General features: G+C 38.3%; 2 protein-coding genes across 2 annotated transcripts; one reads left to right on the plus strand and one right to left on the minus strand.

Annotated features, from left to right (window-relative positions):
- Window positions 1-19,131: 19,131 nt before the first annotated feature.
- Window positions 19,132-27,335, minus strand: mrps11 (mitochondrial ribosomal protein S11). The gene is made up of 6 exons (XM_079841559.1): window positions 27,169-27,335; window positions 26,596-26,712; window positions 25,832-25,930; window positions 25,243-25,372; window positions 24,386-24,451; window positions 19,132-19,419 (listed from the first exon to the last, which is right to left on the minus strand). Exons 1-6 carry the CDS (start codon window positions 27,246-27,248, stop codon window positions 19,312-19,314), a joined length of 600 nt encoding a protein of 199 aa, XP_079697685.1. The 5' UTR covers window positions 27,249-27,335; the 3' UTR covers window positions 19,132-19,311.
- A 260-nt stretch (window positions 27,336-27,595) lies between these two features.
- On the plus strand, window positions 27,596-34,824 carry mrpl46 (mitochondrial ribosomal protein L46). Its single transcript, XM_079840588.1, has 4 exons — window positions 27,596-27,853; window positions 28,157-28,358; window positions 32,092-32,262; window positions 32,594-34,824. Exons 1-4 carry the CDS (start codon window positions 27,614-27,616, stop codon window positions 32,839-32,841), a joined length of 861 nt encoding a protein of 286 aa, XP_079696714.1. The 5' UTR covers window positions 27,596-27,613; the 3' UTR covers window positions 32,842-34,824.
- The last annotated feature ends 21,216 nt before the right edge of the window (window positions 34,825-56,040 follow it).

Below are 56,040 nucleotides of genomic sequence, written 5' to 3' on the forward strand. Positions count from 1 at the left end.
CTGTGAACTGAATTCTACACATTTTGTTCTGCATTATATACAAAACTGAAAATTAAACAAAGGCATATGGCTCAGATAAATAACAACAACAACCCTATGGGGGAGGACGAATTAACATTCAGTTGGAGTTGCATATATTGTAATAGGATTTACTTACAAATCATGTCTTTAAGGTGAAGCCCTTTTGCTGTAATTTAATTATGACGCCTCATCAAGCAAGCTTGTTACTCACAGAATGCAACAGGAAGGTCTAATATTCCTTTTTATTCATATTCATTTTCATTAATTTCCTCCTCATGAGCACTGAACTGAAATGCTTTGCAAAAATAAGACGTTTTGAGTCTTTCTTTTCTACCCCGGGCTGTTTCTTCACTAACACGGAGAAACACAATCAATTACATTCAGCTATACACCAATAACACGGCTGTACTGTGTTGTTTGTTTGAACAGGAGGCTGTCAGAGCTCTATAGGGAAACTAATCAGAGGTTGATCATGCAATAAAACCTCATATAGTCAATTAGTGTGGACATAATAAGAACAAACATCTAGATACCATTGTTGGCATAATGCCGCCCATCATAAACAAGCTCACTCATTTAAATGCTGAGCCTTTTGTAATGTTATGGATGCAAACAACACAGACTCGATCAATAAAGACATATTTTATGTAGTGCTGGGCAATCGATTAATCGTGATTAATCGCATTCCAAAATAAAACATCATAATGTATGTGTGTGTACTGTGTATAATTATTATGTATATATAAATACACACACATGCATGTATATTTAAGAAAAATATGTTATATTTATATATAAGATAAATTATATAAATATATATACATGGAGGAGTGTGTACTTTTATTTTAGATGCGATTTATCGCGATTAATCGATTGCCTAGCACTCATTTTATGTCATAATGCCGTTAAATAAATGTTAAGGTCCGTTCACACCAACTAACAATAACGCTAAAGATAGTTCTAAATATTAAAAGAATAGAAGAGTCCACACCACAACGATAATGGCACAGAAACAATATCGTTGGAATCCCTTCAAAACATTGACAGCCAATCAGAATCCATTTTGATGTAAAGGGCTCAAGCATTTAAATTGGCAAACGACAAGAATATAACAAAGCATTGTCGTTCGCTGGTGTGGACGTTAATATACAGTAGTTATCGTGCTTGGTGTGAACGGGCCTTTAATGTGCTTATCGAGCATGCAATATTCTGCACTGACTGACAGATTCATGCTTTGAATATTATGATTTTATAACTGTACAGTGATTTTTTTTACAGTGAAGTCGGATATAATTTTGTGATTTTGATCAATCGTGGTTATTTGCCATCCCAGTTACCACTGATCACATTCATAAAAGGTAAATATTGAAGATAAATCGCTGTTTAACTTCTAAACTTTAATATTTGTCATGCAATGCTTATTTTTAACAGTTAACATTATATATTTGATGATTTCAAAGAACAGATATAAATGGCATGCAGTCATTCCAAATATCTCATGTATCAAAAGATGTTCTTCCACAGCATCTGTTTCATAGCCATTATTTAATTCGACTGAATGAATGTATATGTTTCGGCTTTGTATCTCTACAAACGCACTGGTTTCGAGTCGTATTGCATGAGTCATATTTTATACCTTCATCTGATTGAGGAGAGGTGGGGACGGTTCTCCTCATCTGGGTGTCACGTTTGCTACAAGACTGGAGTGGAGCAGGGAGTTCTTATGACACGGGTCCTCATTAAGGCCTCTTGCTGTGTAACACGCCAGATCTGACCCTGAAATAAACCCTGTGACACCAGCATGATCACATTATATGACAATTTTGTGAGTTAACCTTATTTAGCATTCTACCCCTCTAGTTTTTCATTTGCCTTTAACACTGAGATGAAACAAAGGAAGGCGCAAATCAGGCATGGCAGGAAATTGACCGGTCCATCTTTTGCCATTAGTCACCAAAATTTAAAAAAGGGGTTTTATTGGTTCCATACAGAACCCTATGGTAGTTAACTCAATTTTCAAAATTTTCCTTATGCCAAAAAGTTTCTATATATATAAGGAGAAATATCCATGATTGTATAATACATTTATGTTTAAAGGTTATTCTTGTGATAAAGTATATTAATGAGCTTTTAATTCATAAAAAGATAATGACAATTTAAAAAAAGTATTAATTAAAACCAAATATGATCCCATTATGCGAACCCCTAATATAGCGCCTAACAGAACCCTTTAAAAGGATAATTCACCCAAAAATTAAAATGGTGTTATCTTTTTCTCACCCTCAAGTTGTTCTAAACCTGTGTGAGTTTCTTTTTTCTGATATATTTTTTTCCTACTATGTTTGATTACTAACATTCTTCAAAATGTATTTTTTTGTGCTCAACAGAAGAAAGAAATACATACAGGTTTGGAACAACTTGAGGGTGAGTAAGTGATTTCAATTTTGGGTGAACTGTCCCTTTAAGGTAGACAGAACCTTTTAATGATGATTTATTTGGACTGGTTACAGTCACAGAAAAAGATTGATATCCTGTTTTGTCTTCATTTTTTTCTTGAAGCAAAAATGTTGCCATTTGAATCCAATAACAGATACTAGTGCAAGGCCCCAAGGACTTATAGCATTCATTACATGCCCTTGTAAGCATGACATTTTTTACAAAGAAGTCACTACTGCTACCAGCACCTGGGTCTATGAAACGCTAGATCAAATACTGTCCTTGCTCCCTGCTGCCTGTAGGGACTATAGGGAAAGCTTGAGCTCTCCTCCAGGCCTGATTGTAATGGCACATCAAATGTGTCCCTGTTTGTGCACATTCTATCAAGTTTTGATCTTTTTTCCCCCATCCCCTCTAAGGCCATGGGGCTTCAAAAGGCCTGCTTCTTCAAAAGCAGGTCCCCTTCAAAGTTGTCTATACATTCATGCCAATATGCGAACCCACCATTTTTCTAATCAATTATCTGTGCAGTTGCTGTCACGCTGGCTGAATGGCATGCAAAATGTATACAGCACGACATTTGATGTGGCGATAACAGAAATGCATGAGGGTATACATGCACGTAGTGCTGTCAGGATTTACATAGATAAAAATAGATTTAACAAAAAACATAAGAGGGCAGCATATAAATTTGACGAATTCGCAAGCTATAATAACAGCCTAACATATTTTGTGTTGTTTAAATGGAACAGTGCAATCTGATCTGAACAGGTGATTTGCACATATCCATCTTGCAATGGATCCATCTTTCCATCTTATAAATGAGAAAACATTGCATGTTTATACATTAGCCCACAATAACTGTTCAGAAATATGAGTCTCAGAGCTTAAATATCCTACAAATTAAAAATCACTAAGGGGCCTTCACAAGCCAAACTGCATGGCATTTTTAACCTAGAGCTCAGAAATAAAGCAAAAGCCAGTTTATGATGTTTTTCATGCACAAAGTCTGTACACAAAAACTATACAACACTGCCTCACACAACGCGAAAAATGAAGAACACTTAAAAAAAAACAACATCTTATGCAAATGATTGCAAATGACCAAAATCAAAACACTAGCACAAAAAATAATAATAATAAAAATAATAATAAATTCAATCTAGGTTGTATAATAGAAATACACGAAAGGACAGACTCAATCAATATGTGCAATGGGAGCAACAGGCGTTGACAGGATGATAAACGTCGAAATCGCACTTATTTGTAATCAACAGGTCTAAAAGGCTCAAACAGCGACATCGAAAAGTTCCTAAAATGAAAGGCAAATAAAGAACAGGAGGAAGAAGAAATAACGTTGAGCTATAGCTCTCGATTTAGTCCCCTCCTGCCGTGAAATATTCCACACAGTTTCTCCTGACAACATAAAAAAGGAAGAAGAAGAAAAAAACATCAAGCCTGAAAAAAATGGTAAATGTTATTAAACGATTGAAGCTACCTGTTGCTTCGTCCAGTGATGTCTGTGGCACTCACTCCCACGCCAACACACACAGATGACATTTCATCAACATGGTTATTAAACTGAGAACATGTGAAAGCTACACACTGTGAAAACGATGTCTTGCTCCATCGATTCCGCTTCCCAGCAGAGGCTCTTCAAACCCGTTCACATGTTCTCCAGCATAAAGTGTTTCTGTGCCGTTCTGTGTCTTCGCTCTCGGAAATATCTCGACGTGCTCGGCGTCGTTCAGCACCATGTGCTGTGAACAGCTCCAGTTTTCATCCTGCAAGAGCTTCTTAAAGGCGAGGTCCATTCCACCGACAGGTGGCCCGTCGATTTCACCAACGCCGATGACGTCACCGCGCTTGGAACGAGGACAAATCCGAACGCCCATTACGTCACCATAATTAGGATTAGGAAAGAAATTAACAAATGTTTATATTAGATGACATTATACATATACATACACACACAAATAGACAACTTTAATCTAAATGCACACGCTAAAATACAAGATTCCATTTTGATTCCATTTATTTTATAATTTTCTTGACTTTACTATTAATCTAAAATTTTAAACATCTCTGTTTTTAATATATAAGATAGTTCAAGTTAATTCATAATTTCTATTATTACAACTTATAACTTATATCATATAAAAATAATAATGTATACTTTAAGAGCAATTGGTGGACAAGCGAATTGTGCCTTTTTTCAGTAATAATAACATTATTAAAAATAACAAACATTATTCATTTCTGTATCAGTATTTATAATACTACTACCATTAATGTATAGAAAAATATAAAATGTATTTATATTTATAAAGAATCCCCTTTTCACAGACCCTGGCACTTTGAAGATTACATATGAAAACCCTTATCTAAAATGAATAATACATATATTGTTTCTGAATATCATGTGCTATGTGCCACAATAAGTGGATATTTAACATAGTCAGTTGAACTATGCTATGTCAAAAAACACTTACCAACAAATTACTTCCCTGAGTACTCAAAAATTATTTTAGTGTTTTGTTTTGTTTTGTTTACTAAAGCAACATTTTTTAAAACTTAATTGTCATTTGCACTCAATTTTATTACGTCAAATTAAATTAATTGGTAAAATGTTATGTTCACGTAATCAATTTTTGTTGCATTGACTGAAACCGAGCAGTGGGTTTCTAGTTCCCAGCATGCTTTGCATAGGGCAGGATTAGGAGAGTCAATTTAGAAATGAAGTGTTATTTAATGTATTTTTTAGTAAAGGGAAACCCTGTTAATGTTTAATGTTCAGTTACATTTAAAAGAGTTTCTGTTATGTGGATTTGTGTTAACATTGTGCTGAGGAGTAGAGCCTGTGGTTAGACTGTGGGTGGCTACATAAAAATACAAAGATGCTGTACCGATGAGCCATAACTAATTCCAGTGACAAGTATTTTTTTTTTTACTTGTTTATTACATTTACTTGTTTTTTTAAAACTCTGATTGAGCACAAGCTCACCTCTTCACCACACAATTTTAACCAAAAAAACAAACAAAACAAACATAACTTTGATAAACTCTTTTAAATGTCAAATATAACATTAAACACAGAAAACTCGTGCAACTCTGCATATGGCACCAATTTGACCAGTGACTGGTTGGATCAACAAGAGTGAATTATGTTCAGGCAACACTCACAAAATAATGAAATTAGTGTGATCTCAGTGAATTAAGGTGAATTTTAAACATCAGTACAACTATACCCTAGTTTAAGTTCAAATCAATCTACTCTACTGTGTGGAAAGGTGTGTCATAATTGTATTTAGTTAGACCAACAAGCTTTTTTTTTGTCTAATTGAGCATTAAGGTTTGTATTATTGCTTGTTATTTTTTAATGCCATTAATTCTGTGAAACATTTCAAGAGGTAAGTTGGCTGAAGTATTCTTGCTCAAATAAGGACCGCTTTTACCACTATAATCCACTAATTACCTTTATGCCCCCAAAGGTGAAAATTACATTCCCACTAATTTAATTTGAGCATAGAGAAGTTTCTTTCAACCCACCTTGTAAAAAAGCATATAAATAAAAATATAAATGGAATGATGCAGTATTTGTAAAAGCAAAGAACAAGTTATAATAAGCAGCTGAAGCATAGCCAAAAATGTACATTTTTTCACACCTGCCAATGGCCGGTGAGCGGAGAAAATTTACTGACAATAAATATTTTTTTCCAGCCATGAAATTTAGATGAATCCTTATTAAAGTTAGAAAAGTTATTCAGTCTAGAGCAATGAGTGATTTTTATTTGTCTATTGTTGTTTGATTAACATTAGGAAGGAATATTAGGCTCACTTTAAGAACTATAATGCACGGATCCAATATACTGTCACACGTGTTTTATTTCTCAACTGTTTACGTTCAATTAAGACATAACTGACTATGATTACAAGGATACTAATGTGACATACTTTTGATTGAATGTCTGTTCAAGCGTAAGAAGACGAGAGAGCTCAATTCTGTATTTGTGCGGTGTCTTGAGTTCCCTTTCACATCATCTTAAGCTTGAATATTTACATTTGCAAGGCTTGAACTTTCGTGACAATTCAACACTGCCCCATCAACTGTCGTTCACCTTTTTTCACGTTATTGTTCTCACAGTTTTGCATTGTTAGAATTCATAAAAATGTTACCAGCCAACTGACACTTGACGCCGTTTCATATACTCAACACCGATTTTAACTCGCCGTTTGCCGAGAGGTAATTTTAGGCACTCAGTTGAAGTATTCATGGCCAAGCTGAAGGTTTTTTTGGTGGCTAAGATGTCTGTTCACCATGTTTGAATGCAACACTGACATGCAATTCACAATAATAAAAAAAAAGGAAAAAAAAAAAAGAGAAAACGGAAAGCTTATTTGAAATGATTGCTGGTTTGATGTGAAAATATAAGGGGGAAACATAAGGCTTACTCAAAAGCTTTCTGTACCAGCTAACATTGTGTCCTACAACCACACACATATAGTCCTGTTAACAAAATTCAACACAGAGCACAAGGGCAGTCACCCACTTGCATCGGGGCTCCCCCTCCCCTTCCTGTTTCCCCTTTTGTTTGGTTCCTAGAGGTAACCATAGCAACCAGCATCATAAAGCAACCAGTACTTTCAGAAATGTTTGCAAGTGACTGTCAGGATAGTCTACACATACAAACACAGATGTGTCTTGTGGCACATGTCGGGAAAAGGAATAAACAAAAAAAAAAAACGACATTAACATTTATTAAAGCGATATGGCACCAGAGCCCCCAGTGGCCTGTGCTGCATAATAAGGCATAAAAAACAGGGATTGTGTGCAATAATTGTATGTAAACACACATATGAAGAGGGGACTACAAGTGCTGTCACTGTGAGTCTGCTTGGAGTAGATCAAGCGATGCAACAATTCACGCAGTCTAGTCATGTTCCTAAGCAACAGAGACCTGTCATTTTGATGGCTAATCATCCAAGCAATCCCTCGTTGGACATTTTAGACAAACCAAATGCTGCACGAGGAGCGTTTGTTTTGCTGCTGCCAATTTAATGAATTGATGTGTGCTGGATTCTGACGGTCATAGGTCTTTTGCATGAGTACAGGGACTTCTCACTTGGCAGTCTTTAGCAAAACTTGAAGGTACTTAAAACCAAGGATCATTAAAAAAATATCTACATTTCTAAGAGATTATCGTGATGATTTTGGGACATTTGAAATTCTTGTAAAAAATACAATAACTAAAATAAAATAATAAATAAACCCATAGGAAATTATTTTGTGGATATTTATGAAATTCATAGATACCCTTACACCTTAGAAAATACTAATACATGACACTATATTAAGCCAACAATGTTTTTTTTAAATAAAATAAAAAAGTAGGTGCTTATGGTTATAAAATAGGATATCCTTTAGTCAAAATAAATGCTTTAATAAATGCAAAATAAATGATAAATTCAATTATGATGAAATACTATATTCCCCAGACATTTTTTGACAGGTTTTTGTGAGAATAACCCATGTACAGTAGAAACATGGCGGCAACATTTCTAAAAGAACGGCAGCTGACTAAACGACTAAACAATAAAAGCAAGAATAATACAGTACAGTACAAATTGCACAATGCACGTCAACTGAAAGGCTGTGGGTCCATTATTTTGTATAACGTCTACAGCGCTTTTAAAATGACTATAGTTCTGCAAAATTATGCTAGTTAAGGAGCAGAATTAGGGGTTCGGGAAATATAGGTGCATAGGAGGAGGTCTATCTGAAAGGTTAGCAGGGTAACTTGTCACATGGAGTTGTTGAGAAACCTGACAGCTTGTGGGAAGTCTGTTAAATGAGGAGACTGTTCACAACAGGGTTACAAAATGTGTAAGTGCTCAAACGATTTGGATAAATCGTTCCAGATACAATATGTACAGCATGTGGCTTTATGTTTATAACAGATTAACTTACTCCTTTGGCTATATTAAGCCAACAGTGTTTTAATAAAAAAAAATAAAAAAAATAATTACAAAAAATAGGTGCTAAAAACATTTGTAAACCTTGTTTGTGGATATTTCTGAAAATCACATTATTCATGAGACTACATTTGTAACAATGCTGACGCAGACAAAGACGATGGTGAAAATAACCCAAGTGCAGTTTATTTACAGTGTCCAAAGATCCAAAAACATGAAACAAACAATGAACAAAAACTTGACTATGAACAGACCTGGCGCATGATACAGGGGAGCACACGACTATCACAAACAACAAACAAGCAAAACTAATGAACCAAGAACCAATCAGAACATGACACATGAAACAAGGGAACCAATCAGAACATGACACATGAAACAAGGGAACCAATCAGAACATGACACATTAGACAAGGGAACCAATCAGAACATGACACATGAAACAAGGGAACCAATCAGAACATGACACATGAAACAAGGGAACCAATCAGAACATGACACATTAGACAAGGGAAGCACAAGACATGATCACATGAGGGCAAAGAAAACGCATGACAAAACCAGGGACCTAAAACAACAAAATAAAGGCCTGTTCACACCGGGACGATTTCTGTGTGCGTTTATCGCCGACGTTTAACGCCTCGTGACTAAACAATGGCCACCAATGTGAGTGTGCACACCGACACGCAAAACGGCAGGCGTAAAAGCGTCATTAAAAAAAAAAAAAACACCTCGGGTTCGTTTTTTTATTTTGACGCGGTGGGTTAAAAACTGGCCGACCAATGAGATCAGCGCTTTTGTTCACGTGGCTGGAGCTGCTGAAGTGACAGTAAAACACGACTTGGTGCCGCTCAAGCACAAAATCGGTTTTGCCGAGCACACATTGATACGACGAAGAAGTAGTAAGTAGACAAGAAGAAGAAGAGCTGCTAATGCTGCTTGCCAGTTAGCAAAAAGTGTGTGAATGGTTTTGGCCATAGACATAATATATCTGTGGTTTTGGCAAGCACGTAAATACTGTCTCTCTTCTCTTCTGTGTGACAAGCGAGTGTCAGAAGCGTAAAGTGCCGCAGCACCAGCTTGTGTACCGGGAGCGCTATCTACTGAATGTGCAAGTTCACTCTGCGCATTGCCAGTGAAAATCGCTTGGGTGTGAACACTCAAGACACGCCAAAAAACGTCACGAAAAACGCTGGCGATAAGCGCGCGCGTTATTGGTCCCGGTGTGTACAGGCCTTAAAAGGTATGAAAACGTAAACTTGAAACAAAACCCCAAAACAGACGTGACATATCCCCCATCAAAGGGTGGCTCCCAACACCCAAACAGAACACACACTCAAAAATATGCAAGTCCATGAGAGTGGTGAAGTGGAGGTGGTCCAGGGGAGGGATGGAGGGCCAGGCATGTGAAGGGGAACTGGTAACGCTGCAGGCTTTGGAGGATCTGTAGCAGACACCGCCGCCTCTGAAGGAGCTGTAGCTGATTCCGTCGCCTCTGAAGGAGCTGTAGCTGATTCCGCCGCCTCTGGAGGAGCTGTAGCGGATTCCGTCGCCTCTGAAGGAGCTGTAGCTGATTCCGTCGCCTCTGAAGGAGCTGTAGCTGATTCTGTCGCCTCTGAAGGAGCTGTAGCAGACACCGCCGCCTCTGAAGGAGCTGTAGCAGACACCGCCACCTCTGAAGGAGCTGTAGCGGATTCCGCCGCCCCTGGAAGAGCTGTAGCAGACGCTGCCGCCGCCTCTGAAGGAGCTGTAGCGGATTCAGCCGCCTCTGAAGGAGCTGTAGCGGATTCCACCGCCTCTGAAGGAGCTGTAACGGATTCGGCCACCTCTGGAGGAGCTGTAGGGGATCCCACCGCCTCTGAAGGAGCTGTAACGGATTCGGCCACCTCTGGAGGAGCTGTAGGGGATTCCACCGCCTCTGAAGGAGCTGTAACGGATTCAGCAGCCTTTGAAGGAGCTGTAACGGATTCAGCAGCCTCTGAAAGAGCTGTAGCGGATTCCGCCGCCTCTCTGAAGGAGCTGTAACGGATTCGGCCGCCTCTGGAGGAGCTGTAGGGGATTCCGACAACTCTGGAGGAGCTGTAGCAGACACCGCCACCTCTGAAGGAGCTGTAGCAGACACCGCCGCCTCTGAAGGAGCTGTAGCAGACACCGCCGCCTCTGAAGGAGCTGTAGCAGACACCGCCACCTCTGAAGGAGCTGTAGCAGACACCGCCGCCTCTGAAGGAGCTGTAGCAGACACCGCCGCCTCTGAAGGAGCTGTAGCAGACACCGCCGCCTCTGAAGGAGCTGTAGCAGACACCGCCGCCTCTGAAGGAGCTGTAGCAGACACCGCCGCCTCTGAAGGAGCTGTAGCAGACACCGCCGCCTCTGAAGGAGCTGTAGGGGATTCGGCCGCCTCTGAAGGAGCTGTAGCAGACACCGTCACCTCTGAAGGAGCTGTAGCAGACACCGCCGCCTCTGGAGGAGCTGTAGGGGATTCGGCCGCCTCTGAAGGAGCTGTAGCAGACACCGTCACCTCTGAAGGAGCTGTAGCAGACACCGCCACCTCTGAAGGAGCTGTAGCAGACACCGCCGCCTCTGAAGGAGCTGTAGCAGACACCGCCGCCTCTGAAGGAGCTGTAGCAGACACCGCTGCCTCTGGAGGAGCTGTAGCGGATTCCGCCACCTCTGAAGGAGCTGTAGCGGATTCAGCCGCCTCTGAAGGAGCTGTAGCAGACACCGCCGCCTCTGAAGGAGCTATAGCAGACACCGCCACTGCCACTGCCACCACCTCTGGAGGAGCAGGAGAAATGTGTGCGGTCAAAACACACAAGTTGCAACTGCCATTACAGGAAGCACAGCTGATGGTGGCAGGACCTCTGAGACTACTGGACTCGGGAGACAAAAGTTTGTTCCCCCTGGTATCCAGGAAAGGGGATCATTGAGACCCATTCTAAAAATGTCCTTGAGGGCAACATCATTAAAGTCAACCAGGTGAACAAATCCACAGAACTGCTGTAACAATGCTGACGTGGAAGCAGACAAAGACGATGGTGAAGAAAACCCAATTGCAGAGTATTTACAGTGTACAAAGATCAAAAAGCATGAAACAAAGTATAAACAAAATCCAAAACACGAAATGAAATGAAATAGGGAACCAATCAGAACATGACACATTAGACAAGGGATGCACAAGACATGATCACATGAGGGCAAGGGAAACACATGACAAAACCAGGAATCTTGACTAAAACTAAATAAAAGACATGAAAACATCAACTTTAAACAAAACCACAAAACAGATGTGAAAATATTAAGGCAGAGATGCTTTTAATATACACTATATTGCCAAAAGTTTTGGGACGCCTCCCTTTACATGCACATGAACTTTAATGACATCCTATTTAATGAGTTGGCCCACCCTTTGCAGCTATAACAGCTTCAACTCTTCTGGGATGGCTTTCCACAAGGTTCAGAAGTGTGTTTATGGGAAATTTTGACCATTCTTCTAGAAGCGCATTTGTCAGGCACTGATGTTGGACGAGAAGGCCAGGCTCGCAGTCTTCGCTCTAATTCATCCAAAAGGTGTTCTATCGGGACTCTGTGCAGGCCAGTCAAGTTCCTCCACACCAAAACTCGCTCATCCATATCTTTATGGATCTTGCTTTGTGCACTGGTGTGCAGTCATGTTGGAACAGGAAGGTGCCATCATGAAGGCCACATGAAGTTTGGAAGTCTGTAGCTATTGAGCATCCGCTGACCCCGCTCTGTGAGTTGCTGTTGTTCCCAATTGCTTCCACTTTGTTATAATACCACTAACAGTTGACTGTAGAATATTTAGTGGTGAGGAAATTTCACGAATGGACTTATTGCACCTATAACGGTACCACACTTGAATTCACTGAGCTCCTGAGAGTGACCCATTCTTTCACAAATGTTTGTAGAAGTGTTTGCATGTCTAGGTTGATGCTATACACCTTTGGCCATGGAAGTGATTGGAACACCTGAATTCAAAATCAAAATACAATAAAATAAAATAGCAAAATAAAATAGGTGCTAAAACATATTTAAACCATTAGGAAGTTTTTTGTGGATACTGAAACTCATACTCACAGATAAATATGCCTTTGAAAATACTAATACATGAGTCTACATTAAGCCAGAGTTGTTTTTCTGTGAAGAAACAGGGATGGAAAAAAAGAGCGCAGTATCTAAAAACTGCCCATTAATGTAATGCTTCAACAATTAGCGCTTGTCTCAGGGTTTTACATATGCTTCATAATATCGTCTACAAAATATCTTAGCCTCTGTTGTTGTGAGTCTCATAATGCTTTGTGCTGCCGTATACGTTCACTACTGGAAACCTCAGTGGCTCTACTATCTTCCCCTGCTCTTCGTCTTTAGAACAAAGGTGCTATTCAATGCAGCAGGACAGGTAAGAGCACCCAAATGGAGCTCAAGTGGGCACTAGGCTTCTTGACTAAATACCCAATGAGCATTCTAATCTTCCATTCTCTGCCTCCTATTCCATTTTGATAATGTACCATCGCCAGCAGCTGCTAAAAGCCTGAGCGTGGAGAGGGAGGGGTATTACAGCAAATTTTTGGATGAAAACAAAACGAGAAAGAGGTCGTCTTTAAGACGCTTCTGCGGAGCCAGTACAGGCATATTACACTTCAACATTTCTTAAAGGGCAGCACATTCAGCTCCTGTGGTCCAAAAATGCCAGAAAATCTGAAAAATATTCAGCAATGCACATACACGGTTCTTCCAATGTCTTCGTCTTCTTTTTTACTTTTCTACTCCCCCCATGTCCACAGCCTGCCATTACAGAAAATTACAACTTATATGTCTACAGTCTTGGAAGTGGATAATTGGACGGAGGCCCATTATCAAGCACTCAAGCCATGCATGGAGCTGTATTTCCTGCTTTTAATATTCTTACTCTTTCCTGCTTTAATTTTTGGCTTTAAGAAATATGTATACTGTAAAACAGAAAAAGATGTCAGCCAAAATGATGTCTCCATCAGCAAGAGTATATGAGTCATGGGACTCTTTTCATTTCGTCTTTTTTTTTTGTTGGTAAAACGTATTGCTTAGCAAAAATCTGAAAAGAGTACAGTGAAGTCAAGTCAAGTCATTCTTCTTATTGCAGGACACATGGCCACATTTCACCCCAAAATCAAAAGGAGAAAATTATTAATTATTTTTTCAAAAATAAATTAGCATAAATAAGTACAACAAATAATAGCATAAAAATGTATCTTTTTTTCACAATACAGGCTTGGGAATTGAGAGGAAATGAAAGGATAATATTCAGCAGAAATTTTCTTGACAGGTTTTTGTGAGAATAACCCCATGTACAGTAGAAGCATGGTGACAAAATTTCAAGAAGAACGGCAGCTGACCTTAGACCAAACGACTAAACAATAAAAGCAAGAATAATACATTCAGTGCTGTACAAAATTGCACAATGCACGTCAACTGAAAGGCTGTGGGTCCATTATTTTGTATAAAGTACAGAGTGCTTTTATAGTTCTGAAAAATTATGCTAGTTAAGGAGCAGAATTAGGGGTTCGGCAAATATAGGTGCATAGGAGGAGGTCTATCTGAAAGGTTAGCAGGGTAACTTGTCACATGGAGTTGTTGAGAAACCTGACAGCTTGTGGGAAGTCTGTTAAATGAGGAGACCGTGTTCACAACAGGGTTACAAAATGTGTAAGTGCTCAAAAGATTCGGATAAATCGTTCTAGATACAATATGTATTTGGCTTTCCTATGATTACCTCCTTTAAATAAGTCTGCAATTAAATCGAGAATGCACATTATGATTGCAAAATCTATGCAGATATCCAGCAGTGTATGTCCCTGCAGCGTATGAAAGTGTGTGTTATAATATGTGCAAATGGATGCCTGAGTAGCTCTCATTATATGGTTCCCAGTGTTACTTGGGTCTAGGTCATGTGTGCTTCCAAATCCATCTGCAATATTTACAGCCAGTTTAACCCTTGGCCTTAAAGGAACCATAAGTGAAGGCAAAATAGCATTCAAGTAAAATATCTATTTCAAGAGAATGCCACATTATAACAAATGATCTCTAGTACACAACCAGCAACCATATTTATTGCAATATGAGGTTGTTTTTTACAGCTACATGATCCTATTTGTTAGTTTGTGTAATCCCTTTGTTACGGGTTTCCACTCCATCCTGAGACACATGAATGTCAAAACCAGAAAAAAATTGACAAAATCCCTGTGGAAGTTATAATTTCAGTGCAATCAATTCAGCATTTTGTCACAATAGGAAAATGTGAGATTTGTGTGGTCCTTTAATTAGGAGCAAATTGTATCTTGAAGTAATTGCGTAATAGCCCATTAAAACTTTCACCTCTCAGCAATTTCCGAGTGCATTTGTTGATTTGAGAACAATGTGGTTTCAAATGCAAAGCATGGTTCAAAATAATCAAGTTTTAGGTCTTGCATGTCAAAAAAGCCGTGTCGCATTTAACGAAGGCGTCATTATTTGCTTTGTTCACAATATTGAAATAATAAAAAATACATTTGACAAAACATTTTCTGAGTTGTTAGTGGTGCTTGCTAATGCAAATATCACTATATTTGTATTAAGATAAAGGATGTTAACAAACCTCTAACCTCTAAAGTATTAAAGGGGTACACTCTAAAAAAAGGCTCGTAATCATAGGGGAACCTTTTTTAGTGCTATATAGCACCAATTTTGGTGCTTCAGTGGTTCTTCAGTGGTTCTTCAGAGGTGCTATATAGCACCTTAGTCAAAGAACCGTTGAAGAACCTCTGAAGAACCGCTGAAGAACCTCTGAAGAACCGCTGAAGAACCACTGAAGCACCAAAATTGGTGCTATATAGCACTAAAAAAGGTACCCCTATGATTACGAGCCAAGAACCATTTTTGGTGCAATATAGAACAGCGCTAGGAAGATGAATGTGTCTTTAAACTGGGTCATTTATGTACTAAGAAATGTTAAATTATTTTTGAATTTAGTTCCTTCTAGACCGAGAAAAGACAGAAAATGTATATGTATTTTTGTCTCATGTGGATGAAAGACAACAACTCCCAGAATGCACTTGCTTCGCTGCCCTACAAGGCCATTCCCAAAGCCACGGCTACTGGTTATCACTTGCCCACCATGACACCGCCCCACCGTCGTTTTGATATTCATAGTAATAAAATCATTTCATCAGTTAGAGATTAGACACTACAATTAAAAACTGAACGTGTCTTTTCAATAAAGTGTGAGTGAGCCGAACGAAAGTCAAGACACAAATGCAGCAGGAGTCAAGATTTCATTCATCACGAGAGCGAAGAGCTGAGCAGAGCTGAGGTAAGCGCGGCAGTCATTCACAACGCGTGTCCAGCCTGGCCTATGGAAGCCTATATCAGATCATGCACTCTAAAAAAAACGGTTCTATGGCACCAAAAATGGTTCTTGGCTCGTAATCATAGGGGAACTTTTTTAGTGCTATATAGCACCAATTTTGGTGCTTCAGTGGTTCTTCAGCGGTTCTTCAGAGGTTCTTCACCGGTTCTTTGACTAAGGTGCTATATAGCACCTCTGAAGAACCGGTGAAGAACCACTGAAGCTGAAGCTGAACTGTGCAATATAGCACTAAAAAAGGTTTTTAGAGTGTATGGAAGCTTAGCTTTCATAGGAATTCATTGAAAAGTTGAAACACTCATTTTGCTCCGTACTGCTCCATTATGAATGCCTGAGCCGAGTGGCCATGCACATTTACATTCTGTGCGTGAGATCTCTCCCCTATGGGCGGGTTGAAAACATGCGGAACTAGCATGTCCTTCTACTGGCTGTAGTCTTTAGCCTCTGGCCAAAAAATCCTCAGATGACGCAAAATGACGATATTTGTGTCATCTGAGGATTTTTTCCAGAAATAAAATGCATAATTATCTCGTCTCAGGGGGATATGAGGGGGGAAAGTACGATAATTCGAACATACTACCAGGTTTCTACTGATACAAAGCTTAATGCTAAATCGCTGAAGTAACCCTTTAAACTTAGGGTGCACAACTATATCATGCGGCTTGAGGAAAAGAGTACTTTTCAAAGGGATGACTTGCGATTTGACTGGCAAAATATGAGCGGAAAATCCCATATATTAACTGTAAAGAAGGGAATCCGACCCAATCTACATGGCAGAATATATAAACACTTAGGTATGGGCTCGGTTGAAGAATAAAAACACATCTACAACACCCTAGCATTGTTGCGGCAAGTTTGGCATTAGTATTTTCTACAAAAATATAATTTTTTTTAGTTAAAACTAGTTTTTCATTACTGATTGAATTTTGCAACATTGGTATTTTCAGCTTTACACTTCTAACACTGTTTTCCCCCTGTTTATTAGTACTGTGAAGCTGTTTTGGCATAATCTGTATTGTATAAAGCAGTGCTTTAAGTGGGCCGGTACGCGCCGGTACTCAGTACCGCCACTTCCAAATATAGCTCTTGAGCGTACCGCCACCTCTCCGTGCACCCAGAACGTGCTCATTTGCGAGCAGAGACTACATTACCCATACACCCTTGAGTTTTACAAGTGAAAAGCGCATGCGTCGCTTTTGCCGCTGTCAGTGTCAACAACTCAACGTGGTCCGGAGAGGGTGTGTGAAACGCGCAACAATAGCTGCTCGGTTAAAATACAAAGCACTTGTGACGAGAGTGACACCACTTCTACCGATGACAACAGCCGCATGTTGTAGCTATAGTTTCTAACTGTGTTGCTATTTGATTAGAAAAAAGAAAGAAAAAAGTTAACATTGGCCTGCATGGTAATGAGGTGCCGTCAATGGTCTTGCTTTGTAAATAAACCCTTATTGTAACAAATTATATAGTTAAATTATTACAAGAACTATATGTTAGTTCTGAGGCTGAGAACAAGTTAGAAAGAGCTTTAAAATACAGACCTTCTTGAATTATTGACTAAACGATCCCCCCATAACCACGCCCCCAACAAAGCCCCGCCCCCTCTGGTGAGTACCAGCACTTTATTTTTTCCACTTCAAGCACTGGTATAAAGCACTATATAAATAAATGTGACTTATCTTTACACAACAACAATGTAATAAAAATGAAAAAGTTTTTCCTTTGTGTTTTTCACATACAGACGACAACGTTGTCAAAACGATCGCCGTTCACACAGATCCGCGAAAACAACTAAAAACGCTGTATTCATATCATCCAGTAGTTGGCGATGTCACTTTGTAAAGAAACACTAAGCGCCTATAAACGGAACATGTAATATGCATACAAATCACTGTTTTCACAATTTTGTGGTTTACAAAGAGACAATAACGGTACACTTTGAACGAAACACGTTTTCAGGCCCCCAAAACACTGTTGTGAAAATTAACGGTTGAAAACGGTGTGTAAATAGCCCATGAGATGAATAAAAAGTATTTTAATGCATCACATCTGCAAAGGCCAGGAATACTTTCTTGTATAAAAATCAGACATATTGCAGGCAAACCATTTAACTCTATATTCAATCAACCTTGTTGGCTCCGTTTCTAATCACAGCCCACAAAATCCCAGCAGGGATACTCAGGTTCCATGTCAGAGCCTCCAACGGATTTGAGGACATCTGAGATGCTCGGCCATCTGGGTTAAACTCTGGTAGGAGTCACGCTTTGTCGCTGTGGAGACGTGTTTTGTGGTGGCTCTGACGCTTGGTGCGAAAGGAGACTGGGAAAAGGACAGCTGTTGCTGGAGAGGCACAGAACAGTTCCTGCATAAAGCACGAAACATCCAAGAGATTTTCCACAAGGAATGATTGCTTTCCTTTGTAAAATCACATCGAATTCTTCAGATTTCAGACAAAACCAAAGATGTCCAGCAAGATCATACATTGTTAACATGTCTGAGGATAATTTCCAATTGTCATTTATGTCTTTTTTCCCCAGTCCTTGAGCAATAGCGTGCACTAAAGCAAGTATAAAAGCAGATGTGCGTTGCAGGCCTGACCTTGGTTGCTATGGGTACTAGGGACAGACTTATATTCAACCGCCTGCCTGAGTTCTTGCTAATTGCCGTTGTCATGGCAACGAAGCACCTGATGTAATGGTAGGAAAGGGCAATAATCTTACAAGGGTCCATTTATTTATAGGGAGCTATTCCACCCTGTGCCTGTCAACTTGGAAACGGACTCAGATTAAGTGCTAACATATCAAACAATAATGTTTATAATAAAAAAAAAAAAAACATACATTCAAGATCACACATAGGGTAATAATTTTGTGCAATTTCCTACAACAAACAGACACTATAAGAGCCTGTCATATGTTTCTGTTTTTAACACTCAAATTCACCACAAAATACATGGTCCAAACAGCTCAGACCACAAGTAAAAATGGTTAAACTTTTTCTAATTGAACACAATTGTCTTTTCATTCATATTTGTATGGTTTATGATTAGCAATGTAAAGGAAAAATGAATAAAAAAAAACCCTTTATTTTGTTTGTTCCCTTTCTACTTTAATGGCAGCAATGCTCAAGCTGCATGAACTCCACAAGTTCAAAACCTGACGATCCATGCTATCCAGCATGATCACTGTCACTTTGTTTATTTCTTGGTTTAATGTAGATTTTGACTCCAAGGGTGACACTTTAAATTACGCAGCCATGCATTGCTGAAAGCCGTGCATGTACCACTAAGAATGAAAACAGACATGTTGAGCATCATCTTCACACTTTAATTTTTATCAAAAAGGTAAATAACATTAACAGCACTGCAGCTTTACTCTTAAACAGCGTTGAACCGAATAATTCCGCATTCAATTGCAGACTGGATGGTCAATGATATTGCAGAGGGAAAGACAAACAAGACCGGGGTTCAAGGGGTTTCTTCCTCTTCACATCCTTCTTGCTTTGCGAGGGCGACAGCCATTGTGTGGCACTGGGGTGTTGTCGGTGATGGACACAACCTCTAGTCCTCCCATGGTTAACCCTTTAATGGCAGACTACACATGGGGGAACAAAATGAATGCAGGCCAAGTTAGCTACAGTTCACAGAAATACACTCTTTCTAGAAGAGAGTCCAATGAAAAAATTAGGGCTGTGTGACATTGAAGAAAAATGCGATATCCTTGTTAAATAATGCGATATTGGATATGCGATACGATATTGCTTTAAGTGTGTAAAATCTATTTAAATTATATTTTCTCAACTGAGAATGATACCATTTATGTGTTTCACATTCTTTCTGGGAAAAGAAAGCATCGCTACAACTTCTGAAAGTGACCAGCAGTTTTAGCAAAAATAAATGTCACAAATCTGACAATATAATTTTAACATCAATGTAAACAAACAAAGAATGTAATGCCAATATTTAAATACCAAAAACTCTTTGCTTGACTTGGTAATATATAGTTATATCATCCTGAAACTTAACATAAAGAACATCCGGGTAAACAAAGACACCTGAACTGGGGTGGACGATTATTTTTGTTATTTTAATTTATCTTTGTTATTAAAAACTAGAACTAAAAACAGTAGCCTTCACATGAATTAAATATACATGGATACATAATAAAGTGATTTTCTCTTGTTCTTTTGTTGTTTGACAGATAGCGGCAGATTTACTGTATTAGCAGGCTGTCACTTTAAGACCTAATGAACGGATCCTATTGACACGCATTCAGTTTCTTTCCCCAACTGATATTGTTCACCTAAAGTATGGCCGACTGTGTTTACGTGAATACTCATCAAGATAGCCATTATGATATAACTGTGTGTGTATTTGACAGTTCGAGTGTGTAACAATACACGAAAACAAGAACGGCTTGTGCGCATGTTTCGGTGTGTGTGACTGCAGACAGCGCGAGACTGCAAGGAGTTGTTTTTCGCAAGTTATTGCGTTTAATAACTCTTTTTAACGTCGAACAAGTCACATAAGTAACAGTTGTGTGCCCACTGCCCAGTCTATTCTCTGCTATATGCGTCGACCTAAAACGTACAATTTTCATAATGTTGAAGTAGTCTATTAAAGTAATTCAGATACTGCGTGCCCTTGCGATATGCATATTGTGATATGTACATTTGCGATATTTCGATAATTTCGATATATTGTGCAGCCCTAGACAAAGTGATTCAATAAGTCCTTCTTGAACTTCATTTGTGTGATTTAGTAATATTTCTATTAGGGATGCATTATATATCGGCGCCATATCTGATATTAGAGGATGTTACAAACTGTTTAATGTAATCTTTAGCAAATCTAAAAACGAATATTGATTTTTCAAACTGCACATTATAATGTTGTGATGCCTAAATTCAATTGTAGCATTTGAAATGATTGATTTTAGCTTTCAGGGTTTTAATTTGAATTTAATTAGACAATAGTATAATCAGCTATTTACCAGACACAACAAGAAAAAAAACAATACTTCAGAGAACTTCAACATCGGTGCATTCCTGATTCCTATCGTTCTTCTATCCAACTATCCAAATCTATTTTTGCTAAAACAAGCACAAGTATTTACCTCGGCTTGCCTTTTCAGTAATTTGATTCAAATAAGTTGGCACTGCAGTTGGTGGCTTTGCATTGATTTATTTATGCCCAACCACCATCTGCTTAAATGCAACTTAGTGTGGAAGCTTCTGACTGCGAATAAACCAAGGGTAGGTAAGAGTAATGCAAGTCTTAAACACCCCCTGTTGCCGGCTGCTCTGGAGGGGCTCATTAGATTCTCACCCAGCCTAAATGTCCTCCCACCCGGCTTTGAGTAAGAGCATGCAGACCGCCACTGAGCTCACAGAACTCATCGGTCAGTTTCAGAGTATTGATTGAATAGTCAGCATGCATAATGTTGTCTTTCCATATGGGCACATACAGAGAATAATTAATAATCATTGCTGCCATTCTACTGAAAGGATCATGAAAAGAAACAAGATGAAATAGGTGGTATAAAATCATACAGTCAACTAGACTTTTTTTTTAAAGAGGACTTATTATGCATTTTTTCCCTCAAATTTCTTTAGTGCTGTTTGAGCATGAAAAAGGTCTGCAAAGTTTCAAAGCACAAAGTCACTCCAAAGGGAGTTATTCTGTATATCAAGTAAGCACTGTTTCTGACCTCCCTGAAACGCCTTGATTGTAGTCTTGAGTTTTCATCCGGGAATGTCATTCCTCATTTAAATAATTCCCGCCCAAGGCATACGCAAAATAAAGGTGTGTTGTGGCCATGTCCAAGAGACACTGTTTTTTCCCACTCTGAATCTAATGTATAGTTATGGTAAGGGGCATGACATTTCCGAAACATGCTCAAAATGGTTAACCAATCACAACGCACTGATCCAGCCGACCAATCAGAGCACGTTTTGCTTTTCGGAAGGAGGGGATTCATATAGACAGGAACTAAACAGAGCGTTACTGACAGACTAGGCAGAGAGGTGCTGCCACTGCAACAATGTAAAATATGAGAAAGATGTGTTTTTTAACATTCCAGAATTAAAACTTATTCTAATAGACTCCAAAAACACAACTTTGTAAAAGGATTATAATAGGTTGTCTTTCAGAAAATGTGACTGCCTGTGTAAAAGTTGCCACTACGATGCTTTTATGTGTCCCTGTGCAGCTGGGTGGTTCACAATTCAAAAAAGTCCTCCACTAAATCTTAGTTCTGGATATGGATCAAGCCCCTCAAAAGATTTTTGTCAGTTTTTTATATTTTGGCTACCAGCAAAATAGTGAGTTTAAAAAGTAAAAGCACACCTTTCCTCAACAAGCTTCGCGATGTAAGGTATCATTCATGTCTGTAGAACAAAGGGTGCAGAAATAATGGTAGTAATAAGACTATTTTCTTTTACTACAATTTTGAAGTATTTAGTCTGCACCCCTGAACCCCTGAGTTTTTACTCATTTGCACATCTATGCACCTCAGGCTGTGAACAGCACCTCTGAATGCCCATTTGCACTCTGTGCAGCAGTGTTTAACATCACTTCCACTGTACTAGTCTTTAGTTTTTTCTTGTTTATTCTTTTATTAGTGGTGTCATCCTTGGGGTTAAGGATCTGAACAAACAAACACCAATAAAATGGATAAAAAAACAAATTTAACTTTTTTTTGTTGAGAAGAGGTGAGCCATTACAATTTCACTTCGAGGATGATTAACTGGATGGAAAAAAACTCACACACACACAATTGTTCAAAAGTTTAAGGTTATTTTTGAAATAAATTAATACTTTTATTCAGATTCAAAGTGGCAGTAAAGATATTTATAATATTAGAAAATATTTCTATTCGAATGCTGTTCTTTTTTTATATCTTGGTTATGGTTTCCACAAAAAATATTAAGCAGCAAATCGGCATATTAGAATGATTTATGAAGGATCATGTGACACTAAAGACTGGAGTAATGATGCTGAAAATTAAGCTTTGCCCTCACAGGAAAAAATACATTTTAAAAATATACTAAAACAATTTTAAATTGTAGTAACATTTTACTGTATTTTTTGATCAAATAAATGCAGCCTTGGTGAGCATAAGAGACTTCTCTAAAAACATAAACTTATGAATGGTAGAGTACAGTGCATCCGGAAAGTATTCACAGCGTATTCCCAATGAGCACAGTGGCCTCCATCATCCATAAATGGAAGAAGTTTGGAACCACCAGGACTCTTCCAAGAGCTGGCCACCCGGCCAAACTGAGTGATCAGGGGAGAAGGGCCTTAGTCAGGGAGGTGACCAAGAACTCTAGCATTTCTCTGTGGAGAGAGGAGAACAACCATCTCTAAAGCCCTCCACCAATCAGGCCTGTATGGGAGAGTGGCCAGGCGGCACATGACAGCCAGTCTGGAGATTGCCAAAAGGCACGTGAAGGAAACAAAATTCTCTGGTCTGATGAAACAAAGATTTAACTCTTTGGCCTGAATGGCAAGCGTCATGTCTGGAGGAAACCAGGCACTGCTCATCACCTGGCCAATACCATCCCTACAGTGAAGCATGATGGTGGCAGCATCATGCTGTGGGGATGTTTTTCAGCAGCAGGAACTGGGAGACTAGTCAGAATCGAGGGAAAGATGAATGCAGCAATGTACAGAGACGAAATTAATTGATGAAAACCTGCTCCAGAGCGTTCTGGACCTCAGACTGGGGCGAAGGTTCATCTTCCAACAGGACAACAACCCTAAGCACACAGCTTTTTAGAATTGAGGAAAAAATTATTAATTTAAATCCATTGTGGAATAAGGCTGTAACATAACAAAATGTGGAAAAATTGAAGCGCTGTGAATACTTTCCAGATGCACTGTATTAAAGGAGGGGCACTTTCTAAGGACTAAATCTAAATCTAATGACTTTGTCTTATCCAGAAAGCAAAAACTACACAGCAATGCCCTGGCACCACCCACAACATACGCAATATACAAGCATGATCAATTTTCTTTAGAAAATGTAAAATGTTGACATTACTAAATTTTTTTGTATCAATTATTAATTATACGTTTGTTTTCATCAGCTGCTATTTTCTACATTTCTTTTTTGTGGACATGAATAAGTGGTGAATAACAATATAGAGAATCTTGAACCCTTGAATTACAAATATTTGAATGATTATACTTTTGCATTCTTTTACCTTTCACAACAAATTAAGTTTATTAGAAAACCTAGCGACATAGTTTTTGTCTCATTTGAGAGTGGAGGTAAATTATGATGCAGACAGCTAAACAGATTCAAGATGGCCTATTTGCATTCAAATGTGCAAAGGTTTACTTTGGTTTTCACACCGTTACAGGCAAATTGTCATATGAAAGTCTTATTGCAATCAATGGCAAATATCACAGTAACTTACTAATATTACAGCAAGTAATATTCCATGGCAGTTCTCAACAACAATTTAGTTTAATCCACAATGGATTAATAAGGATCTTTTTTTTTTGCTGTAAATCTTTATAGGCGTTAAGTAAGGCCTTAGTAAGCTACTCACCAAACGCCCTGGACCGAGTCCTTTCACCAGCACACGGACGTAGGTGACCCCTTTCGCCCTCGCCTTCTGCTCAAGACAAACATACATACATTTAGAACATTTAGCATAATAAAAACTAATCAATCACTGAGGAAACACAAAACTGCAGGAGCCTAGAATCTGAGGTCAGTCCGAAACTACTAATTTAGATCATAATGCTTGTGTCCATACAGCAAATTAATGGTTATCAGTGTGAAGTCATATACTGATTATACAGCCTGCTGTGACTCAGGGTTGTCATTAGATTCTTCATAGCACAGGCTGATGAAATTACAAACAAATTGCGTGGAAGTAACCGAAGAGAAGTATAAACATGAAACGGAAGATTTGAAATGTTATTTAAAATTTTTCAATTTCTCTAGGCCAGCCTGATTATCAGTATAAAAATCACTGCAACGGTCAATAAATATACTGCTGATATTCTCGAGCAAGAACCAAAAAAAAAAAATTGAGGATACATAAACACACACAAGACTTTCATATTTAACAACAACAACAACAACAAAAACTCATTTATAAGTCCTTTATCTTCTAATTATGTTTTTGACTGGCCCCGTTTCTAAAGTAACATTACATTTGCAGCATGACTTTAAAATAAATATTCAAAATCAAGCAGCACAACCAAACCAACACAACCTAAAGAAAATCCTGTGGGTACTTTAATAACTAAGCAGGGCGTGGTAAATTACTACAAAGAAATGTGCTGCCATCAAGTGGACAACATCCAAATTACAGACTTGTATTGTGACAAAAAGATGCACAATACAAATGAAATGTATTTGTTAATCCTTCTGAAACAATAATTTTGTTCATCTTACCGCAGCGGCTGAAATCCCAGCAGTCTGTGCTGCAATAGGAGTGGATTTCTTCACATTCTTGAAGCCCTCTGATCCACACGAGGTTCGGACCATGTACTGGCCAGCGCTATCTGTGACTTGGATATGTGTGCTAGAGCAAGAAATTAAAGACAGAAGAGAGTCAGCTATATGTTGTCAGCCTGCAGTTTTTATGAAATGCTGACTATAAAATCCTAGTATTTTGGAGAAATGGAGGACAAATCAAAGATTGTGAGCAGCACTCAGGGAAGCATCAGTTATTAAGCTTGTGTGTGTGAGTCAGGTAAACAAATGCAATATTAGATATAATTATAATTCATACTGTAATTATGAACATCTGTAGCACAGAGATGAGCACAGTAAATCCTGTAATTTCCTTTCACATGTGCATCGAATCTGAATTGCATGATGTAGGACATGATATGTAACAAAAAACATTTTGACCCACACACTACTAGATGGATAAATCAACAAGCATAATTAAGAGCCGATATGAGTTTATGCTATAGCTGCATGCACACCAACCAAAATAATTCTATTTCCATTTGTCCTATTTTGTCAGACAACTTACTTGTTATATGTGGCTTTTATGTGTGCGATTGGTAACTCTTCAAACTTCTTGCTGTCCCATGACAGGGAGCTTTCCTGACCCGGAAATGGAGGGAAGAGGCTAAATGGGGAAGAGCAATAAACTAACAATAAAATATTTTACCATCCATCCATCACAGTGGTCAAAAAGATAACACTTTACAATAAGGTTTCATTAGTTAACACGAACTAAGAATTAACAATACTTCTACCACATTTATTAATCTTAGTTAATGTTCATTTCAACATTTACTAATAGAAATTTAAAATCAAATGTTGTTAACATTTGTTAATGTACTGTGAACTAACATGAACAAACAATGAACGGCTGCATTTTTTATTAACTAACATTAATTAAGATGAACAAATACTGTAACAAATGTATGTATTGTCAGTTCATGTTAGTTAATACATTAACAAACAAAACACTAAACTTGGTTAAGGTATTTATCTGACAAAATTATACCACAAATAAAAAAATTGACTCCAAACACAACTACGCAATATGCTTACAACATTTTTAACAAATTGTAAAGAATATTTGAATATAGATTCTTAATATGTCTGTGCAAACCATGTTACACTATGAATCATTCAAATGTTTGGAATGAGAAATCTCAGGGGTTTATTCATTTATGCATTCATTTACTTCATAGGATCTGTCAAAAAAGGTTTGTAAGCCCCAGGGTTAAAGCTATATTTGAAAGCAGGTGTGCTGACATGACTGTCAGTGTTTCTGTGTCATACTCTTTCAATCGTTTGACTGGTGCTGATGGGCTCTTGGTTTCCACTGGTTGGGCATCAGGCTCTTGTAGTCGGATGGCGCTGCATGAGAACGAACGCTGAAGCCCCACACTTCCACCACTGTAGGAGAAAACAACCAATTAGATCATTTAGTAACAAAATATGTCGAGTGTGTAGATCTGGAGGTTTGGAACCCAGACAAAAGGTGATTATGTCATCAAAACTATATTGTAAAATGTGGAAAATAGTAGTAATAAAAAAATAAGTAGATGTGTCCAAGCTTTTCACTGATAGTGAACATGGTGCTAGGAAGTACAAGTTTCAAACAATACCACTAATCATGTTAGATGTCAAAAAACAAAACAAACAACAACAAAAACAGTGCTAGCATAGTACATGCTCAAGAAACCATGGTATTACCAAAAATGCATTATCATATAGCATGTTCATTGTGTCGTTTAATTTTTTTTTACCACGGTACCATATCCGAAATATAGAGAATATTTGTCAACTGCACAAATAAACGACACTTTAATCAGATGTGCTGCTGCTTTTACAACCACATAAGCCACTTACATTAACCTTCCAGGTGAATTTAAGCCCTCAAAAAGCTGCTGGCACGAACCTCGAATGAGGCTGTATAACCTAAAATACATAATGTGTGTTTTAAATTATGCCGTTTATTCACGAACACACACATGCATGACTTTAGGTTGCTTTGCGGACATTGAGGGTCGCGTAGTGTGTGTGTAATGGGAACGTCTAAATGATACTATTTTTCAGAGGGGTGTTTTTCTTATATTTCTGACGCCAATGTATCAAATGCGATTTTAAACGTAGTAAAGTATTTTGTATTCCGTTAAGTATCATAATAATTCACACCTGAACTACATTATTTTTATTTTCCCTTTTGTAAATACCGCCAAACGTTTGTTCATCAAAATCTATTCCCCCTGTTTTTGAAATAGTGGCGTCTGTTTCGCAAACTCCGCAAAGCACTCCGGGAACACGTGTGGTCAACATGGCGGCGCCCTTCACTAGAGTTTATCGACCATTCTGGAGGATAATAACTACAACTACATCAAACAGAGGGGCGCGAAATGTTACGTACACTAGTCGACAGTGGTCTGCGCAAAATGTCAAAACTGCGGGTGTTGCATCTCCGTGGGCGCTGCATGGAGCTGTGTGTGTGCAGAGGCTGCCTGTGGTCTCTCAGGACAGGAGTCCCATAGAGGAGGAGTTCATGGAGCTTATGCGTCAGGTAAGAAATAATCACTATGCACATTAACTTGTTGTTGTTGTTGTTTTGTTATTATTATAAATACACCATGCTCATTCCATGTTTGTACAATGGTGTGGTACAATGTAAATATTGTAGTACTATTTATGTATAATTTCTCTTCATTCCCCTAAATTTAGTATGCTATGTATGTAGCATATTTTGAGGTTGTGTGTCTATGTATTTTAGTATGCATGCATATATCTTATGATGCTGCGCATCCATAAATATGTGTGCCACGAGCCACCTGTCAAACACATCTAATAGGATTGTTAAATGTTTCAGATGGAGTTAGAGAGAAGTCTGCTTGCGGACCATGAGGTGAAACTCCTGGACGATGCTGCACGGATGAGTCGGAAACAAGAAGAAGATTACGATTCAGACGAGGAGGAGGATTATAGAGACAAAGAAATCGTTACAGCCCAAGATCTGGAGGATATTTGGGAACAGAAACTAAAGGAATTTCAACCAGCTCTGAGGTCACAAGGTGAGCAATCAGCAAACGTCAGTCAGCATCGGAAGGTCTGATAGGCTGCATACGAAATTGCATACTTCCCTTACTATGTAGCAGGCGTAAACCAGTATGTGACAAAAGTATGTCCGAATTCACAGTGCGCATAAAAGAGTAGGCGACAAGTACCCGGATGACCTACTTCTTCAGGCGAGATTCTGAAGTGTGTGTATGATAGACATAATGATGTCATAATCTGAAGACCACGCCCACAAAATGTTTACTGCACACATAGGCATACTGAGTGTCAGCATCCCAAAATTTACCCATTCTTCCTGCTGAAGCGTCACGTTTTACTGCCTTTATCCACTTTTGTCTCCTTAGACTCTCGTTTTTTTGGGTCGAGATCTGCTTGGGTCGACAGGTTATAAAAACTTATTTCTGTGTTTTTTTAGCTTGTTTGCTGTACACTTTGTCACATATCAGCTTTTAGACATTGTTCTGTTTTTTGTTATAAGTCCGAAATGACAAGGATGCAGCCTCACGCAATGCAAAGTCAATGGAGAGCGTTGGATTGTTTTAACAAAATTATAAACGCAACACCATTTTTCATAAGCAGAACTCAAAGATCTTTTTCTATGTACACACAAGGCCTATTTCTCTCAAATATTGTTCACAAATCTGTGTTAGTGAGCACTTCTCCTTTGCCGATATAATCCATCCCCCTCACAGGTGTGGCATATCAAAGATGCTGATTAGACAGTGGCTGCGTCCGAAAACCTAGGCAGCTGACTCGTTGCCTCGCTGCTTTATCAGACAATGGCTTGTAAGGCAGCTCTTGTGCATGAAGGCACCTCACAAAACTAATTTCGGACAGGCTTCTTAGGTAGTGTAACCGTTTAATGATCTACAGCAAAATAGAGAGAGCTTTGGTGAGAACTAAACAAATATTTAACTACTACATTAGTAATTTCTCGCTAGATATGACATCAGAAGTAGAAAATGTTGGTAAAAAAATGTACATTTACACACAAACTGACCAGCAAACGCAACTTTCGGACACCATCTTTTTTTCCCAAGCTCAATTGTCACAGATTGGAACGCACAGGATTGTGAGATATCGAAGGCAGCAAAGGATACAAATATGCTGCCTTCAAAAATCGATCAGATAAAGGTATCTCTGGAGACAGGAAGTGAAGCTAACATTTGATTCGGATGTGCCTTGGTGCCTTCCTGCCTTGAAATGTGTCCTCCGAAGGCAGTGTTTTCCAGGTTTCGGACGCAGCCAGTATGATTTGACAAGTGTTCCTCAGGCTGGCCACAATAAAAGGCCACTCTAAAATGTGCAGTTTTACTGTATTGTTAGGGGGGTCCGAAAACCAGTCAGTATCTGGCGTGACCACCATTTGCCTCGCAGTGTGCAAAACATCTCCTTCGCATGGAGTTGATCAGGTTGTGGAATGTTGGTTCACTCCTCTTCAATGGCTGTGCGAAGTTGCTGGATATTGGCAGGAACTGGAACACGCTGTCGTATACGCCGATCTAGAGCATCCCAAACATGCTCAATGGGTGACATTTTCGTTGAGTATGCTGGCCATGCAAGAACTGGGATGTTTTCAGCTTCCAGGAATTGTGTACAGATCCTTGCAACATGGGGCAGTGCATTATCATGCTGTAAAACGAGGTGATGGTCGTGGATGAATGGCACAACAATGGGCCTCAGGATCTCATCACTGTGTTTCTGTGCATTCAAAATGCCATCAATAAAATGCACCTGTGTTCGTTGTCCATAACATGCGTCTGCCCATACCATAACCCCACCGACACGACACCATGGGAGACTCGATCCACAACGTTGACATGAGCAAACCGCTCACCCACACAACGCCATACACGCTGTCTGCCATCTGCCCTATACAGTGAAAACCGGGATTCGTCCGTGAAGTGAACCCAAACGCCATCGAATATGAGTTAACCCAGTCTTAACTGCAGTCAGGTCGAGAACCTGATGAGGACAATGAGCATGCAGGTGAGCTTCCCTGAGACGGTTTCTGACAGTTTGTGCAGAAATCCTTTGGTTATGCAAACCGATTGTTGCAGCAGCTGTCCGGGTGGCTGGTCTCAGACGATCTTGGAGGTAAAGATGCTGGATGTGGAGGTCCTGGGCTGGTGTGGTTACGCGTGGTCTGCGGTTATGAGGCCGGTTGGATGCACTGCCAAATTCTCCGAAACGCCTTTTGAGACGGCTTATGGTAGAGAAATGTACATTGAATTCACGGGCAACAGCTCTGGTGGACATTCCTGCAGTCATCATGCCAATTCCACGCTCCCTCAAAACATCTGTGGCATTGTGCTGTGTGATAAAACTGCACATTTTAGAGTGGCCTTTTATTGTGGCCAGCCTATGGCACACCTGTGCAATAATCATGCTGTCTAATCAGCATCTTGATACGCCACACCTGTGAGGTGGATGGATTATCTCGGCATATGAGAAGTGCTCACTAACACCAATTTAGACAGATTTGGGAACAATATTTGAGAGAAATAGGCCTTTTGTGTACATAGAAAAAGTCTTAGATCTTTGAGTTCAGGAGGGTATTCCAGAAAGCAAGGTTAACATACCGTCACATATACCTTGAACTCTCGGTTGATTAACCCAAACCTTGCTTACTCGAGGTATGCTGGTTCCAAAAAGGAGTTTGGGAGTTAGTTCAGACAACTCAGAGTATGTTAACCGTGAACACACAAGACAATTCTCAACAGAGCAATGAATAAATGATTCACCATGGAAACAGACACAAAGAGAAAGTGCGCCATTCTACTTCCTCCTCTTTTGTTTAATGGCGAGTTACATAACCTACTTAGTGCACATCGCCACCTATGCAATCATTTTTTCAATGTCTTCGTTTAATTAGTAATCTTTATTCACTGAGAATGAAGATTATATTGTTTATGTGATGCTAATTAATTGAATGCAGATACATGTGTGAGATGATGATAAAATAAATAAATATATTTGAATTGAATTAACATTTTAAACTTTTTTTATTCTAATTCTTTATAATATATAATGTATATTATATAACTGAAACAAATTATGGTATATTAATATTACTATATTAATTAGTTTTATTATTTATATTATATACTATATTAATTATATAAAACACATCTAAATACCTCTTAAGCAAACTAACCCTGGAACATAACTTGCTCTGGAGCAGGTTATGTTCATAGAGTGAGCTGCTATGGCTACTTACATACCCTGAAAGTTACCTCAGTTTTTGGAACCGAAAGTTGAGGTTCTCCGCTTGCTTACTCTTAAACATACCCGGGTATGTCACAACCTGCTTTCTGGAATACCCTGCTCATGAAAAATGGAGGCAAAAACAAAAGTGTTGCATTTATAATTTTGTTCAGTGTATACAGAAAATGCTTTTTTAGCAGTCGGGAAGTAATTACTTATTCTCAAGTAGGTACTTATTTTGAATATGCGATTTTGGACGCATCCATCTTTTCTTCCCTATTATGACGTATATCTGGGTGAAACGGCTTCTTGAACAAGAAGAAATGTAGGGTGGGACTTGATTTTGTCCATGAGGAAGTGATTGGATTGCTCTGCCTTCATACCAGTAAACACATCATTAGAGAAGAGATGTCGCTGCAAGAGGGAAGGGAAGCCATGGTTATTTTGTGTATTTATATGTGCACGGATAAATCACTTTTTATTAATTCCACACAACTGATCTCTCAATGAATCACTCCACAGGTGCTGAGCAAAAAGACGTGAGTTCTTCAGAGCGTTGTTTAGCAGACAGTCTCATCTTGCTGGTGAAGAAGGATGTTGGCAGTCAAAAGCTTTGGCTCCTGCCTCAGATACAGTGGCAGATGGGAGAGACACTTCGACAGACAGCCGAACGTGCCCTTGCAAGTCTTCCAGGTAAGATTTTTGTGGTAATATCCATTTAGACAGCTTCAGTTAGGTCTGTTTTCACTGTGGATCAAACATTTGAATAGGCTGTCATCTAATGATTACAGTTTTAACCGCTTAATCACTGGTTAAAGAAAAGCTCAGTATGCTTTGTACTTTTGAAAAGAGTTTGACAAAGTCATACAAAAAATATAGTTTTTTTTTTTACTCATTTCCAAAATCATAGTAGGCATTATGCACCATTATAATATCAGAGACATTCAGTCAGACAGTGATATGATAAGTTGAATGTGCTGCAGGTTAAATTATTAGTCTTGTGTGTTTAATTTGACTTCTGTAGGTGCTGATCTGAAGGCTACTTTCCTTGGTAATGCACCCTGTGGATTTTACAAATACAAATACCCAAAGGACATTCAGAAAGAGGGCAGTGTTGGAGCCAAGGTGTTCTTCTTCAAAGCTGTGCTGTCCAGACATAAGCACTTACCCCTGGAGAAGAAATCATTTGCCTGGGTAAAAAAGGATGAACTCCAGGACTTCCTGAAGCCTGAGTACCTGAAACAAGTCAGACGCTTCATTATGGCTCTGTAATATGGGAAGGAACCGACATAATGGAGTATATGTTGGAGAATAGACCACAAGATTCTTGGACTAAGATTCCATGAGTTTGGACCCTAGATTCAATCTGATGATGGCAACTAACAATATGAGCAATGTTCAAATTGTCTTATAAGGGTTTTACAGTATGTCCCATACACTTGTATGTTGTCACCTGCCTGGTATCTGTATATTTATTTATCTTGCTTGGTAAATGGAAACACCTGTGACAGTGTATTAAAAAGGGTCCATTTTATAGCATATGATCTCATTGTTTTATGTTTTTCAGCGCACATATTTTTTATTTTAAAGTACTACCACTTGAGGGCAGTAGATGGACAAATAATAGTGGACACAGACCATCCAGTGGGAACCCCTTCCCTCTTTCTAAAAGCACAAAGGAGATCCAATTATGCTTTTGGTCGGTATATGTCTGTCTTGTCAAATTTAAATGCCTTGTGCTTGGGGTTTCTCTTATGCACTTTTATGTCTTTCTCTTGCTCAACTGTCAAATAGTCATTGACTTTTTGTGCTGCTCTGGTGAAAATTGGGATTAGTTTTACTATGAATTATTTAGGCACCTTGATTATGTAGGTCTCTAAAAATTGGCTGTAGACTGTCATTTCTGCCAGTGTTTTGGAATTTGGAGGAGAAATGACTTTCAGAATTCCTCATTTATAGTGCAGCTGTGGGCTTTGCAGTGGGTGACTTTTTAAATAGAACATACTTGAGAAAGGAGCCAGTTTTTAGAAAAACCTCAGTGGGGGATGATTTGACCCACATATTGCTTGACAATTTTTGTGAGATTAAGAGTCATGGTCATCACAAGACAACACTCCCTATACATTTCATGTTTAACTTTTTTTTGTTGTCATTGTTCAACAAAGAAATATTCTTTCATGTCAAAGTGAAAATTTACAGTTAGTAAACAATATAATACAATAGTATACAAATAAATTATTTGCTTAAGTATTAACCTCTATCAAGACAGCATTAATTAGATGACAGCCATTTCAGTCTTGAGTTTATGTGGATAGTTTTCACTGACAACTGCAATGTTTCTCCATTCTTTTTTCCAAAACTGCAAACTGCATGCTTCTTTCTGCAAAACTGCTCCTTTCAAGTCGATCCATAAAATGCCCTTGTGCTGTGCTGAAAATCCTTTACCTAAATTGCAGTTCCAGCCAGTAAAAATTGCTCGTAAATCTCTCATTATGCTATATTATGCCAAATATTGGATTCATTATTTTTTTAAACTTTTCTTTCAATTAGCACAGGTTTTGTATCTCTTTTTGAAACTGACTGATCGTAGGCATTACTGATCTGAACTTCTGCACCTCAGTTTTTTTTTTTTTTTTTGAGGTGAATAAGCGAGTTAACTTTTTTTTTTTTTGTACATTCAAAAACTGAGGTGCAAAGCTCAGTTCAATGAGGCCTACGATCAGGCAGTTTCAAAAAGAGATACAAAACCTGTGCTAATTGAAAGAAAACCAGTTGAAAAAAAGATTGAATCCAATATTCTGTAATAGCATAGCATAATGAGAGATTTATAAGCAGTTTGCTCATTTTTGACCGGAAAACACCACAAGTGTAAGGTAAAAAATCTCCAAAACAGACAAAAATGTCAAAAAACGGTTGTTATACCCCGTGTGAGCAAAGTCAGTAGGTTTTAGTCCAATGCGATAACATTAACTAGATTTTTTTTGGGGGGTAAAAAAAAAAAGATCTCTGGGTCAAAAGGCCCAAAACAACATAAAAAGCATCCCAAAAGCATGAGACTGCCTTCACCATGCTTCACAGAAGATGTGTATGTAGCCGGTGGCTCGTGACGCCAAGCGTGATGTGATGTGCGGCCAGCAACACCAGTTATAAACACTTTATTCTGTGTTATGGAGTTGTTAGACATTCAGACACGAGGCTGCATTTTCGCTGGATCTTTTATTCTTTGATATAAAAAAATAAACAAGCAACCTCTTTAAGAGTGAATCATCCTTTTCTCTTCCACAAGGTTACAATACAAAAAGGCCAAAAAGGAGCATTAAACATAAATTGAGTAAAGAAATAACATTAAGCAAAAAAAAATAATAATTCCAACAGAGAAAACATACCTGATATAAAACACAAATAAGCAGCCTCTTTGAGTGAATTGCCCTTGTTCTCTATAAAATAAATATGTACACATCTCCATGTGCTCCCAATTCCACATATTTAGCAGAAGACAAAAATGCAACTCAAAAAAGGTAAAATGACAAAAATAATTGCACAGTAGTAAAATAACATTATACGCATGAATTGGAGTGAAAATATAGACATAAAAGCAATAATTACAATACATATTAAATAAGATTATCAGACGTCAAAAGAAACCTACCTCTCCCATGCAGTTACAATGCAAAAGGGAAGAGGAGGAGACAGAACAGGAAGTCATGTTGATTTGTGACGTCCCAGCATTTAAAGGTGCACTGTGTAAAATTTAGCGGTATCTAGTGGTGAGGTTGTGAGTTGAAACCATCCACCGTTTACCCCTCCCTTTCGAAGCACATAGAGAAGCTACGGTGGCCGACACAGGACAAAGAAGTCGTCGTCTGAGACAGCAGAGAGTAGCTAGCCCTCTGTAGAACAGTTTGTCCGTTTAGGGCTACTGTAGAAACATGCCGGCGCAGGCTTCACTGTAAGGGGACCCGCGGTGTAGATAGAAATGGCTCATTCTAAGGTAATAAAACCATAACGGTTCATTATGTAAGGTCTTTATACACCACTGAAAACATAGTTATGTACATTATGTTGCATTTCTGTCAATAGATCTTCATAAATACTACACTGCACCTTTAAAGGGAAAGCACTCATTTTGATCAGGCAGCTACATCAAGTATATAGTGAACTGTTAGATGTTGTGTTTGGCTAACATGCATTTTGTTTGATGGCCAAAAAGCTTCATTTTAAACTCTTCGGACCACAGAACCATCTCTTTCAGCTGGCTCTTGTGACCTTCCTACAGTCACTTGGTTTTTGAGGACAGCCAGCTCTAGGTAGATTTACAGCAGTGCCATGCTTTCCATTACTTAATTATTGATTTAACTATACTACTCCAAGGGATATTCAATGACATCTTGAAGTCTTCTTGTAGCCATCCCCAGACTTGTGCTTTTCAATTACTTTTCCGCTGAAGTGTTTTTTTGTTTTGTTTTAATGATGCAAGTTCTGTCACTACATTGACTCACCATAAGTTGGATCTTCCAGAGTTGTTTTTATACAATCAATTGAAACTCTGACTTGATTTATATATATTTATTTGTCATATTAAAGGGGAGGATATTTATGAAATCAATTGGTTTTATTTTAAATCCCTTCATAGAATCTTTTTCTGCTGATCAGTGTCAAAAAAGCCAAAAGAAGTCCACTGTGAATCATTGCTGTAAAGCAACAAAACATGAAAAAGTATTTTATAGGCACTGCATCTCAAGTCTACCATTAATTCAGATATTGGCATATTGTTCTAGTTTTATTAGTTCACGTATGCTTTCTGCACCTAAGCGTCCTCAAGTGTCTAACCTAATAACGGTGAGAAAAAGAACATTATGCATGTTTGCTGTGAAGACATTTCAGCCCAACTCCCATTTCAAATTAAATTGGCCACATTTAGCTCATAAACACGCTTTACTTCAACAACCTAATTTATAATTGAAGGTTAAAACGGGGGCTCTGAGGTCTTAAGAGACATCTAAATGGAGCCGGGAAAGCAATAAATGGGTGTGAGTACGAACCTTCCCTCCCTTTAAAGACCTCAAGCGCTGAGCTCAGCTGTATGAGATCAGGTGAGGTTATTGAGGGGATGTACCACAATTAGCTGATCAGCATGTTTTGTCCTCGCTCATGTCTCACACCCCTATCATGCTGCTTTGTCATGTCTGAGAGGATTAAACACTCTTTGACGAAATTAGAATTGATATTAGAACTGCACTTTTTTTCCTCTCCTCTGTTTGTTTGTTGTTAGACACCAAGTCCCATTTCAAATTAAAGTGAATGACCGCTGCTTAAAAACAAAGACTAGAATCAATTGATCTTTTATAATGTGCAGGGAACAATGCAAAATCTCTTAGTTGTTAGGAATAAAGTCCCACAGGTGAAATTGAACCCCAGGAGTTGGGGATTTGGGAAGCTGGAAAGACTCGGCAGCTACTACTAGAACTACTATCTTCTGGCAAATAATCAATCAAATTGAAATTAAAAGTGTGGCTTGACATTTCAGTGACGTATAAGTACCTTTGAGGAAAATCTGACACTGGGCAACCTTCACGGAAAAAAACAACATAAAATGTGTCATTAAATATGGGTTCCCTGAGCACAAAGCAAAAGGTGCCATTAGGTGTCATTACCAGTTATAGTCAATGATTTGTTGCTTTTCCATACCTGGCCTTAGGTCAGCTCTCAAACACTATGCTGCGGATGCACTTTTGTGAGTGTACTCCTTTGAAAAGTCATTACATTGGTGAGAAAGCAAGATGGGTATGACCCCCTTGGCAAAAAAGAGCTTCTGGAAATTGCCCCATCCATCATAATTACACCTATTGGTCAGTGCTGAGGAAGACAGGGGGGAGCGAGCCCCTTCCCTGACCTGGTACGGATTCAGAGAATGGGAAGACTGAAATTGAAGTGAAATCCCTGTGGGTGAAATAGCGGGATTAGGAATGTTGGAAGAAGTCCCTGTTAGGGTGAGAACTAGTTTTTACAATGGCTTTTGGGACTTTTCCCATTGTCTGGTTATTATCTATCTCCATAGCATCCATCTTATGTGTGTTCTTGATTTGTCACCCTACCAATTATTCACGGCTTCATCGTCACCCTCTCGAGCTTCTTTCACGACAATCTAGCCATAATGTGTTAATGGCGGAAGCTATTTTGAGAGAGTGTTGGCAAATTTTAAATGTTTGCATCTGAAATTGTGTCAGTGAATTGCAGGATTTAACTGTTAAAACACTGTGAATAACAATAAATGCACATTTTTGAAGCAGTTGCTCCACACCGGCCTGCCAAATGAAGCAATTACTGTTCGCACTTGTTTGTTATTTTTAAATTAAGCCACAGAAGCCAGGAGAAGACGCTGAGGGTCATCAATCAATTTATGCTCAACAATTCACATTAACGTTCAAAAACACTGTGGTGTAACACAAAATGCGTAATTAGTGAGAAACATGTGGCTACATCATGCATGTCTTTGGCTGAGCTTACCGTATTCAATCCCTCCATCAAATAAATAAATAAAGTACATGAAATGTTTGTGCACACTTTATTCTGAAGCCAAACACATTAAGCTAAAATAGGACAGTGTTTTTCTTTTGTAACTTGAGAAAGTTACAAAAGAAGAAAAAAAAGTGAATATTTAGTAATATTTAGTAAATAGATCCAATAATTAATTTAACATCTTACTTTTTGGTAATAACTTGGAAGTGCACTAGTTTCAGAAGAAGAAAACCACTAAAACAAATTACTGTAAGCTACAACAGACCTTCAGGTGTCTAGTGGAGTCCATGCCTCGACTGGCATATCTCGTACATTTCAATAACATGCCTACTTCTAGTGTAGATGCATGAAAAAGAGTAAAAACCTATTGGCCCTAATTTGCAATATGGCTTCTTGTAAAAAGTAACTAGCTTCATTATATCCTCACTCCCACACACCCAGAGGACTTACAAATAGGCATGTACACTCACCTAAAGGATTATTAGGAACACCATACTAATACTGTGTTTGACCCCCTTTCGCCTTCAGAACTGCCTTAATTCTACGTGGCATTGATTCAACAAGGTGCTGAAAGCATTCTTTAGAAATGTTGGCGCATATTGATAGGATAGCATCTTTCAGTTGATGGAGATTTGTGGGATGCACATCCAGGGCACGAAGCTCCCGTTCCACCACATCCCAAAGATGCTCTATTGGGTTGAGATCTGGTGACTGTGGGGGCCATTTTAGTACAGTGAACTCATTGTCATGTTCAAGAAACCAATTTGAAACGATTCGAGCTTTGTGAAATGGTGCATTATCCTGCTGGAAGTAGCCATCAGAGGATGGGGACATGGTGGTCATAAAGGGATGGACATGGTCAGAAACAATGCTCAGGTAGGCCGTGGCATTTAAAAGATGCCCAATTGGCACTAAGGGGCCTAAAGTGTGCCAAGAAAACATCCCCCACACCATTACACCACCACCACCAGCCTGCACAGTGGTAACAAGGCATGATGGATCCACATTCTCATTCTGTTTACGGCAAATTCTGACTCTACCATCTGAATGTCTCAACAGAAATCGAGACTCATCAGACCAGGCAACATTTTTCCAGTCTTCAACTGTCCAATTTTGGTGAGCTTGTGCAAATTGTAGCCACTTTTTCCTATTTGTAGTGGAGATGAGTGGTACCCAGTGGGGTCTTCTGCTGTTGTAGCCCATCCGCCTCAAGGTTGTGCGTGTTGTGGCTTCACAAATGCTTTGCTGCATACCTCGGTTGTAACAAGTGGTTATTTCAGTCAAAGTTGCTCTTCTATCAGCTTGAATCAGTCGGCCCATTCTCCTCTGACCTCTAGCATCAACAAGGCATTTTCGCCCACAGGACTGCCGCATACTGGATGTTTTTCCCTTTTCACACCATTCTTTGTAAACCCTAGAAATGGTTGTGCGTGAAAATCCCAGTAGCTGAGCAGATGTGAAATACTGAGACCGGCCCGTCTGGCACTAACAACCATGACACGCTCAAAATTGCTTAAATCACCTTTCTTTCCCATTCTGACCTTCAGTTTGGAGTTCAGGAAATTGTCTTAACCAGGACCACACCCCTAAATGCATTGAAGCAACTGCCATGTGATTGGTTGATTAGATAATTGCATTAATGAGAAATTGAACAGGTGTTCCTAATATTCCTTTAGGTGAGTGTATGTAAAGAGGCAAACATTTCCAACGTATAAGGCTAAATGAGAGATACAGAGATCGAGATTGTTTTCCTATTGTGTTAGTTCACTAAGATAGGGAAAAAAACAGAAATCGTCTCACCTCAGATGGATACTGAAGTTTTGGATACCATCATTCCTTACCTCAAATGACTGAATCATAATTGACAGCCCATATGGATTAATGAAAGTAATTGGCCTTTCCGTTTAAACCCTCCTCATATGCTCTTTCGCATGTTAATGCATTTGTATGGTCAGGACTCAGGATGATATTACGAATACTCAGTATGGACCATTAGACATCAAAACACAGACGGTGTCTAACCTACGCAACATTTCCAATTGTGGGAAATGATTTGTTATAATAGTGCACCACTGAAACTAAATTGAATCACGAGCAGCCTCTTTGAAAGTGTGATTGCCAAACTACTGCTGTTGGATTTGTTGTCATAGGTCAGTAAATATTGGAACATGAAACAGCCAAAGCAATTTCACAGGTTAATTGAAAGTTTACTGACATTGCCGCATCTATAATTTATGTCCAGTTCTAAATTTTAATCACCCTAAAAATCTACAGTGATAACACTAATAACCGTTTTTTGCTCCAATATCAACATCTCCCCAAGGATTATCAGAGTCCTTGAGAAATCCACTCTCACTAGAAGGAGATCACATAATTAGATCTGTCCGTCCTAATGCATTCATGATATAGATGGCACGAGGTGTTAAACCCATGTGCACATAATCACCAATTGTGCTCCTTGCTGCCTTTTTAAATGTTTTATTCTCTGTTGTGCTCTTGTTTTCCGCCCTTCCCCATATGGAGGAATCGATTAGGTGGCGTTTGTCAGTCAATAGATTGCTATAGATTTGAATGATTGCTGTGTGGTTCTCTTAGCCGCTGCTCCATCATGTTGTCTGAAAACGCTGGGTCTTGTTTCTAGGTGACATGGAATCAATATGCACTTCACACTAGAGCTTTCCAGAGCAGTGTGTTTGTCATCAGTTAGTTTGGTTGGTGTGAAAGCGGTATTTCAAACTAGAGTGTGGAATAGGAAAACTGGAACTGGTGGGCTTGTATGAACACAGTCCATTCTAAATCACAAAAGCAAACTTATAAAGCTACTTGTTTTAATGATTTGCATCTTTCCACACTCCTGGTCACACTTATATATTGCATCTCTTGTGGCGCCTTGTGTCTGAATACATTTGCATTCACTCTTTAATTTGTTTCACTACCTCATTTCACTGCAGATAGATTAATAATATAGTCCCAATATAGTATAGACAATCTCTTTCTGGCAGATTCTCATTTGGCAACACTGAACTGGCATTCCTCCCTGGGTTTTCTCTTAAGGCATTTCTCTCAAGACATCTTGGCAAGCTAATGATCCAATTATGTGTCCATCACAAACATCTACATTGTTTTTAAACTTCAGATTGTCAATCACAGAATTTATTTTTGTTTATGGATTTAATATACTGACCACAAGTGGTGCTTTTTAAGGCAAAAATCATTATTATTTTTCCTTCACCTGAACCCCTAAGTATTAAAGGAACACGCCGACTTTTGGGGACTTTAGCTTATTCACCGTATCCCCCAGAGTTAGTTAAGTCCATACATACCGTTCTCTTCTCTGTGCGTGCCATAACGTGCCATAAGGCGCTGTGTAATATCATTGCGCCGCTGCACTCATGGTACGGCAGCAAAGTTCCTTTATTACTATGCAGGAATGAGAGCATAGTTCCTTGCCATATCAGTCTAGAAAATCGCAACTTTTCATTTTCCGTTGGTCTTAGTACACGATACACATCACAACATGTAAATAGGAAAATGTTGGCGTTATTTTGTCACTTATTGAGCAATAGGCTAGCTGGAGCCATATACCTCCAGTCTTTGTGCTAAGCTAGGCTAGCAGTGTGTGCGTCAGACAGAGTTATGGCACGCACAGAGATGAGAATGGGATATGGACTTATCTAACTCTGGGGGATACGGTGAATAAGCTAAAGTCCCCAAAAGTCGGCGTGTTCCTTTAAAGTTCATCCCACAGCAATTTTGAACATTAATAATACCTCAAATCATGTGTCTTGTTGAGGAAAGGTGTGTTTTTGTTTTTCTATGTGATCAAATTCACACTTTTGTTTTAAATCAGTAAAATACCACCTGAAAGAGCAACCAGCCAGAGCAGCATAGTAACCACCTAGCAACCAGAAAACCTAAGTAACAGCATTGACACTCCTGACAACTACCTCCAAACTCAGACATTATTTTGCACCAGCAAACAAGCATCACTCACTTCATATGGTACCAGCATCAACAAACACCCCAATGGCCTGGATGAGTGGCAGCTTGGCATTACCCTCTGTCTATTTAGGATGATTGAGGTAACTCTACAGGCAGTAGAATTACGCAAATGTTACATTCCCATAATATAAGTTAAACTTGTCATATCTGAATGTCACTGCTGATGTATAATCATACTATGAATCCAGGTGGTATTTTGTTGTTGTTTATTGAATTTTCATGGTTTATGGATTATTGACTACTTAAATCTCTATGTCTGTTATCCTAATCCTGCAGTGGTACCTTTACATGATCCACTCTCACTTCAGCTGAGAGACATTTTATTGGCATACAGTAGAGCGACAGCACTCAGCTGCTTTATATTACATGCAGGCCACTCTATAATATCATTCAATCTGCTCCTTTAGTTAGTAGAGTCACTAGCAGCCTAAGTATTCTGTATTTTGGCAAAGTGCATTCAATACTTATGATTTTTGTGGGTCATAAACTATCTTTGTGGGGACTGTCCGTAGACGTAATGTTTTTTATACTGTACTAACTGTATATTCTATCCCCTTACACTAACCCTAACCCTAAAGCTACACATCACAGAAAACTTTCAGCATTTTTGCATTTTCAAAAAAACTAATTCTGTATGATTTATACGCTTGTTTCCTCAATTTATGTCCCCACGGAGACAGGAGTCCCCATGAGTCAGTGTGCATTCAGGTTCCCCACTGGGATAGAAAAACATGAACACACACACACACAAACACGTCATCATAGCTGTTGTTTTTGACAGTAACAAGTGTTTTTTTATTCTGCAGCAAGACGCATATTTTGTCACAATGATAAATACATGACATGGTAACACTGTACAATACATTATTAACATTAGTTAACTACATTAGAAATATGTAACTGTAAGAAATGTATCTACTGCATCTATTAATTTGAGTTAATCTTAATTTCAGCCTTTACTGATATATTATTCAAATCTAACCAGTCTGTTAACATTAGTTAACACACCGTGGACTAACATGAACAGACAATGAACAGTGTTTTTATTAACTAACATTTACCAAGGTTAATAAATGCTATGAAAATATTTAACTTATTGCTAGAGTCAGGCTCAGTAAAAATGATATATCTGTCAGACTTACATAAATCACACAAATGTGGAGAACACTGCATGACTAATAAACAATGAAGTTATGCTAGAGGCGGTTGTATAGGCTATAACATTTCATCTAGTAATAGAATGCACTAATGGCATTTACATCTGTTCATTTAGTACTGCTTTTCTCCAGAGTCATTTGTAAACAAGTATTGCTCCAATGTAAGGGATTCATTCTTTGAACTACAGCTTTATTTGGGTACATTTGTTACACCACGTAGAGATCCCTCTGCAGGGTGCGTTGCTGCATATAACTGCAACCCCGGCAGGATTTAAACCTGCACTCTTCTGATCGAAAGTCAGATGCCTTATCCATTAGGCCACAGGGTCTTCAGAAAGAGCATATAATGTTGATTAAGTTGGATTTGAAAAATGCCTCTGACTGCCTCTGATGCTGCACAAAGGCAGCGTTGTCACGATACCTGATACTTCTCTTTCTGCTGGTCAGAAACCACAGTCGTGATTACAGGATAGTATTTCATAATTTTACAGAGACATACGGGATGATTTTTTATTTTATTTCAAGTGTTCCAGTTCAGTTTGTTGCATAATCCAGCTCACAAGAACAAAAAAAAATATTTAAAACTTAACCCTGATCATTAAACAGTCCTAAAATGTATTTCCATTTGAATATTGATTTAATAAAAACAAATGTATTATTGCCTCATCAATCAAGTCCTCTCTATGCTTCAAATGTTTTATTGTGCTCATTGTTCATCGACTAATGCCACTTTCCAGGCAACCCGTAACCTGATTTTTTCCAACCTTCTATGCGTGAAAATGCACTGGAACGGCAGTCAAACCTGTGACTTACCACCCGTACTAGATCGATGTACTCCCAGTTACAAGCTCTAGTGTTACATAGCCCGCAAAACAACAATGGCAGCCCCTACGGATGCTGTGTTTATGGAAGTCGTACATGGTATTTTACAAATAACGTAAAGTAAAAGGTATAACAGCTTCTCTTGCCTTATGCACCATTGTCCCCCCTGAGTGTCCCTCCTCAGTTTCCCTCAAATAAGCAAGGAGTAAGCACCTTTAGCGATAGAAATGATTTTAAATGAGCATAAGCCCTGTATGGTCCGCCATGCTTTGTTTACATCTAGCAACCACAATTCCTTGCGCTCAGGCAGTTTGGCGTGACTTTGTCTGGAACGCTACAAAGTCGTGAGTCGTAGTTTGAAGTCGTGACTTACGGGCTCAAAAACCTGCCTGGAACGCAACATAATATGTCTGAAGTTGTTCTCATTCCATAATGAGTCAGTGACTCGAGAACTGCTTAGACCGATTCAGTCATTCCTAAGTGTATCGTTCATGCCGGTTTGAAAAGATTCGACAAAACGAATCGGACATTGCTAGGCACTGTTTACAACTGGTATTAAGAAGAGTTTTTGCCACCAATAAATAGGTGTAAACGAAGTCTAAAACGTTTTGAGCTTGTCCACTTGTTCGACTAGAATGCTTTCTTAGGCCCTGTTTGTTTACACCTGGTATTAAAGGGATAGTGGTGAGCTGTGGTGAGCTCTATTGTAGAGCTCACCACAGTGGCTCTACAATAATTTTACGATGCGACGACAATAGTTTTTGTGCGCAAAAAAAAATCAAAATATCGCCTTTATCCAACTTGTTCTTGTCCTCCGTGTAGGCCTCCACAACGCATGCGCGAGAATATGACGCAGATCCGGCGTTCAGACACATGACACAGAAGCGATTTGTTTACGAGCAGAGGAAGACGCGCGTATCTAAGCTGTTGAATTCTACATTGATTGTGCTTTAGGTCTCGGCGTAGTTCTCAAATGGGACTAAAAAAGTGTGCATTCCATGGATTTCCGAACGCCGGCGCTACGTCATATTCTCGCGCATGCGTCGTGGAGGCACACACGGAAGACAAGAAGAGGTTAAATAAAAGTCGTTATTTAGATTTTTTTTTTGCGCACAAAAACTATTGTCGTCGCTTCGTAAAATTATTGTAGAGCCACTGTGGTGAGATGGACTTTGTAACGACGTTTTAAGTGCCTTTTATGGGTCTTGTAAGTGTAAATGTACTGAATACCAATGGAGGCCTATCGGAAGCCTTTCTTAGCCATCAGCTTTCAACTAAAATATCTTCATTTGTGCTCCGAGGATGAACAGAGGTCTTACGGGTGTCGAACGACATGAGGGTGAGTAATTAATGACAGAATTTTCATTTTTGTGTGAACTAACCCTTTAAGCAATGTTTTGAAATTGGTTATCACTATATAAGTCGTTATTTCGTTTTTTTTGGTGCACCATAAAAATAAAATATTATCGTCACTTTATAATATTAATATTGAACCACTGTACTCACATGGACTGATTTAAATATGTTTTTAGTACATTAATGGATCTTGCGAGTGAAAATTGCTTTGCTCCCTATGCAGGCCTCACTGAACCTTCGGATTTCAAGAAAAATATCTTAATTTGTGTTCCGAAGATGAACATGAGTGTGGAACGGTGACATTATTTTCATTTTTGGGTGAACTGACCCTTTAAACGTGGGGGACGCGGTCTACCGCTCAGGATGTTTGTTTAACATGGGAAACGCCATCTCTGATTCCATGCCATGAAGATATGTTAGTACATCCTAATACCTATTTCCACCTCTACTTGGTATCCACATTTATCCTCGTTTATTGTGATGATTCTGACGTGCTATCATGCTTTAGTAATCTTAAAGGTAGTTCTGCCTGCATGAATGAGAATGTAATGCCTTTGATCACAATAATTTAAACCAGAAAATGATCTTTGCTGTCTTGCTTGCTTTTAACCTTCTTAATTTCATGTAGGCCTACATGTAATCCAGCAAAGTATGCAGTGTTTGGGCGTGTAAGGAGTATGTTATGGTATAAATAGGCCACATAAAATAATTTCTTAATCCATAGCGTTATACATCTATTCTTGTGATACCACTAGAGTTGTACTGATCCTATTGACTGCTGTTTTTATGTTCTTGGTATTTTGTTGTTTAGTTATAGCACTTTAACTTTACAGTCTAAATGTACAATTATATTAGTGAGAAAATTTTAATTTGTGCACAACCAGCTTTGTGTAAGAACAGAGCAGTTTATTGTTGAAGACACTGAAAACCATTCCGGATTTATATGACAAATTCTTTAATATTTCTATATAGTTTATTGCACAAATTAACATATCTCCCCTTTGTTGTTGTTCAGAACAACATCTACATTAGACTCATCATAAATCTAAACATCTACACAGCTACCATAAATATCTTTGTCTCCTCACATAAATAACCACTAATTGAAGTTGTGGCGACACAATATATTTGTAATCAATTTAATGCCTCTCTTTAAAGTAGAAAACAGCAACTCAGCACTTAAGCGGACATTAGGCTTACCAAAAACACATTAGAGAGGAGAAGATTAACTTACTACAAATATTTTTCACCTAACGTAACCTAATAAACTTACAGACTTACTAATGCAGTCAATAGCATGCAAAACACTCACATTAATGCTTTTGATCAGATTGAAAAAAATGCTGATAAAGGCTGTTTTGGTTACTGGAAACCATTTGTCTATAGAGAATAATTTGAGAGCTACTAGCATTAGTGTGAAAATGTGTCTCGTAATTGTATTAAAAATGACTACTTACTTAAATAAAGGCTTTCATTTTTGTGTATGACAAAGGGCTTGTGAGCTCCACAGATTTGTCTCTGCGCCTGACCTCGATAGATTTATTGCTCTGTTAGGTGTTTTACGGCCTCTGCTGGTAAACTGGACCCCAGCAAAGAGATGTTCTGAAAAGAACAATTCAGCACTAATTGTGTACTGCACTGTTTCCTCTTTTTTTTAAGATTTTATGAGACAACTGTGGTTTACTTAAGTAGAACTGTTAAGCAAATGAAGGTCTACAAAAGAGAATGCAGATTTCCTACACCATAAATGACTGTAGAACAGTTGCTGCACATTGTAGTTTGCTTTATTACTGTTATTTATCTTCAGTAGATTATTTGTGTCCACTAGAATAGTTTGAAAAAGTTCAGTAGCCTTGGAAAAACTGTTATTACTGTGGGGGGTTTTTTCTCTAAGCATTAAGAGAAAATGCCTACAACACAGTTTTGTACTTAATCTATCACTGTTACTATTGGCCAGTTAGGGATTCGTGCTATATGGACATAAGTAAAATATAAATGGACATGTTGATTAATTGTGCGTCTGGTTGAGGATAGGTGTGATATTGCTTTCAAGTAGTCTGACTTATGATTTTCACCTGCCGTGAAAAGAATACTTACAATGAAGGAAGCGACAAAGACCGTATATAGGCTACAGTATATACAGTATATACCTACAGGTCTACCCAGCTAACAGGGATGGTTCTGAGAATGCTCTGGCAAGGTTCTCTAAAAGTTATGAACAAATGTTCTTCAGTAACATTAAAGGCACAATATGTAAGATTTTTGGATTTAAATATACAAAAACCACCAGAAAGGTATTTTGTTGACTTGTGTACTTGCATTATCCAAAATGTTTCCAAGAATCTTTAAATCCAGAGAAATCAGCAATTTTAACCAGGACATGGACTGTGTGCGTACGACCGTCAATGACATCATACCCGCGTTACCCTCGATTTCCTTGATTTTTATTTAGTAGAAACCACGGAAACACCAGAGACGCTTTAATATGTGTTTTATTAGACAGGAGAGCAACTGTTTGGATACATTCATCGACAGAAAACTAACTGTGTTGAGCTATATAACAATGATTAGTCTTATTGTTTAAAGCTACACTATGTAACTTTTCCGTCCACTAGAGGTCGACTGTTCAAAACAAAGGCGTAGTTTGATGACGCCACGTTTGAGCGCAGAATCTTGGGACATGTGGTCTTCACCTCACAGCCGGTGGAAAAGAGTCAGGATAGGACTCGGGCAGAAATCATGTTCATGGATGCGATTATTAACATTACTGTAGTATGAAGCAGAGCAGGACCGAGTGTTGTGGAGCTGAGCAAGGCAGCAGGAGCGATTGAAGAGCGGGACTGTTATTATGGCATAGTCGCCGGCGGGACTTTTATTATGACACAGTCGCCGGTGCCACTTCCTCTTTTCCAGTCATGAGTATGAGGTAACGCAACTCTGTTTATCGTATTAGATATATCTGAGTGTGTTGAAAAGGAAGTTATGACGTTCGCTCGGTGGCTGCTATGACACTTGTTCACAATGCAGTGAGAGTAAAGCGTTTCTGCAAAATAAAACCGGAAACCGAGGGTAACACAGATATGACGCAATCGACAGGCGACTCCCTCAAACGCATAGCTCACACGTCCCGGCTCCTTGGTTAAAATAGCAATTTCTCACCATTTACAAATAGTTGGAAACATTTGGGATATTCTAAGTACTCAACTGAACAAAATATATAACACTGGCCTAGTGGTTTTTGGATATTTTACTGCAAAAATCTTACATAGTTCACCTTTAAATCTTGTTTTCTTAATTTACTGCAAATACAATGTTTTACCATGCCTAATATTGATCTAGTTCACTGCAGTGTGCAACAAGTGTCTCATAGTAGCTGCCGACCGAACGCAGAGTAGCATTATAACATAACTTTCAACACACTCAAATAACGTATTTAAAATGATAAAACAACGCTGCGTTACCTCACATACGCATGACTGGAAAAAGAAGCGGAAGTGCTCGTCTGCAGCATAATAAAAGCTCCATAAAATGTCATCAAGCTACACCTTTGTTTTGAATAAGAGACCTCAAGCAGCGAAAAATTACATATTGTGGCTTTAATAGAATGTTTATTCAAATTTATCTGGTCTTTAATAGGGCTGTGAATCTTTGGGTAAGAAGCGAATCGATTCGATTCATGATTCATAGGTTTTCGATTCGATTCAAGAACGATTTTTGACAATTCAGAACGATTCGATTCGAGACGATTCACATTAAAATCCGATGCGATTACATTAATTCGATTCGATTATGCTTATATTTATATGCATTCATAAGATTATTAAAATGCTTCCCCTAATATGTCTTAGTCAGGGTGTGAATTACACAGCGGCCTTCAGAGGTCGGAAAGTGGGCAAAAAAAAAAAACGGTAACACTTTACAATAAGGTTGATTAGTTAACATTCGTTAATTACATTAGTTAACATGAACTAATAATGAACTGCACTTATAAAGCATTTATTTATCTTTGTTAATGTTAATTTCAACATTTACTAATGCATTATTAAAATCTTGTTAACATTAGTTAATGCACTGTGAACTAACATGAACAAACCATGAACAGCTGGATTTTTATTAACTAACATAAACAAAAATATTGGTTAGGTCATGTTAACTAATGCATTAACTAATGTTAACTACCGGTAATACATCCTTACGTAAAGTGTTACCAAAAAAAATTTAGTCCATTGTTAATGTTAGTTCATATTACTTTATTGTTTTATTATTATTACACACTTTACTTCCCATATAAAATGGAATTTGTAGAAATTTACATAAGGCTTAAAAATAAAAAGGCTTTAAAGTATTGTTAGTTAATGCTAACTATTGTGTAGGATAATAATGGCTCACAACCTTAAGTGTTCCTGGCATTAGATTAAACACACAATGCTGCATGGAGAGACTCTAATATCATGCACTTTTCCAACTAAAAACTAACTTTTCTTCACAGAATAGAAAGAAAAACCCTCTTTGTTCTCTTTATACGGATCATTTTCCTTAGGATTCTGAGAGAAAACACACCGGTCTACTGTTGCCATTATCGGACGCAACTTTAATGCGCATCTGATTGATATATAAACTGCTTTAGCAGTTTCCTTCGTATATTCAGTTAAACGAGATTAAGTTAAATTTCATGTACCATTCATCAGAACTGTGCGTATGCATTTTAGATACTTGCACAAATGTGTTTGCTCCGTCCATGCAATAAATGTTCATCCTTGAATAAGCGGGGTTTTACTTCTACTGCTCAGGTAGGCCAGGCCTACTGTATTTCCGTAAAACTTAAATATTTTATTTTATATAAAATAACGGCGACGTTCCCACGCAATGAAAGCGTTTTATTTCAACAGTAGTGACCGCGGTGACTTGGCAGTTGACAATGGCTTGCGGTTTGACTCGGGACAATTCCTGTCTCGATAGAGAGCGGTCACCTGCTCATGTGGTCGCAGTGGCCATCCTGAGGAGAGCTCAAAGATGAGCTGCTCAAAAATGTGTCAGTGAGCGCAAGAGCACTCCAGTGAAGGCGGTAAAGCGTGCATCTGTGAAGGCGAGCTGTGAGGCGCGGATGACGCAGCACAACGTCTCTATTAATTCACGCATTTAGTAGATATAATCTAATGTTAATTTCAAAGCACTGAATCGCTCTTGAATCGCGATTCATTCGATTCTTAGCATTTTAAATCGATTATCGGCCGCAATAAACGATTCATGATTCAAAATGCACGTTTCAAGATCGATGCACAGGATTTGTAATCGATGCATCGAGAAAACGAGTGAATCGTTACACCCCTAGTCTTTAATAATGTTCTCAACACATTCTTTTCTGAAATGTTTTATTTGGAGATTTGTCCAACATTTTTTTACAATGTTACTACTTGTTTCTGAACTTACGAGAATATTCAAAAGTACCGTTTCCATTATGTTTGCAAAATTAAAAAAACGGAATGTCCCCTTAACATCCATGTTTAACGTGTTTTAAAGTCAGTTGTAGTCAATTTTATCTCTTAAAAATCATCCACTAAAATGCCATGTTTTTTTTTCTTTTTTTTTTTCTTTCAAGTAAAAAAAAAAATTCTTCAAGCCTTAAAATAGTGTGAATGTAACTCCCTTGCTTCATTTAGTATGTGCAAATCCGTGAATATGCAAATTAGCCTCGCCTCCCCTCACCCACACCAGCTCAGTTTTCTTTACTGTAGTAAACGCTGCACAATGGTAACGCTCTTTACAATGTCGGACACATAATGCAACCCTCTACAATGCGAATAAAGTAAATCTTCACTCTTTACCATCATAAGTCATTGGCTAATAAATTCTTAGATTTTAGTCGCAAGTTTGTGTGTTAGAGTCTAAGTAGCCTATAAGTTTAGCATAGATATATTTTCACTCGCTGAAATTGAGTTTGCTCTCCATCAATTAATATGATTAGCCTTTTGCTTGACTACGTTATTGAACAGCTAATGATGTGTTGCTAATGATACACAAACATGTAGCCGTTCACCATCTCAGTCTGCCTTCTAAAATTCAAACTCCTTAGAAACACTTTGAACATCATAGAATGTCAGTAGAGAAAGGCATATATAGTTTATCAAAACATTTTATACATCATATACATAATTCACCTGCTATTTTGCTATATGTACACAGATTTTTTTTTTTTAATAACGGAAACGTTAGCAAAACGTTCTTTTTTGTTAGCTGGGTAGGCTTCAACAGAGCTTTCAAACATGATAAAAGTTAGTGTGGGTAATCACAGCTATAGTATACTTCTGGAGTGCTTTTTATTGTGATCTGGAAATGTTGATAAAGCAAGAAAAGTGCTGTCATTATGGCGTTTATCTAATCACGCTAAAGTGATGTCAAATTATAATTTGCGTTGTGCTAGATGACCCTTGACAGATTGCACACAGTATAATGACCTTTTTAATTATTTCACAGAGATCTAAAATTATTTTTGATGAAATTTGTTGACCCCAAAATGCATCGCATCCACCTTATTTTTACAGTTAAAGGCATTTTTTAACCTTGAATATGCAAGGCCTGCGGTGACAGCCGCAGTTATTTTAGCTGGACAAAAGCAGTCAGTTATGAAGTTGCAAACTGGTTTTTGTTATCATAATATTTTAATTATTCAAAATGTTACACACTGGTTTATAGAGCGAAATGTTTTACTATTTACTGCACTTTGTTTTTCTTATATCGGCTAATGAAGTCTCACACATTCATTGAAAAATTGAAAAATGAGGATAATTCAAAAACTGTTTGTTAATGGGGTCTTTTGACTTTGCCATTAATTAAAAATTAAATCTATATAATCTGATAATGTCTAAAATCATTAAGAATGTGGAGTATCGAGCTGTAAATGTCTCAGCCCCTGAAAGTATTCGCTCTAGATGTGTAGTTTACCATCTATCTTCCTCAAGACTTTGGTATGAGCAAACAGTTTATACTGTCATCTTACTGTACAGTCATCTATCATCTCATGTCTTAATGTTGCAGAACAGCACAACTCAACCTTCACTGTCTCTTGTATAATGACATGGCCATGAATTTTCTAGCTGGAAAGGGTTTTGATAAATGAAGCCCAGGGAAAGTACATTTTGTTTAAAAGTCTGTTTTTATTCCAAAATTCATAATTACTTCATCACGAGGCAGACAAAGGACACTTTGTTGTTTTATAAATTCATTTTAAGGAGCATATTTAATATCATAATAATGGCCTAATCTCTACTCTTTTTGGATTAGTTAGCTAATAAAATATCATATAAATGAAAGGACTTTGAACAACCATAATGACCTCACTAATAGGGACGCAGCGCTTTACAAGCACAATCCACAGAGCTAATTGTTGATGCTGCTAATGGCTTGCCGTAGCCTTTTAATTAAACCCTAGATGAGCACAAAAATGGATCACTTTGCCTATCTATTGGTTCCTTCATCTTCAATAATTTACATTTAATCACGTCTTTCCCGCATGTGCACTGTAAATAATGGCAGCCTCGATGGATATGAGACTATAGGAGAGAATTAGAGTCTGATCTATATAATCATGTTTAATGCTTAGTGACATTCATATCTAATGCCATTGTCTGCTGTAGATAAAAGTAGGTGGTAAAATCATGCTCAGTTCTAAGTTCTGCTCCATACAGCCCATAGCATGAATACATATTCAATACTGTTATTGAATAATTACCATGCTTCAAATGCAACCAACCTTTCTCATGGCAGCTGTATGCCGTCCTCGTCATTTTATGAAATAAACAGAGAATTACAGATTCTTGGCATTGCCTGTGGATCAAAGCTAATGAGTGAATTAAATAGAACGAATTGGATTGGTCTACATTTGTTGAATCATAGCTCTGCTGTGATCTTGATGTCCTTAAATAACCTGCACTTTAAAGAAACAATTAATCAGAAGAGAAGTAATCAGTCAAATATGAAATTGGTAACATGATCACAAAACGTCTTGTTTTAAATGAATCTATTTTATCTATGTTAAAAGTTAACTTGAATGGCATCGCCACTATGACGCAGTGTTAGTTCCCCCAACGCAGATTTGAATGTTCCACATGACGCATGCTCTGAATTGTGTATCTTTTGCACTTTAATCTGTTTGAATCATTTGTTTACATTATTAGGGCCCGAGCACCGATGGTGTGAGGACCCTATTGGAATTGCTCTGCCTATCATTCTTCTTCTCCGAAATGAATTGCATTTTTGAGGGCCTAAACATGCTCGAAATCTCATGAAACTTTGCACACGCTTCAGAAGTGGTGAAAATTTACGTCTGATATGGGTTTCAGAATTAGGTGTGGCAAAACGGCTTGATAGCGCCACCTACAAAATTTCAATTACATTACTTTTCGCTTACAAGTATGAAATTCAGTAGACACATGTAACCGCTCAATACCTATGAGAAAAAGCCCCTGAGAGCAAAATCTGAAAACCCAACAGGAAGTGAGATATTTTGAATTTTCTCTGCAAATTTTTTGCAGTTTTTTCCATTTCCAGACGTTGTACTATTTATATTCAGTTACAGTCATAGCGCCACCTGCTGGCAACAAGAAATGGCATGCTTTACACTGTAATTCACTCCCACAAACACATTTAGATATGTCATCAAGTCCCAAACATGCTAGAAACACATTAAATCATGCAACACTTGGCTAAGTGCGAATTTATGTGATTAACGCCACGAAAGGAAGTTGTAACTCAGACATGCAATGTCCAATCTGCCCCAAACTTCACATATTTGATAATAGTCCTGACCTGAAGACATCTACATGCCAATATTCAGTTTTAGTCAAAGCGCCACCTGCTGACAACAGGAAGTGTGGCACATCGAAATGACTTTTCTATTTTTTTCTTATATTTACCCGCTTAAATGCATGTCGCCCACTGTTCGCTGTTTTCCTGAGGCCATTGGGTGCGAGGGCCTTTTCATTGTTGCTTGCAGCTTTAATATAAATTTGTGTTTTGTTGTATTGTTAAAGGCCCATTTTGTCATTTAAAAAGTTACTAAACTTATTAAAAGGACAACACTGTATATCATTGTACATCTTTTCAATCTGTTTTTGTAGCGTAATACAATATGGGATTAAAGCTTCAGGAGTTATTATGATATGCAAATTGGATATCTTCACATGCCTGTTTCCGCTGCACAAAGCATTTGACTTGTTTATATGGTAGTTTTATGTTAAAAAGTGTTTTTACTCGATGCACAGTGGGTTCTTTTTTTTGTTGTTGCATGCGTTAATTGCTTCCAACCATGGTTACAGTCACCCCCATCGCCACACTTACGTCTTGGATTAAATTCAATATAATGAAATTCATATTTTAAGGGATTACTATTGCACCGGTACGCGTCTCATAGAAACTAAAAGATGGCACACTCTTAAAAATAAAGGTTGCAAACACAGCGATGCCATAAAAGAACCATTTTAGGTTCCCCAAATAACTTTTCAGTGAACAGTTCTTAAGATTAGATATGGGGCCGAGTAAGGTGTACCTGTGAATGCAAAGATATGGAAATCTCCTCTTGGGCCGAATGGCACATGGTATTCAGTATTTCTCACTGCACAAAATGTTCTGCCTCTTTGACCGTAAAGTGTCAGTGGTTGATTTCTGTCTGCTCAGCACTTCAATAACATTTCCATTCAGTGCTTTGACACTTAAGAACTGCAGTTTTCCTTCAATCAGGCGTATCCGCCATGGAAGTGACCTTAACCCGAATAAAGGAATCCTTTATTCTCGGCAGGCTCTGCCATGGTGATACTTACCCTGTGTCAGACGTTACTCTACATGTCGGTGTAAAACCAGAGATGCAGTGCTTATGCAATTATATTCCCTCTTAATAAAAGGCACCAGATAATCAGGGTTCGGAGCTATTCAAATAGCCACGGTGTATTACACATTATTTGCTGTTTTTCCTCAGAGACTGAATCAAATGTTAGAGATGACTCACTTCTAGAGATCAAAAATGGACGGGAGTGGGTGCTTCCTCTCTTTTATGTCAATTGATTGTATCTTCACAGCAAATGAAGTGACAATCGTCTTGGCCCGAACGACAGGAAGTTGCTCAAAACACGGCTTTGCTGGCTGACGCATTTTCACAGTAACGCAGCAGAATTGAATGGTGTCCTTGGAGATGTCTTGAAGACAGTTCGTGAGTGTCAGGGGAGAAGTCAGCAGCGCTCTGTGACTATACTTGTTGACTGTCAAGGCCTCTGATATACCTGTGAAATTAAACACTGACTCATCCACATGCACAAGACACAGCATTCGTTCATTTAATGAATGACCAAAAAGGAGTTCAGAGTACATTTGTTGTACAAAACGGTAAGTCCTTGATGATGATTTATATTTTAAAAACCATCTCCTTCAAAGCAGTAATGCTGTATTTTTGTCAAGGGGCGTCATTAGTATTTTTTGGAGAGGCCGCCAGTCTTGGTTAATTTTGCACCCTGGGAAAAATATGATATTAAAGTAATTTTTCTTAATGGAAGACATGCTTGTAAATAGTATTGTTTTCAGTTAATGTATAAGGTAACCTGGGTTCAAATCCTGACCTCTTTGAAAA

This window comes from Gobio gobio (genome assembly GCF_949357685.1).
Source record: "Gobio gobio genome assembly, chromosome: 2".
NCBI classification, from domain to species: domain Eukaryota; kingdom Metazoa; phylum Chordata; class Actinopteri; order Cypriniformes; family Gobionidae; genus Gobio; species Gobio gobio.

Coding starts and splice junctions, on each gene's coding strand:
- mrpl46 (XM_079840588.1), top strand. CDS start 27,614: ATGGCGGCGCCCTTCACTAGAGTTTATCGACCATTCTGGAGGATAATA. Junction 28,359..32,091: donor ACCAGCTCTGAGGTCACAAG/GTGAGCAATCAG, acceptor ATCACTCCACAG/GTGCTGAGCAAAAAGACGTG. Junction 32,263..32,593: donor TGCCCTTGCAAGTCTTCCAG/GTAAGATTTTTG, acceptor TGACTTCTGTAG/GTGCTGATCTGAAGGCTACT.
- mrps11 (XM_079841559.1), bottom strand. CDS start 27,248: ATGTATTTTAGGTTATACAGCCTCATTCGAGGTTCGTGCCAGCAGCTT. Junction 25,931..26,595: donor CCAGTCAAACGATTGAAAGA/GTATGACACAGA, acceptor TTCCCCATTTAG/CCTCTTCCCTCCATTTCCGG. Junction 24,452..25,242: donor CTGGGATTTCAGCCGCTGCG/GTAAGATGAACA, acceptor TGTCTTGAGCAG/AAGGCGAGGGCGAAAGGGGT.